At 34.9% G+C, this 66,993-nt stretch overlaps 1 protein-coding gene across 2 annotated transcripts; it reads left to right on the top strand.

Annotated features, from left to right (window-relative positions):
* Window positions 1-39,648: 39,648 nt before the first annotated feature.
* On the top strand, window positions 39,649-43,031 carry LOC120086238 (alcohol dehydrogenase 1). 2 transcript variants are annotated; one of them, XM_039042786.2, is made up of 9 exons: window positions 39,649-39,996; window positions 40,892-41,028; window positions 41,159-41,205; window positions 41,315-41,640; window positions 41,932-42,014; window positions 42,104-42,179; window positions 42,274-42,431; window positions 42,518-42,679; window positions 42,774-43,031. In XM_039042786.2, the coding sequence occupies exons 1-9, from the start codon at window positions 39,960-39,962 to the stop codon at window positions 42,888-42,890; spliced, it is 1,143 nt and encodes a 380-aa protein (XP_038898714.1). In that variant the 5' UTR covers window positions 39,649-39,959; the 3' UTR covers window positions 42,891-43,031. The 2 variants fall into 2 exon arrangements, with proteins under 2 accessions (XP_038898714.1, XP_090174093.1); XM_090317967.1 differs by lacking the exon at window positions 39,649-39,996 and adding an exon at window positions 40,398-40,539.
* Window positions 43,032-66,993: the final 23,962 nt, after the last annotated feature.

Raw genomic sequence — 66,993 nt, 5'->3', positions numbered from 1 at the left:
ATATTAAATGATTATTTCTATTGTTTCAATCTTAATAATAACACGTAAGGTTGTCTGATTTGAATCTAATTCTAGATGATTCTCCTAACTACTACATTATATTAGCTTTTTCATTATGTATCATATAGAATACTTATGATTAATGGTTGTTAAAAGTAGCTTTGGCATTTCACATTGAAGCTTCACAGTGAAGGAAAATAAGAAAAAGTGATCTTTAACCATATATTATTATTAGCTTTCTTAAGCATTTTCATGGTTTTAACTTTAATCTTAACTACTATATTTAGGTCTATTCCAAGATGAATTATTTTTAAAATTAAATACTTGAAAAGTTAGGAAAAGTTATGAAAATTAATCCAAACGCACCCTTAATATAATCTCTAGATTAATAGAAAACGCGACTAGTATAGTAAATTCTTGTCTATAAAATGATGATGATAATAATAAATAAATAAAAGAAAATAAAAGAAATAATAATCTTGTGAGAGACAATAAGCAAAACAAAAGGACACCATTTTGGAGTGTTTTGAAATCCAAAAAACCCATCCTTGGAATCACAGTCAAGTCATATCAAAACTTTCATCCCAATTCTTATATATTCTCAAAACCAACATAAACGAAACTCTATAAATACACATAATATCTAAACATACCTTTCCTCACACCTCTTTCCAATCCAACAGCCAACTTATTAATCAAGAGAAGTCTTTCTTGACACCAAAAAATGGCTGCTGAAAATAGTGCCAATCTTGCTCGCATCCCTCCACCACCACCCTTTAAGCCGTCATCATTGCCGCCACCGCCGTCACCCGACGGTCACACAACAATCATCGTAATCGTTTTCATTTCCATAGGTTCTTGCCTTTTCTTCTTCACTTTCATCGCAGCTGCGGTTTGTTGTTTTATTAAAAAGAGAAAGCAGTCATGTCCTCAACCTCAAGAAGTTGTCGAGGCCATCCGTATCGATGGACATCGGAAAGTCCATGAAGATGTCGCTGAGGGCGGCCATGGGCAGCAGGCGGTGATGGTGACGATCGAGGATGATGTCCATATCGACGAAATCGTTAAGAAGAAAGAGCATGGACATGCCCATACCCATGGCTTGCATGGTAAGAAACATGAAGGAGGCAGCCATAATACTAATAATTCTACCACAAGGGAAGTAGCAGCTTCTTCTTCTACAACTTCTTGAAAACATATGGGGTGCTTCTCTCATTTAATTTCATCTAAATTAAATTTATTCCTATCAATAATAATATGTTGTATTTACAATTACAACTTTTTACGCAATATACAATTGAACTAATCAATTCATATAAAATTGTTGGTTGGCTAGAATAAATTATATGTTTCCTTGATTCACTACTTTTGAAGTTTATCGCTTATTAGTTCAATCATTATGAGTAGGGTGATAGAACCATCGGTGATAATTAGTGTCTTATTTATACTTAGTTATCGAACGGAAAGTTATGGAATAATTTTTAGAAAATAAAAATTTAAGTGAATTACAATTTTTTAAAAGTAGGCAATTTAATTGAATCCTTAAGGTGTGTTTTGGACACGGACTATCCTAAGACTATAATAATCACCTCTTACTACAGTAAATACTATTTTATATTCCCCAATTAATTACGGTCAACACTATTTCAAAATCTCATTTGCTACAGTATTTACTATTTGATACAGTTTTTACTATTTTACATTCATAATTTTTTATTATTTATTGCAGTATTTACTATTTATTTCTCAAACTAAAATAGTTTGCACCTCAAACACGTACTTTTATAACTCAAACTAAAATAATCTACACTTCAGACACAAACTATTATAACCCAAACTATAATAACCTAGGACTATAACCTAGAACTATAATAACTAACCCCTTATCTCAGGTACCACCTCAAACACATACTTTAATTTTTAATGTGGATGTCAATACGTAGAAATAGTTTAACTTTACCATAACAGAGATGGAATAGTGAAGAATCGTTCCAGTCATATTTATCCTTTTTTATGATTTAATTCTAAATCATATACTCTAATAAATAAAATTTATAATTTATACTTTATTTTATGGAAAATTATTTCAAATGATAAAACTGTTGAAAATATTTACATGATATAATAAAATTTTAAAACTATCAATGATAGACATTGATAGACACTGATAGACTTCTATCAGTGTCTATCAAGTCTATCAGTATCTACTATTAATAGTTCTAAAATTTTGCTATATTTTATAAATATTTTGATTCATTTTTCTATATTTAAAGACAACCCTTATTTTATTTTATTTGTTTACTAAAATTAAAGTAATATCTATGTGGTTTTAAATCCTATTTTCAGTCCTTGATTTTAAAATGTCTATTTTAGCTAGTAATTGATGTTTAAGAAAATAACTATTTTGGTTCTTATTTTTATTTTCATTTTAACAAAATTTAATGACATAAAATGTTATTCCTCAAGTTTAAGAGTAGTACATGAATTAATCAAAATCACATCAAAATGAGAGAAATCCTGAACATCAAATGAAAGTATGATTAAAAAAAGATTTAAAATAATTTAAAATTTATTACCTATACCAACAAAAAGTACACCTTTCTTTTCAGTGGCTCAATCATAACCTGAATGTTTGTATCTTCAAACAATAGTCTTCAAATGAGATTTAGTTTTCAAGTGTGATTTAGTCTTCAGGAGTTTACTAATTCATCTAATGGTTGGAGAATTTTCGTTAAGTTCTCTTTGGAGTCTTACATTTTTTAATCTTGTTTGTCCTAACTTAGCCCTTGAGTGCTATTTGAGTCAGATTAATTTTATTTTTAGGTTTAATTGCACATTACCCAAATATTAATACCATAGTGGACCAAATTAGTTTATTCAATCTAAAGACCAAGAAGAAAACACATGACATTATCATTAAGACACATATCAACTTTTTATTAGTCTCAAATTTGATCATTGTAATTATGTCATTAATTTGAAAAATGATGTGACGATCTATAATTGATTAAAATTTCTTATTCAACAAATTAAAGTGAGTTTTAAAACTATTTAGGGGCTGTTTGGGGCGTGGAGTTGAGATATGATGTCTAGAGTTCATATATTTTGGAGATCATATGTCTGTATTTGAGGTGTATAGTTATTTGGTTTGAATTCATATGTTTGCGTTTGGGGTGTAGAGTTGAGTTCGTATAACTAGGTATCTGATGCAACTTTTTGAACTTTAAATAATTTACTTTTATGATTACTATTATTTTTGTTTTGAATTTTTTCTATTAATAATTCTACCCATATTTATTCGAATAAAATATGGGTTGCAATTTCTTTTCATTTAATCCTTAAAGATTTTCTTCTTTATTTCTTTCTATCTTTTTAAGTAATGAATAACAATTAGCCCACTACATTTCTATTGAGGTTGATGCCCTAAATCTCAGTGGGTCATGTAGTTTGTAATTGTAATGTACAAATAGTTTATTTATTTAATAAAATCTAAGGTATTTTATTTGACATTTAGTAGCATTAACCCACAAAACCAATAAACTAAGATTCAAGGTTGTTTTTTATAACTTGAGCATATATGTGGAGACATACATGTGGATCATATTCAAGTGATAACCTAAATAGTCTGTAGTAGATGGATAAGGTTGAGTACCTTACCCTAGTGATATTACGAATACGACCCACTTGGTAGTTGTTACAATTGTTGTAAGGTGCTACAAATGATCTTATCCTGATCATTTATGTGAAACATGTGAGCGAGGGTGTTCTATACAAAGAGCTTGTATAAGACTGGACCATGAAATGAATAGTTTCACTATATAACATCGTTGATAGAAGAGACTAACATTTCACTAGGATGACCATAGACCTGAATTCTGAGTGAGTTGTGAACTCCTGTCTATGAAGGCGGTCCTTTGATTTTTATGGGTGGGAGTGATCAGTACACCAACTCAATATACCAATGTGGCACCACACTCTCTCCTTGCGAGAGGGGTTTGGTCATAGTTGAACTATGACTTGTTCATTAAAGGGATCAGTGGTGCTTAAGTAGTTAGATATAACTACACGGGAAAAATGGTAATTTTAGTCGAGCTGTACTTATAAGAAATTTGTGACACTGTTGATTGGTTAAATCCAATGGATACAGAAATATATTTGTAGTACGAATAGTGCAGTTGGCGGTCTTTAGTGGAGTGAAAAACAATAAATGGAAGTTGGGTAATATAATTAAATAGTTTAATTAATTATGCAAGTTGGAACTTCAATCTATAGATCCATAAGGTCCCCTCAATAGTTCAAATGGGATTATTGAGAATCAAATTAATTTTGGATTAATTTGAATTGTTCAAATTAATTGAGGGAAATAGTTATATATGATATAATTAATATAAATTAATTATATGTGATATAATTAACATAATGTATTTGATACATTTATAATATAAAATTTATTTTAAGAATAAATAAATATTTAAATATATTCAAATATTAGTTATATGAATTAGGTTCATATAATTATTGAATATGAATTTGATTTAGAATAAATACCTTAGATTAATTGAGAAAATATCAAATTATAGGTTACATTATATTTTATATGATATAAATTATAGGTTAGGTGTTATATTATATATAACATATAGTGTAATATATGTTATATATAATAAGTTAGTTATTATATATAAATATATATTATTATTATTAATTTAATTAAAATATGATTTTAATTTAAATTTAAATTAAAGGGAGGAAGTTGTGAAAATAACATTCCTCCCTTAATATCTCTCAATTAATCGTGGGAGTGGGTGATTGGTGGATGAATCGTCTTCTTCCCTAAAATCACAGAACATCTGTAATCTGCAGAGCCCATAAACTCCTGTAGATTCTCAATCCCTGAAGAGAATACTAAGAAAATCTTGTGGTGGTGTCCAAGATTGTGATTGGAATTGTCGTTTTTTTCTTTCTTTCTTTCTTTCTTTCTTTCTTTTTTTTTTTTTTTTGTATGTTCGTAATCGGTTGGAGAGGATTACATGACATTTTTTAGTGTCTTCAAGGGTATGCAAATCTAAACCCTAATTTCCTCAATATTTTTCTCAAGCATGTTGTAATTTGTTAAAATGCATATTGTTTTTTCTCTATAATTCTAATATTTTGTGAAAATCGAATTTGGGATACGATTTCGTTTTCGCATCGGGTTTCACAAGCCTTCAATTTCTTCCAGAAATATGGTTAAATAAAATGAGAAAACAAAGAGAAATAAAAAATTTTGATTTCTAATTATTCTCCATGAATTTCATCATCATCTTCTTTTTCTTCTTCTTCCTATTGTTGAAACCCCAAGGATAGCAAAAAAAGTTTCAGACCATTTTAAGATTTCAATAACAAATTAATAGAGAAAATAAAATCTAGAAACCCTTACTTTTGTTGACAACTCTAGAGGGCTTCACCAACTTTTTGGATCTATGATCTTCATTCTTCTGCAAATAAGTGAACACCACCATAAAATTTAGAGGAGTTCTCCTTGGGCTAGTGAGCTAGTGAGATAGAAGAAGATGGGATCCTTGGGGAATTTTCTATAGCTAAAAAAATCTTAGAAGACCAATAGACAGAGAGAAAAAACCAATTCTGTAATCAACAGTTTTGAGAGAAAGGAGGAAGTTAGGGAGAAGATCTGTCTCCCACTCCCATATTCCCAACGTAGGGTTTGTTATAACTAATTTATTAAAATCATTATTTATTTAATTAATAAATTAAATTAAATTAAATTAAATTAAATTTATTTAATCAAATAACAATAAATTTATTTAATTTAAAAATAAATTAAATCAAAATTTAATTTATTAAAATAAATTAAATAATTATTAATTAATCAAATTAATTAATAATAATTAAATTTCTCATATTTAATTAAATGTATATTAGAATCATATTCTAATGCATCCCTCTCTCATAACCTATTAATTTAATTAAATCAAATTTAATTAATAATTCAATTAAATAATTAATTAATTCTCCAATTAGTTAATCATTAAATTAAATATCACATATTTAATTTAACCTTATAATTTAATCACATTCAATTATTTGCTTTCATATTACCTATAATTTTAATGTGCATCTAATGCGCATTAATTTTAACTTATAGTTTTAATATGAATTTTATATATATTAAATTTAATATTTGAACTCCTTCAAATATTTAATTATCCCATTAAATTAATTTTGAATCAAATTCAAAATAAATTTATATTATAAAGTTTAATTAAAATATAAACTTTATATTATAATGTAGCACTATACATCATATTCTTTTCCTTAGTAAATTTGAACATTTCAAATTACTTTAAGTACCTTAATACCCTGTATGTGCTACAAGTGGGACCTAATAGATCTACAGATCAGAAGTTCCAACGATATGAGATTAATTGACTAAACTCACTAACCAGGTTAATCAATATTCGTTAACTGTGGGTACACTTCACTATAGACCTACAGTTGCACTCTTCTCACTTCGGATATATTTCTATGTCTGCAGATATGTTTCTGTGTCCACAAATATTAACCAACAATAGCAAGTTACCCTTCACGAGTGTTTGTAATACTAGCATCCTTACACAACCTTAGTGGGTGGTTATGCAGTTTAATGGCATTTGAGGGATACAATGAAAACAGTTTTCTATTGTTCCCACGAGTTATCAGATTCACCATCGAGTGACTACACGATAGCATCGAGTTTACTAGACGATAGCTTGATTTACTAAACGATCGAGTATCCAGTCTATGTGATACACTTCCATCTTCTATATGGTAGTTCATCGCTTACTCAATCGTCTCCTCTTTCACTCCAATCCTTCCCTCAATCCAAAATAGGCCAGAGCCAACCACTCCTGGATTCTCACACCGAGAATACCAAGGTAATCTTGTGGTTGTATCCGGTTGTTCGAGGACCGAGTTTCTACTTGCTAGTGTTCGAGGCAGATCGAGTTCTTGCTCGTTGCGTTCGTGCTTGATCGAGGATTATCTTCAAGAAGTGTTCTTCAAAGGTATTGTGTCCTTAACCTTTGTATTTATTTCAAAAAGCATGTTGTAATTTAACGTATGTGCATAACCTGTATAGTATGACTGTGAATGTATGTGTTCTTTCACAATGGAGTTTGGACGATCCACTTCCACTCATAGGTCCTCTAAATTTAGAGTTCCTTCAATTAGTATCAGAGCCAGGTTGTTTTGATTTCCAAATTCCATTGTTGTATTGAATGTCATTTACAATCTTTGTGGGTTTTAACATTCTACAATGCGTTTAAGTGTTAAGTGTGTTTGTGAATGTTGATGATGGATGTTTATAGGATAATTGTCTCTGTTTAAAGCTTTCATTTACTTTTACAAAAGTTAATTTGTAAGGGCCCCTGTGTTTTTGGACATATTAACTTGCAATCGAGTCTGTATTCGGTTTATGTTTTATGAGTCATTCGTGATGAAGCTTCAAACGCAAGGAGTTGTTGTTCGCTTCGAGGGAGAAGACGAATCGATGGTCACATCATGTAGCTCAAGCTAGACGATTGTTTAGATTTGGCTATGCGATCGTGTAATATTTGCTCAACGATTGCATAGCTAATGCTATGCGATCGAGTAAAGAATTTACTCGTGTTGCGTTGCTTATATGATCGCGTGGACGCTCGGGGTAAATGATCGTTTAGTTAAGAGCACATGAGCATGCTTAAAAGCATTTTGTTCATGCATTATCTTTATATTATAAGTGTTATAATATAGTAGTTTACATGATTAAATTACTTTTAAGCATGCTCATGCATTATATAATATAAGAGTTATAATAAATGCATGCATCAAAGCATATCCATGCATCATCTTTATTATAAATGTTATAATATAAGGATGTATGTTCGCATGCTTAGTTCATTACTTGTTATATAAAATTTATATATTAGTAATGAATGAACATGGCATGAAGCATGACACTTAGGTTTATTTATAAAAGTTAAAAATACCTTGTGAATATCTAGCTTAGCAATGTGGTTTGTTTTAATTGTTTCATTCTTTATAAATGTTATAATTAATGAAATTAGAATTAAAATCAATAAGAAAGAGATGCATGCAAACTTAAGCTTTAATCTTCTTATAAAAGAGTTTTAAAATTTGATTGAGATAGACTTAAGTTCACGGTTCTAATAAGATTAGAAACCTAAGTTTAATCTTTTAATTTGGTTTAATAGGATTAAATTGACTAATAAAAGATTAAATATGTACCAAATCTATCTATAAGGGACCTTTTGGCTAAGGTTGTTCTGGCTAGGCTAGGGTACTTAAGTTGATGAAAATGTCGCACCTTTATCTGAGAACCTACCTGGAAAGGTGAATTAGATAGATTTGTTACACGCATGCAAATTTGATGATAGTTTGTTTAAGTGTTTAATAAGACTTGAATCAAACTTGTTTAATCATGAAAAGTAAGTGTTTCTTTTGAGCAAATTAAACATCCACTTAGTTAAAATCAGTAACTGAATTTTCTAAGTTAATGAATCCTTAGGTAAAACATTTAGTGGGAGGTAATTGGGATATATGATACTTCACTTTACTTCTACACGTTTCTCCTTAAAAAGTTCACACCATGAGATCTATCATCGGCCTCGAGGCACCGTGGGATCCTAAAGGATGGCATTTGGGTAGGTCAATACCAAGGTGAATGGAGAGAATGTTCAAAGTAAGTGGGAGCGGGACGTGTGACAACATATCCCTTGGTCTCTCTCATTAGGTTGGATAAAGTTTTCGTGCATCGCCTCGAGGTACCCTGGGAGTGTCCCCCTAAAGGATGGTTGTATTTGCACAACTCTTTATCTGATCTCCATAAATGGATAGGGTTGTTTTAGTCTCTTGTCTAATATGCTTTTTTCCTACGATGGGCGCATTAGGGCGGGACTCTAGGGCCTAAAATGAGAGGTTACACTTACACATAATTGTTAAGGATGTTGACAAATTCTGGACCAAACAATGGTGACTGTTAGATTCAGTTACAAGGAGTTGTTTCTATCTAATGATTGGGATTGTCTCTTCCAGTGAAAGGGTACTTGATGACCCTACGATGACTTTTATCTTGCCTCACTGGAGCATCATTACAAAATAGATGTCACTTAGGGCACAATAGAACTATTTTGCTAAAACTTAAATGGTGTTAAAAGTCGTAAGGTAAGTAGACTCATTAAGTTTGTTCTTTTTTCAGCAACTTTATAATTATGACTACCGCTACCCTTTCACTTTTAGCCACTGATAAACTAACGGGCGAGAATTATGCTAGTTGGAAGAATACCATTAACACGATGCTAATCATCGATGACTTAGGGTTCGTCCTTATGGAGGATTGTCCTCATATTCCACCTCCCAACGCCGCTCAAAATGTTCAAGAGGCGTACGAGCGTTGGACACGAGCGAACGAAAAGTCCTGAGCATATGTCTTGGCCAACCTTCACAATGTTTTGGTCAAGATGCATGAGCCCATGATCATTGCACGCGAGATCATGGAGTCCTTGAAGGGAATGTTCAAACAACCATCCATACAATTCAGGCACGACGCTCTTAAGATCATCTTCAACTCCAAGATGAAGGAGGGAACATCTGTTCGTGAACATGTTCTGAATATGATAGTCCATTTCATCATGGCGGAGATGAATGGGTCGAGCATCGATGAGGCCAACCAAGTTAGCATAATTCTGGAATCGTTACTAGAAAGCTTCCTTCATTTCGTGAGCAATGCTCTTCTGAACAAGGTTAATTACAACCTTACAACTCTACTCTATGAGTTGCAGACTTTCCAATCTTTGTTGAAAAGCAAGAAAAGAAGGTTGGTGAGGCAAATGTTGCTTCATCATCCAAAAAGTTCCATAAAGGTTCAACCTCAGGAACTAAGTCTGCGCCTCCATCATACCATGAAGCTTTTCACAAATCTACCTACACACACAGTAAATAGTTAACATTTCATATCTAAAAATATCAACCTATGTGCACACAGTTTCCCTTTACATGAGCTCAGAAGCTAGGCCCGTCGGCCCTCTGACCATCCCATTCAAGGTGTTTCCTTCCCACAGGCTTAGGAACTAGACTCTCTGGTCCCCTGACTATCCTGTAAGGATTTATTTTGGGCTCAGGTTCTAGGTTCACAGACCCCCTGACCATCCCAACGTCATATTCACCTCATATTATAACTTACAACATATTAATTCTAAATATGCTTTAAGAGTAAAAGCAGAAACCACTCACAATAACCCACTGAGATCTTTCTTCCTAGTTCACCCGGTTTCATTTGTTCCTTCGCTAGACCCTATTTCAGATTTAAATTTAAGCTTAGATTACTCACTCTTTCGGGCCTTATCTCAAGACATTTCCTTCTTAAAAAATGTGTGAAAATGTATTAACCAAATTACCTTAAAGTTTTGCCTTGAAACTCCTTGGCGAAAGTTTAGAGTCTCAAGTTTACTCCCCCTGGCCCGACTGCTTCCCCACTGGTGAGCATATCTTGGTTTTCCTTGAATTTGATAGGCTTAGATTTAGAATTTTGTTAAAGCAGCCCTCACACTGAATCTACATTTAATTTAGAAACTTTTGGTCAAAAAATCACCTGATTTGCACGATTGGTCCAGAATAACTTCTCGTTTGAATTTAGCCTAGGCGTCTGTCCATACACCCAGCTTACTTCGGCACCTCTACTCATACCTCCGCCCGATCAATGCCCTTCTTCCCTCGTTCAATGTACGAATATCTCTAACTCTCTCTTTCCTTTGTAGTTTTTATGGTCTTAAATGGTTTGTGGGTTAAAATGAGGCGTTCTGCCCTTTTTGTAGGTATCTCATCCTTCTCTTTTACCCGACACCTTCTCCATTGATCACATCCAGGTGTATTCCTCATCTTCTGCCAACGCCCAGCCTCTTCCACCTCCTGTTTGATGTGTCTTTTACTCACACTATCAACGCAATCTTCATATCAATGCAACCTAAGGTGTCCTTCTCTTCCTTAGCCAGCACTTAGTGCTTAAATTTACATGTCTTCTCGTGCATCCACCTTATTTGCTTACGGCCTAAGATTTCCTCCCGATAGGCCATATGTCCGGATGACAACCTTGATTGCGTTTATTCAATCTCATATGAACCCATCTAACTTCATATGCATTCATCCAACCCTACCTTGTGTATCCCATTGACGCAACTTGGTCGCATATACTAGATGCTCGCAAGGTTTCCCCCTTGGTCGCATGCCGTCTACCGCATAGCTTACCTTTGCCTTATGCGCTCGATTAGGATTATGACTAGCCTTCTTCCACCATATACTATTTACTCAAGCCTTGTCCTATGCATCTACAAGCCTCGGATGTCAACCGTATATAGTACATCCCCAACGCATGTCAATCCCTGAGTCAAGCTGAGTCTCAACTCAACACCTCATGGTATTACTTACCATCGCCTAGCCTCTTGTTAACGCATTCCCTATGACCATCGCATGTATGTCTTAGTTGCTTGTCGACGCCCTTAGTCTCATGCTCAAGACCAATGCAACCATTCTCTTAAACCTTATTACCCCAAACCCTAGCAACGCAAAGACAATTCACCATGGTTTGTCTCATTGCCGCATTGCACCATCGCGTAGTGTTTCCGCATAGCACCATCGCCTGGTGTTGCCGCATAGCACCATCGCATGGTGTTGCCGCATAGCACCATCGCATGGTGTTGCCGCATAGCACCATCGTATGGTGTTGCTGCATAGCACCATCACATGGTGTTGCCGGGTAACACCATTTCATAGCATCGTCGCATCCATCGTGTAGCATCACCGCATACATGATCAACCCGCGTACGCATCTCCAGCACCTTGCGCCTATGTCCGCACAACTTGAGGCTACCGCATGCTCTACTAACCTCTCAAACTTAGGCTACCGCATGCTTGTCCCCACATAGCCTTTCCTCTCAGCCATACATCAGCCTCTTTCAATACCTAAATAACCTCTACAATTCTAATGGCCAATGCATGGCACAACACCAACGCTTAGCACAAGGCCAATGCATTGTCTAATACTTAGCTATTTTCCAAGCTTTATCCAAGAGTCAAGCTCTCAAATCACACTGGATTTGACTCAATTATTTTTATGCGTTTAGCAACAATCGCCTGGTTCCGTGTTAACTTTGCACTTAATTTAATTCCAACTTTCGAAAAACATTTATTCAACATCGAGAGTTTTTCCTTTTTAGCCCAGGGTTTCATACTTAGTCAGATTCTCTTAGTTATTATTCAACAGGAAAATAGGAATGCAGGTTTCATTCTCACGTAATAGAATTTCCAACCTGTGGCACAGAAAGAAGGGCCATTAGGATTCTTCCCACAAAACAACGGTCAGACAAACAATCAAACAAGTAGCTCACAACCACCGCAATCCTCTTCCTTGGAAAGCCTATTGAAGCAATACATAGAGAAAAAGAAACCGTGCTTCAAAGTCAGGCTACGTCCATATGCAACCTATAATTACAGATGGGCCAGATTGCGAGTGAGTTGAAGAGCAGATTGCAAGGGGCTCTGCCGAGTTCAAGAACTCCCACGCAACCCGGGGGGATCAGGTAAAGAGCAATGTCAGGTTGTGACATTGCGAAGTGGGAAGACTGTGGAAGGAGAAAAGAAGGAGCTTAGTCGGACAGCTCCCATTGCGGCAGAACCTGAAGTTGCAGTGACGCAAGAAGAAGATAGAGAAAAAGAAGTAGTAGAACCAGAGGTTGCGTCGACCTCAAAGCCAACTAAGATGGGAATTGTGAAAGTGCAGTTATCCTCTTTCCCACAGAGACTAAGGAAGAAAAAGAACGAAGAGGTACAGTACCAACGCTTCTTATCTATGTTAAAGCAATTACATATTAACATTCCTTTCAATGAAGCGATTGAGGAGATGCTTGCCTACGCAAAGTTTCTAAAGGATATGGTAACTAAGAAGAGGGGAGCTGGTTAATTTGCCACGGTGGCGTTAACGCAAAGTTCAAAATCAATAATTCCACCGAAGATGATCGATTCTGGGAGCTTTACTATACCATGCTCCATAGGAGGACTGTACATCGGGCAAGCTTTATGTGACCTGTGAGCCAGCATAAATTTGATGCCTCTGTCAATCTTTAGGCAGCTGAATGTAGGGAAACTTGTGCCCACAACCGTGACTCTCCAACTGGCTGATAGATCTCTGGTTCATCCAGAGAGAAAGGTGAAGGACGTGCTCAAACCATTGACAAATTTATCCTACCAGCCGACTTCATCATATTGGACTACGAGGCCGACAAAGATGTGCCCAACATTCTAGGGCGACCATTTTTATCAACAGGTTGCACTCATATTGATGTATATAAAGGAGAGATCACTTTAAGCATCAATGACAGAAGCTCAAGTTCAATATAATTCGTGCCATGAAGTTTCCAGATGAAGAAGACCTGCATGATTCAGATAATGACCAAAATGTGATTGAAGAAGAAAAGTTTGATGAAGAGAATGAAAAAGAGGATGCCAGCGCATCCGTTGCTGCCTGTAATGCGATCATGACAAAAACAAAAAAGAAAGAAGAAATGGTCGCAAAGCAAGAAGAAGGGCCAACAGAAAAAGAAGAAAGAAAAACAAGCAACCATCCCTAGTAGAACCATCAACACTAGAATTAAAGACCCTACCGACCCATTTAAAGTATGCATTTTTGGGGCAGAATGAGAAGCTGCCTATTATTATTTCCTTTGAGCTTAATGAAGTCCAAGAGAATGCGTTGATGAGGATTCTAAGGAAGCATGTACGAGCAATTGGCTAGACGCTCGCCGACATTTGAGGAATCAGCCCAGTGTACCGTATGTACCGCATTCGTCTTGAAGAGGACCACAAAGCAACGATCGAACATCAACGCAGACTCAACCCTGCGATGAAAGAGGTCGTCAAGAAGAAGATTATAAAATGGTTAGATGTGGGCATCATATATTGTATAGCAAATAGCACGTGGATCAGCCCCATGCAGTGTGTGTCGAATAAGGGCAGCATGACGGTAGTCCCGATTGAAAATAATGAATTAATACCGCAAAGGACCATCACTGGATGACACATTTGCATGGACTACGCAAGCTAAATGCGACCATAAAGAAAGATCATTTTCCTCTGCCATTCATTGATCAAATGCTAGATCGACTAGCAGGAAATGACTTTTACTGCTTTCTGGATGGTTATGCCGGGTACAACCAAATTATGATAGCTTCAGAAGACCAAGATATTACCACATTCACCTACCCATATGGGACCTTCGCTTTTCGCCGCATGCCGTTTGGCCTCTGCAATGCGCCAAACATGTTCCAAAGGTGTATAATGGCCATCTTTTCGGATTATCTCGAGGACTCTGTCGAAATCTTTATGGACGACTTCTTTATTTATGGGAACACTTATGAAGTCTGTCTAGCCAACTTGGAGATGATACTGAAGAGATGCGAAGAGTGGTGTTCAATTGGGAAAAATGTCATTTTATGGTGAAGGAAGGTATAGTGTTGGGACACAATGTTTCCTAGGATGGGTTGGAGGTGGACAAAGCAAAAATCGAAGCAATTGAAAATTTTCCACCTCCAACAAGCATGAAGGTTGTACGAAGCTTCTTGGGGCACACTAGATTCTACAGACGCTTTGTCAAAGATTTTTCGAAAATAGCACAACCACTGAGTGCGTTGCTAGAGGTTGACAGAAAATTTGAGTTTTACAACAACTGCCTCAACGCATTTAGAGTTTTGAAGAATGCGCTGATTACCGCACACATGTTGATTGCACCTGATTGGACACTGCCTTTTGAAATAATTTGCGACGCAAGTGGGTATGCGATGAGAGCAGCTTTAGTGCAAAAGAGAAAAGCAATCTTGCATCCCATCGCATATGCGAGTAAAACATTAAACCCTGCTTAGACAAATTATACCATCATAGAGAAAGAGCTTCTGGCGGTAAGTTTTGCGTTGGAAAAATTTCGGGCATATCTGTTGGGAACAAAGGTACTCATCCATACTGATCATTCGAAAATAAAGCACTTAATGACAAAGAAGGACGCAAAGCCGAGGTTGATCAGATGGGTTCTCCTTCTTCAAGAATTTGATAGAAATAATTGATCGAAAGGGGACGGAGAACCAAGTTGCAGATCACTTGTCTAGACTGGAAAATCCTAAGGTTGACCGCAATGAGTCTGAGATGAGTGCGGTGTTCTCGGATGAGCAGCTGTTCCATATTAAAGTAGTATGCAGACATAGTCAATTATCTGGTTTGCGAGCAATTTCCTAAAGAATACACCTATCACCAACAGAAGAAGCTAAAAAATGAATGCAGACATTATTATTGGGATGAGCCGAATCTGTATAAAAAAGGGGCAGACCAGATTTTTTGATTATGCATACCAAATGCTGCTCAAATCCACAGATTATCTCAATTTCATGAGTCACCATATGGTGGGAACTTTGGAGGACAGTGCACCACAGTCAAAGTTTTACAAAGTGGATTCTTTTGGCCTACACTGTTCAAGGATGTAGCTGACTACGCCATGAAATGCGATCTGTCCCAACTCACTGGTAACATTTCATGGAAACATGCAATGCCAATGAACACTATCTTGGAGCTTGAATTGTTCGATGTATGGGGAATTGATTTCATGGGACCATTCCCGCCTTCGAATGGTAAACATTACATTTTGTTAGCCGTCGATTATGTATCCAAGTGGGTAGAGGCAATAACAAGCATCGCAAGCGATGCAGCGGTAGTCTCCCAATTCCTGAAGAAACATATTTTCACTCGTTGTGGCACTCCTCGTACCATCATAAGTGATGAGGGTTCTCACTTTGTTAATCATAATATCAAGGAGCTGCTGCGCAAATACAACATTCTCCACAAAGTGGCCACCGCATACCATCCGTAGATGAATGGTCAGGCCGAAGTATCCAATTGAAAAATTAAGCTAATACTTGAAAAGGTAGTAAGGCCTTCACGAAAATACTGAGCAACGAGGCTTGACGATGCGTTGTGGGCATACCGAACTGCATTTAAAACAACAATAGGTATGTCCCCATATGTGTTGGTATTTGGTAATGCGTGTCATTTCCCTCTGGAGCTGGAATATAAGGCATTGTGGGCAGTAAGGAAGTTGAACTTTGATTTGAATAAAGCAGGAGAAGCGCGAAAAATGAAACTAGTCGAGCTAGAAGAATGGAGGATTAACGCATATGAAAATGCAAAGATTTACAAAGAGCGCACCAAGTGCTGACACGAAAAACGCATATGCAGTAAGAACCTCCAAGTCGGGCAAAAGGTCTTACTCTTCAACTCACATCTGCGGCTCTTCCCGGGAAAGCTAAAGTCACGCTGGTCTGGACCATTCATAATTAGACAAGTATTTCCGCATGGCGCGGTTGAATTATCAAATGATGACGGAACCAACATATTCAAAGTTAATGGGCAGCAAGTAAAGGCATATTATGGAGAAGGTTGGCATCGCCAAGTCGACTCCGTAGAACTAAAGAACTTTGAATAAAGAAGGAAGTAGGTGGTCCTTGCGTTATCAAACGATCGCAATCTATCAGGGACGCAAGTTTTGGGAAGCATCAATTCTTCAATTCTTCTCTACTATTCGGAATTTTAACTATATCTTTTCAGTCTTTATCTATCCTTATTCTATTTCTAAAAAAAATGGAGATTGCGATAACAAATTTTGTTTTGTTTAAAATAATTTGACCCTCTCTCTATTTTTCTTGCAACGATCGAGGCGCTGGATTGCGGAGATGTTACACGAAGAAGCCACTTATCTTACTCCATCACCGCAATCCAAAGAAGACAGATCGCCACAAAGATGGATGCGTTAATACACAAAACGGGCGACAGTGCAAATTTGGGGGTGTATTCTTCCTTATCTCTATTTCAAATTTCGCACTATCGCATCGCATGTAAGTTTTTAAAGGTTTTATCACCGCATCCTCTTTTATTACCACAAACATTTTACATGGATAAATTTAGTAAATCGCCGCATATTGTCTCTTTGCCAAGTATGATTTCAATGATGAAAAACATGCCTTTATTTCTTTCGTACATACTAGAGTCAACTTAATCTTAAGATAGTCATCTCATAAAATGTTTCTAGAAGTTAGGAGTTTGCTAGCTTTCTTTCAAACTCTCTTTACGAAGCTTTCTAAGAATATCGCATGACTTATCTCAATCTTTTGGCAATAAGGACATTGCCGCATTTTAAATTTAAGGGTGAGGTATTTATTTTCGACCTTGCTATTTTGAAAAAAATAAAATAAAACAACTCCACTGTCAACGCAATGGAAAATCCATGTTGATAAGAGTTAAGTTATGAAAGGCACTTATCCGTAGTTGGATGTTCGGATGACACATGTGGGGGCAAGCCAAAACGAAAGTAAGTCACCAGAATCAACGCATAAATAAATGACCGCAACTCCGCTGCCAAGTAGGTATGAGTTTAGTCTGAAAAAGAGTGCATTGCTCGTAGTTGGATATCCGCATGACACACGTGAGGGCAAGCCAAAACGAAGGAAAGGCACTTGGATCAGTACAAGGTCAGAAAAAAATAATAATGTCAAGAAATATACAAGGATAAAATCATTTGACACCCCGGTGGAAAATTTTCTTTTTGAAATAAATCATGCGATATTCCGGAAATTAGTAAAATCCCTTTGAAGGTTAAGCTTACAGTTCCTAGGTCTTAGAAATATTTTAAGAAGAGACTTGAGTAAGACTTAAGGAAATTTTGGTGTATAAGAGATGAATGAAGTATCCTTGAGAAATCTAGGAAAAGAACATTGCGGTCGATTTGCTAAAAGAAATCTTTAGCTTATGCTTGAGGACAAACATTGTTTACATTTGGGGGTGTGATAACGGGCAAAAATGCACGTTATCATAGTGCTAAGTTCGTAAACAATGTTGGATTGCATTGATAAAACATGTTAAATTATGTCCAAAAAGCATCACATTCATAATATTGCGGTCGCATGCATTCAACGCATTGGAACAATTGATTTTTGTGCTTTTATGCAGATTATGCGTTGACACGAGGCAAGAATTGCGATCATAGGAAATCATTGGTTGAGCGCAACTTCACTGCATTGCGATGATTGTGCTTGCAAACATTTGCTGGAGAAGGATTGCCACAACTTGGTCAGTGCAACATGGTGGGCGCATCTAGATGAAAGGCTAATTAATCGCGATGGGACAGAAAGTTGATGACAGTCGAATCCGAATTAAGTTGACAGCCGATCACGATCACAAGTACATTCAGCTTTTCGGTGACAAATATTCGGTGCATCAGTTAGGAATTAAAGTTGTCCCATCTGTACAATCATGAGAGAGAAGCCGCATTTCACCCTGGATATTCTGTGAATACCAAGGGCAGCCTTCAGAAAAGGGGTTCAGCTATTTTTAGTTCCACACGTTCACGAGTCTGTTCATAGGCTTCCTTTCATTTTAAGGCGGAGCAAGATAAGAGTGGTGACGCTAGAGATTGCTCAAGGCAACTCGAGAGAGAACCTTGGCGCATAGAAGCAGAGAGTGGGCCGACTCTCGCAAAAGTGAGATTATCTTTTAAGCACGAGTAGAAAAACAGTGTAAATGCCTGGGCAACAAGAGATTGCTATCAGGACCTTTATTCTACACTTGCATTGTTATTTTGTACTTCATCTTTATATTTATATAATGGAAGTTCTATTTCTACATCTGTTCACTCTCTTAGCACGCATGAGTAGCTAAACTAGTCGAACGGGTTAAGAAGAACTAAGCTAACATGACCTAGGAAGTTCATTGCTTGTGATTGTCTTGTTTTATGCTGTGCAAAATACCCTTTAGAGTTACTCGAAAGAGAGTCTAAAGAAAGAACCTAATGACTCGAGAGAGCTAGGATAGAATCTGGACTTGAGAGAGCAAGATTAGAACTGCATAAACAGGCGATAGGAACTTAGAGATAAGCTTTATTTGTCAACCTGCATCGCATGCATCCTAGAGATGGGAATGATATTATTGATAACAGGCAGAAATGCATGTTATCATAGTGCTAAGTTCTTAAATAATGTTGGATTGCGTTGATAGAATATGTTAAATTGCATCCATTAAGCATAAAATCTATAATATTGCAGTCGCGTGCGTCAGCACATTGGAACTATTGATTTTTGTATTTTTTGTGCAAAATATGCGTTAACGCATTGCAGAGATTGCGATCATAGGAATACATTGATCGAGCGAAACTTTACCGCAAGACCTTGCGTTAATTGCGTTCGTAAATATTCGCCCGAGAAGAATCGCCGCAACTTAGTCAGCGCAACATGGTGGGCGCATCTGGTGAAAGGACAATTAAGAGTGATGGGACAGAAAGCTGATGACAGTCGGATCCACATTAAGTTGACAACCGATAACGGTCACGAAGTACTTTCAGACTTTATCAATGATAATTAGTCGGCGCATCATTCAGGAATTAAAGTTGTCCCATCTGTACAACTAGGAAAGAGAAGCCGCCTTTCACCTTTTGATACCCTATAAATACCAAGTGCATTCTTCAGAGAAAGGTTAAGCAGTTGATTAGTTCACCATTTTTAGTTCATGCCTTTGTCTATAGTTTTCTTTTCAATTTTAAGGCGGAGCAAGAGAAGAGCGGTGATGCTAGAGATCTCCCAGGGCAACTCGAGAGAGAACATTGGGGCGTAAGGGCGAAGAGTGGGCCGACTCTCACAAAAGCGAGAAATATCTTTAGAGCACGAGTAGAAACAATGTAATCGCCTGGTAGCAAGAAATTGCTACCAGGCTCTTTACTTTACTTGCATTGATATTTGTACTTCATGTTCATATTTATTCAATGAAAGTTCTATTTCTACATCTGTTCACTCTCATAATACGCATGAGTAGCTAAGTTAGTTGAATGGGTTGAGAAGAACTAGGCTAACATGACCTAGGAAGTTCACTGTTTGCGATTGTCTTGTGTTATGTTGTGCCCAACACCCCTTTAGAGCTACTCGAGAGAGAATCTAAAGAAAGAACCTAATGACTCGAGAGAGCTAGGTTAGAATCTAGACTCGAGAGAGTAAGATTAGATCGGCATAAGAAAGAGATAGGGACTTAGAGATAAGCTCTGTTTGTCAACTTGCATCTCATGCATCCTAGGAATAGAAATGATATTATGTGGTCGCATATTTGTGTGGATGTCATCTTGTCATCGCATAAATAGGAATAGAGGTTTATGTGTAAACCCTATAGACTTATCACATAATTATCGCATGCATTTTATAAAAGCCGTGGTATTCGTGCCGAGAGGTGGTTTACTGTTGTATGCATATTGCATGATCGCAAGTATGAACGCATTCTAGGGAGTGTTAGTCGAAACCTTCATTCACCGCATATTCATCACATTTCTAGTTTACCCACTCCTTTCAAACTCCGCCGCATTTTATTTATTTTCAATCAACGTAATCAAACCAACCAACAACTTATTTATTTATCGGTTACCGCAAAGTTTTCATTTAAAAACTATTAACGCAAACTATTTTCACAAGTCCCTGTGATCGACCCTGGACTTACCAGGAAACTCAGGGGAGTTTATACTTGAATTCCGCTGGGGAAACTTGAGTGCAGAACGCAATTCCATCAACGCATATCATCCATTTTTCACACTTAATAAAATAACGCATCAAGTTTTTGGCGTCGTTGTTGGGGACTTCGGCAAAGTAATTTGTTAACGGTAGTTTTTGTTGATTTCTTTGCAGGACTCTCAATCTCTAACAAATTACGACCCGAAGATTGAGAGGACTTTTAGGAGAAGATTGAGAGACCGCCAATAACGACAAGAAAAAACACCAAGAATGGCGGAGCAACCGGCAGGAACGGCCGCTAATGCGAATAATATAATGGCCAACCCCATCCTTCTAGCGAATGAATGCAATAAACCTATCCGGGACTATGTGTCACCAAACCTATATGATTTCTCTCCAGGAATCATGAGGCCGACGTTAGATGGATCAAGGTTTGAAATAAAGTCGATAATGTTGCAGATGATCTAGGCTGTTAGCCAGTTTGGAGGAAGGCGTGGCAAAGACCCACACGCCCACCTTCGGAGCTTCATAGAAATCTGCAACACTTTTATGTTCCCAAATATCTCAACCGAGGAAGTTAGACTAACGATGTTTCCCTTTTCTTTGTGTAACCAGACGAGGAATTGGGCATACTTTTTCGAATCGAGGGAGATAACTTCATGCGAACAGGTGGTGGAAAAGTTTATGAAAAGTACTTTCCACCAACTGAGAATGCTAGGAGAAGAAAATTGAAAACCAATTTTGAACAAGAAGATGACGAATTGCTCAGCCATGCTTGGGCGAGGTTCAAGCGGTTGGTAAGAGACTATCCATACAATGGCTTACCAAACTGCTTGCAAATGGAGATTTTCTACCAAGGATTGAATCCCTCTTCGTAGACCGCTGCCAATGCAGCAGTTGTTGGTGGTCTGCTCCACAAAACATATAAGGAGGCTAAAAGAATACTTGATCACATTTCCAAAAATCATAAAGATTGGCGGGAAAGCAATCAGAGATCAAGAATCAAGGAAAATAACACAAACAATGGGGCCATCGCATCCCTACAGAATCAACTGACTATGATGATGAGTTTAATACAAGGCATCACAATTAATAATACGGAAGCGAAGAAGGAGCAGGTTAGCGCAATTACACAGATGAACGCAAGTTGTGTCCTTTACGGTAATGCTCACCTGATGGAAGAATGCCCAACAAATCCATAGTCAGTATGCTTCATGAGAGATAATCACTTTTCCAATACCTACAACCCCCGGTGGAGAACTCACCCCAATTTTGCTTGAAAGAATCAACAACAAAATTTTCAAACTATGGCACAGAAAGAAGGGCCACCAGGATTCTTTCAACGCAACAACAGTCCATGGCAAAATCAAGCAAGCAGCTCATAACAACCATCGCAATTCTCTTCTTTAAAGGGCCTACTGAAGCAATATATAGAGAAAAATGAGATGGTACTTCAAGGTCAGGCCGTGTCCATCGGCAATCCTGAATTGCAAATGGGCTAGATTGCGAGTGAGCTAAAAAGTCGACCACAAGGGGCGTTGTCGAGCTCAACTGAGCTCCCTCGCAATGTTGGGGGTAATGGAAAGGAACAATGCTTAGCAGTTTCCTCGCTAAATGATAACACGACTGCGGAAGTGAGGGAGAAGCGCATTGCGACTAACTTGAATGCGATAATAACTGAAGTTCCGCTAACCTACAGTTTGGAGACGCTCGAGAAAATAGACCCTGAATTTGCATTCACTTTTCTGCCTCTGGATCTTAAACCCGAGGAAGCTCGACCACCAATGACTCCGCAAAGATTGAAAAAGGAATAAAGTGAGGAAGAAAATATGGCAATAGTGACTGCCGCATAAAATGCTATGATCCCACCTAAAATGGGCAACCCTGGAATCTTCACGATCCCATGCTCTATAGGAGGGACCTTCAGTGGCCAGGCGCTATGCGATCTTGGGGCAAGTATAAACATAATTCCGCCATCAATCTTTAAACAATTGAATGTCGGCCCACTTATGCCTACAAATGAAACTCTCTTGCTCGCGGGCAGATCTCGAATACATCCCGAAAGAGAGTTGAAAAATGCCACAATCTCAATTGATAAATTCATCTTGCCGGCAGACATCCTCATTTTGGATTATAAAGCAGATGAAGATGCGCCCATCATATTGGGACGACCATTCCTTTCAACCGGTTACGCTCAAATTGATGTACGCAAGGGGGAAATTGTATTGAGGATTCATGGGAAAAAGCTCTAAGGCAGTAAAGACCCTTGAAGGCAAAGAAAAAGAGAGAAAAGCCACCTTGGACGTAAGCAAGCCAGCCAAAAATAAGTGGTCCCTGTGTTATCAAATGATCGCAACTTATCAGGGACATAAGTTTTGGAAATTTCGATTCTTCAACCTTTCTCCATCATTCGGAATTCTTACTTTTATCTTTTCAATTCTGATTTATCCTTAGTTACCATCACTATCGATTACAAAAACGAATGCATGAATGATTTTCTTTTGTTTAAAATAATTTGACCCTCTCTTTGTTTTTTCTTACAACGATCGAGGCACTAGATTGCGGAGATGTTACGTGAAGAAGCACTCATCTTATTCCATCATCGCAACTCAAAGAAGAGAGATCGCCGCAAGGATGAATGCGTCAATACAATGCAGGCGACAGCACAAAATTTGGGGGTATACTCTTCTTTATCTTTATTTCAAATTTTGCGCTATCACGCTGCATTTCTCTTTTCAAAGTTTTATCACCGCATCCTTTTTTATTACCGTAATCATCTAACAAGTAGATAAATTTAGTAATTTATTGCATTCTTTTTCTTTTCCAAGTAATATTTCAATGATGACAAATATGCTTCTATTTCTTTCATAATATTAGAATCAACTTAAAATTAAGATAGTCACCTCATGAAATATTTCTAGAAGTTAGGGGTTTGTTAGCTTTCTTTCAAACTCTCTTTACAACACATTCTAGAACATCACATAACTCATTTTAATCTTTTTGGAAATGGAGACATTGCCGCATTTTAAATTTGGGGGTGAGGTATTTATTTTCGACCTTGCTATCTTCTACAAAAAAAAAAAAAAAAACAATTTTTTTAGAATACTAACTCCACTGTCAACGCAAAGGGGAAACCCATGTTGATAAGAATTAAGTTGTGGAAGGCACTTACCCGTAGTTAGAAGTCCGCATGACATACGTGGGGGCAAGCCAAAATGAAAGTAAGTTACCAGGATCAACGCATAAATCAATGACCGCAACTCCAATGCCAAATCGGTATAAGTTTAGTCTGAGAAAGAGTACGTTGCTCGTAGTTGGATGTCCGCATGACACATGTGGAGGCAAGCCAAAACGAAGGTAAGGTACTTGGATCAGTGCAAGGTCAGAAAATAATAGCAATAAAGAAAATTTTATGCAAGGATAAATCTTTTGTCACCCCGGTAGAAATTTTTCTTTTTGAAATAAATCATGCGATGTTCCGAAATTTAGTAAAGTCCTTTTGAAAGTTAAACTTGCAATCCCTAGGTCTTAAATATTTTAAGAGTAGACTTGAATAAGACTTAAGAAAATTCTAGTATATAGGATTTGAATGAAGTATCCTTGAGAAATCTAGGAAAAGAACTTTGTGGTGGACTTGCTAAAGTAATCTTTAGGTTATGCTTGAGGACGAGCATTGTTTAAATTTGGGGGTGTGATAACGGGCAGAAATGCATGGTATCATAGTGTTAGGTTCTTAAACAATGTTGGATAGCATAAAATCTATAATATTGCAGTCGCGTGCGTCACCGCATTGGAACTATTGATTTTTGTATTTTTTGTGCAGAATATGCGTTAACGCATTGCAAAGATTGCGATCATAGGAAAACATTGGTCGAGCGAAACTTTACCGCAAGACCTTGCGTTAATCGTGTTCGCAAATATTCGCCTGAGAAGAATCGCCGCAGCTTGGTCAGCGCAACATGGTGGGCGCATCTGGTGAAAGGACAATTAAGAGTGATGGGACAGAAAGCTGATGACAATCGGATCCACATTAATTTGACAGCCGATAATAGTCACGAAGTACCTTCAGACTTTATCGATGATAATTAGTCGGCGCGTCATTCAGGAATTAAAGTTGTCCCATCTGTACAACTAGGAATGAGAAACCGCCTTTCACCTTTTGATACCCTATGAATACAAAGTGCATTCTTCATAGAAGGGTTAAGCAGTTGATTAGTTCACCATTTTTAGTTCACACCTTTGTCTATAGTTTTCTTTTCAATTTTAAGGTGGAGCAAGAGAAGAGCGGTGACGCTGGAGGACTCCCATGGTAACTCGAGAGAGAACAATCGGGCGTAAGGGCGGAGAGCGGGCTGACTCTCGCGAAAGCGAGAAATATCTTTAGAGCACGAGTAGAAACAATGTAATCGCCTGGTAGCAAGAAATTGCTACCAGGCTCTTTACTTTACTTGCATTGATATTTGTATTTCATCTTTATATTTATTCAATGGAAGTTCTATTTCTACATCTGCTCACTCTCATAATACGCATGAGTAGCTAAGTTAGTTGAATGGGTTGAGAAGAACTAGACTAACATGACCTAGGAAGTTCACTGCTTGCGATTGTCTTTATTATGTTGTGCCCAACACCCCTTTAGAGCTACTCGAGAGAAAGTCTAAAGAAAGAACCTAATGACTCGAGAGAGCTAGGTTAGAATCTAGACTCGAGAGAGCAAGATTAGATCGGCATAAGAAGGAGATAGGGACTTAGAGATAAGCTCTGTTTGTTAATTTGCATCGCATGCATCCTAGGAATAGAAATGATATTATGTGGTCGCATATTTGTGTGGATGTCATCTTGTCATCGCATAAATAGGAATAGAGATTTATGTGTAAACCCTGTAGACTTATCGCATACTTATCGCATGCATTTTACCTTTAGAAGCCGTGGTATTCGCGCCGAGAGGTGGTTTACTGTTGTATGCATGTTGCATGATCGCAAGTATGAACGCATTCTAGGGAATGTTAGCCGAAACCTTTCTCAACTCGTTCACCGCATATTCATCACATTTCTAGTTTACCCACTCCTTTCAAACTCTATCTCATTTTATTTATTTTTAATCAACATAATCAAACCAACCAACAACTTATTTATTTACCGGTTACAGCAAAGTTTTCATTAAAAAACTATCAACGCAAACTACAAGTCCTTGTGATCGACCCTGAATTTACCAGAAAACTTAGGGGAGTTTACACTTGAATTCCACTGGGGAAACTTGACTGCACAACGCATATCATCTATTTTCCATACTTAATAAAATAACGCATCAATTATGTGATCGGGGAAACTTGATTGTTTTCCTCACACTATCAACACAACCTTCATATCAACGCAACATAAGGTGTTCTCCTGTTCATTAGCCAGTACTTAATGCTTAAATTTGCATGTCTTCTTGTGCATCCACCTTATTTGCTTACGGCCTAAGATTTCCTCCTGGTAGGCCACATGTCTGGATGACGGCCTTGATTGCGTTTATTCAATCTCATATGCACCCATCAAACTTCATATGCGTTCATTCAACCCTATCTTGTGTATCCCATTGACGCAACTTGGTCGCATATGCTAGATGCCCGCAAGGTTTCCCCCTTGGCCACATGCCCTCTACCGCATAGCTTACCTTTGCCTTATGCGCTCGACTAGGATTATGACCAACCTTCTTCCACTATATACTATTTACTCAAGCCTTATCCTATTCATCCACAAGCCTCAGATGTCCCAACGCATATAGTACATCTCCAATGCATGTCAATCCCTGAGTCAAGTTGAGTCTCAGCTCAACGCCTCATGGTATAACTTACCATAGCCTAGCCTTTTGTTAACGAATCCCCATGACCATTACATGTATGTCTTAGTTGCTTGTCGACGCCCTTAGTCTCTTGCTCAAGACCAATGCATGTATGACATAAACCTTATTACCGCAAACCCTAGCAACGCAAAAACAATTCACCATCCGTTCACCATGGTTTGTCTCATTGCCACATTGCACCATCGCGTAGTGTTGCCGCATAGCATCATCACATAGTTTGCCACATAGCACCATCTCGTAGTGTTGCCGCATAGCACCATCACATAGTGTTGCCGCATAGCACCATCGCATGTGATGGTGCCTCGCCACGTAACACTATCGCATAACATCGCCGGATCCATCATGTAGCATCGTCGTATACACGATCAACCCGCGCACGCATCTCCAGCACCTTGCGCCTATGTCTGCACAACTTGGGGCTACCGCATGCTCTATTAACCTCTCAAACTTAGGTTGTCGCATGCTTGTCCTCGCATAACCTTTCCTCTCGGTCATATTTCAGCCTTTTTCAATATCTAAATAACCTCTCAAATTCTAATGGCCAATGCATGGCACAACACCAACACTTAGCACAAGGCCAACGCATTATCTAATACTTAGCTATTTTCCAAGCTTTATCCTAGAGTCAAACTCTCAAATTCACACTGGATTTGACTTAATTATTTTTATGCGTTTAGCAACAATCGCCTGGTTTCATGTTAACTTTGCACTTAATTTAATTCCAACTTTCGAAGAACATTTATTCAACATCGAGAGTTTTTTCTTTAGCGCAGGGTTTCATACTTAGTCAGATTCTCTTAGTTATTAGTTTAAATAGGAAAATAGGAATGCAGGTTTCACAATCTAACCGGTAGATTTCCCTTATAATCATAGTAATGTTTTCTTACTTAGTTCATTAAAACTATTTTAAAACTAAGTAAGAAATAATTCTAATCCTATTAGAATTAAAATGATATTAGGTCTAATTAATTTTTAAAAAATTAAAATTAATTAATTTATCATATGATCCCATATTTGCACGCAATTCTTGATTATAGATTAATGGTTTCTAATCATTAATTTTTTAAAACTATTTTCAAATTTTAATGATTAGCCCTATAATCATGCTCTTTATAGTTTAAATTAATTAACAATCATATTCTAATTAATTAAATAATTAAACCATAAAAAATACATTGCATAAATATAATATAACAATTATATATGGATATGTAATGCTCAATGCATCTTGATTTTCATATTTAATTAACATAACTCCTTATATTAAGCTAAACATGAAAATCATACAAAAGCAGGCTATTAAATATAACTGCTTATATTTAACCTATGTAATTATATGGTTTATGCTTTATTAATTTCATCAAATTAACATAATCATTATATTAAATAAATCATGGAATTAAATAATCATGCATTATCCCATACATTATAACTATTATAATAAGGTGAAATTATATCTAAATGACATCTAAAAAGCATTTAAAAAGCATATGAACTGGCTAATTGGTCCCTACGATAAAATTAAAGAATAAAATTACATTAATTTTACAAATTTTATCCTAAAAAGTCTTTAGCCGCTCCAGAACCAAACCAAAATTGCTTGAATCGGCCGAAAACTACTCGAATCGGGCCAAAACTATTCGATCCGATTGAAAATCGCTTGAACCGACGGAAAAAATGCTCGAATCTGTCAAAAATAGCTCGAACCGGTCAAAATCACTAGCTTAGTCAACTAGTCAACGAACTGCTTGAATAGTCAACAAACCGCACGCTAGATGTTGAACCGAACCGCTATCGAACTGACTAGACCACTGAACTATGGCTGACATCAACATCTTCTATGTTACGCGTGATGTTGGCATCATGCTTGTGTCTATCGTATTTTTTTTCAATTTTTTTTCGAATTCCAGCCTGTGTACCTCTGTTTTCTCCCCTTTTTTGCCAAAATTGGTCTCGATTTTCACCGATCTTCATAGAAAATGACCTAATGTAGACCCAGACTTACAGAATACTTAATTTGCAACTTAAATTCCCAAAACGCAAGAGCCTACAAAAGACTTAATTTTTTCATAATAAATGCCCAAAACGTAGGCTCTTACCTGAATGCTGCATATAGAAAATTGTAAATTCTAAGGCCAATTAACAAAATAAGTTCGCAGTAAAATCTAACATTCATAATGGAGATCCCACCTTAAATAAAAAAAAAAAAAAAGCAAATTTTACTTCATTAATTAAATTTTGACATGGCTCTGATACCAATTGTTGTGTAGAAATCCCAAACGCAGAAAAAATTTCAAATCATTTAAAGATTTTTAATAACAAATTAACCGAAAAAATAAAATCTAGAAACATATACTTTCGTTAACGACTCTGGAGTGTTTCACCAACTTTTTGGATCTACGATCTTGATTCCTCTACTGCAAAACAAGTTAACACCACAAAAATATTTCACTGCTACTCTTCTTGGGCTAGTGATGTTAGATGTATTTAAATAATAATATGTTTAATTAAAGTATGGGGTATGTATGTGGATTAATAATTTATCACATTGAATTATTTTATTAGATTGAGCCATATTATGTGATCTAATTAATTAAGATCCTAGATTGTATGGACTTGATGGGTAGAAGTCCACTCCTAGTTAATTAGGTTTAATGGGAACCCTAATTGAACTAGTATATAAGAAGACCTTAAGGTTATGGTCCCCAATATACCAAAACAATAAATACTCAGTCTTTCTTGAATCCTATCTAGAGAAAGATCTCACTTAGCCACCTTATAATTTCCGTCAATTTTGCAATGGAATCCAATATGTTATTCTTGACAATTAAGCATGAATGATCCTAGGATTATATCTATTCAATATAGATCTAATGTATCTATGCTAACAAGTGAGATAGGAGGAGGTAGAATCCTTTGAGGGAATTTTCTACATAGAAAAATCTACCAATTCTATAATGCTAAACTATTATTTATTTAATTAATAAATTAAATCAAATTTAATTTATTTAATTAAATAATAATAAATTTATTTGATTTAAAAATAAATTATATCAAAACTTAATTTATTAAAATAAATCAAATAGTTATTAATTAATCAAATTAATTAATAATAATTAAATATCTCAGATTTAATTAAATATGTATTAGAATCATATTCTAATACATTCCTCTCTCGTAACCTATTAATTTAATTAAACTAAATTTAATTAATAATTTAATTAAATAATTAATTAATTCTCAAATTAATTAATCATTAAATTAAATATCACATATTTAATTTAAACTTAAAATTGAATCACATTCAATTATTTTCTCTCATATTATCTATAATTTTAATGTGCATCTAATGCGTATTAATTTTAACCTATAGTTTAATATGAATTCTATTCATATTAAATTTAATATTTGAACTCCTTCAAATATTTAATTCTCCCATTAAATTAATTTTTGAATCAAATTCAAAATTTATATTATCAAGTTTAATTAAAATATAAACTGTATATTATAATGTATCACCATACATCATATTCTTTCTCTTAGTAAATTTGAACATTACAAATTACTTTAATTACCTCAATAACCTTTATGAGCTATTAGTGGGACCTAATGGACTTATAGATAGAAGCTTCAACTATGTGAGATTAATCTTGGGTACACTCCACTATATTCAACTATGTCCATAGATATTGACCAATAACAAGAAGTTAGTCCTCCACGAGTGTTTATAATACCATCTGGGTCAAATTACCATTTTACTACTAGGTTACCTCTACATTCTTAAGTACCAGTGCTCCTCTAATGAACATTTTGTTTGTGGTCGAACCATAAACAAAAACCCCCCACAGGCCAGTGAAAGGGTAGAACCCTTTGTTCAAGTCCCGGAGACATCACTTAAGGGAACATTCATCTACTTATCTTAAAGTCAGGAAGGAGTGAATTTCATCTCATAAATTATGTTCCCAACTCTCCACTCGGTCTTGTCCCCAAAATGGTAGGCTTATTGAGTCGGCGAACTAACCACTCTCACCCATACAAATCAAAGGACAATTCCTCATGAACAAGAGTCCATAACTCACTTAGAATTAAGACTAAATTGTCTAGGTCAACCTAGTGAAATAGAAATCTGACTAGTCAACGGAGTTACATCTAGTGGTTACTTTTTCGTGGTTTGATCTTATGCATACTCATTGCATAGGATACCTCCATATGCATAAGCATCAGGGGTGAACCCGAAGCTTTCATAAGTAATAATCCCGAAGGAACACATACCATGGTAGTCTAGTGAACCCGAAAGAACACATATCACGACAGTCTAGTGATCTGAAGGAACACATATTATGATGACAGTCTAATGATCTCGAAAGAATACATATCATGGTAGTCTAATGATCTCAAAGGAACACATATCATAGCAATAATGGTGATCCTTAAGAACACTAAATCAATCATAAATGGTGAACCTGAAGATTCACAAACGTAAAATATACAAAGCCCAATAAGAGTGCTAACAGTCACCATCAGTCTAGCATATAACATACAACATCCAAATTTTTTGTCAAACCATAAATATGTTATCATGATCTTAGTAACATAACTCATAGGTTTTCGGAACACTCTCAACAGTCCATCCATTAACAAATCATAGCTAATCATTCCATCATACGAATATCATGCTTTCATGTGCATACACAATCTTAACGTCAACTTAGTTAGGATGCCTAGTCCGAGGGCGAACTAGTAGTAAAGCACTTACATAATAAGATCCAAAGTTCCAAATGATAATAAAAGATTATTTTCTTTCACTAAAACCTACTCTTTGTAATCACTCATATTTAAAAATCCAAGCCTTACTCAAGTATTTGAAAGTCTTGAACATATTAATTTCCTTTTACCTTGCCAAGATAATAAGACCTTCCTTAAATACTTTTAATTTCCTCACATTTATCTTTGTTAAATCAAATAAATTAAAGGTGTTTTTTTTTCACTCTCCAGGTGAAATATAATATCTATACCAAAAGACGTGACTATTTACAATTTTTTTATATACTCTACCATTCATTTTCAAACTTGAAACTTTAATAGTGTTTCTCCACAAGTTGACACTCCTTTAAAACTTCAAATGTTTATCCTTCCTCTTGACATAGTTAATTAAACTTGAGTCTTTTTGTCGCAACAAAAACAAGAACAAAATTCAAGTACCTTAAAAACAATAATTCAACCCAATAACTTGTTTTGTCATTATCACCTATACTCCAATTAATAATTTTCCCCCTCCTTTTTAGGCATGTTACATGAAGAACCAAACATAATATCTTACTTAGTTCACCAATTTTCAATACCACAATAGTTATCACGACTTATTAATCTTTTCGAGATTTCTCTTGAAACATTTTAACTTTAATATCTAATAACCTTTAGTAGAACTATAAGCTCTTCTTCTCTTTCTCATCTATAAAGGATCTTCAATCTTGTACCTAATTACATGCCTTGTTGTGATAAAATTATCTTTAGAACCACGAAAAAAAAAAAAAAAAAAAATCCTATTCTTTAGTAAATCCTCATTTCGACAACTTATTCGTAGCTTAAACATGCACAACCTTTACTTTCTTCACTATCCACTACATGGTTTTATCAAATTTCAATATCCTCAATCTGAAATATATGTTTCCTTCTTCTAACCATCCTACCATGAGATAAACTAGCACCACACAACCTCATATTTTTTTTTTCATTTTCATGATACCGAAACAAAATAATCATCTCATGTTAACCTCTTTCAAGTAGTTAAACTAGCAATAACAATCAATTAGTACATAAGACTTAAACGTGAATACTTTTAAGCAAAACTTTTATAGAACTTTTAATTGATAAAGAGTGCTTGGCGATGATGAAGAATCTATTAATGAACCATATAGACACTCTGGACTTGCACTGTAAGTCAGTCTACAGAACCATGCTACAAACTTTTCCAAATATTCTTAACACTCATTTGATATGTGAATTCAATTAACTAAAATTATACTTTACAAATTTCTTCGTATAAATATTGCACTTAATGTTGACAAAATACTATTATTTATATAATCTAAAACCTTACAACATATTTTAACAATCATCAATTCTATAATAGTCGGAAGTGGTTGTCAAAGTTGATTATCGAAGATGATTTTCGTTGGGAGTTGGTATTCAGAGGTAGTTATGGGAGCCTAAAGTTGGTCGTATGAAGGTGGTATTGGAGTTGGTCATCGGAGGTAGTTTTTGAAGTCCGAAGTTGGTCGTGCAAAGGTGGTTGTCGAAGTTGATTATAATAATTGGAAATGGTTGTCGAAGTTGTTTATAATAATTGGAAGTGGTTGTCAAAGTTGTTTATCAAAGATTATTTTCCCTTAAGTTTGTAGTCGAGGATAGTTGTTAGAGCCTGAAGTTGGTCACATGAAGGTGGTATTGGAGTTGGTCATCGAAGGTGGTTTTCGGAGCTCGGAGTTGGTCGTGCGAAGGTGGTCATCGAAGTTGATCGTCGAACATGATTTTTGTCAAAGTTTGTAGTTGGAAGTAGTTGTCGGAGCCCGAAGTTGGTCGCATAAAGGTGGTATTGAAGTTGGTCGTCAGAGTTGTCGTCGAAGGTAGTTGTCAAAGCTTGAAGTTGGTTGTCAAAGTTGTCATCGGATGTGGTTGTTAGAGCCTGAAGTTGGTCATCGGAGTTGTCATCGAAGGTGGTTGTCAAGACCTGGAGTAGGTCTCCAGAATTGTCATCGAAGGTAGTTGTCGGAGCTTGGATTTGGTTCCCAGAGTGTGACAGCGATAAGTCGTTGACAGTGACCAATGGATGGAGCCGTTGAAAACTATAAAAGAAGGGAGAGTTGAGTTGATTTGGGGTGAGTTGGCATATACCAACTCAACTCTAACAACATTTAAAGTTGGTGGACCAAACAATGAGTTAGTATATTATATAAACTCAATTCAACTCATGGCCTATTTTAGTTGTCAAGAGTTCCCAGGGAACTCCCGACGAGCCTTTACGGCGTCGAACTCCCAACGCCTTCTTACGTTGTCGAGAAAGACTGTTTCTCCCAATGACCAAACTCCCGACGCTTGATTTTGGCGTCGGGAGAACTCATTTTTCTTGTAGTTAACCCTCAGATATCTTAGAACTAAAATGAATCACCCCCAATCATATTGCTAAGTTCTAGATTTACGCTAGGCACAAAAGTGAAGAGTTCCGAGTCTACTTGAGAGCGATGTAAATGAGTGATTTCGTATATTACATTAAAGGTAAGTTGAGGGAGTTTCATGCATGAAACAAAGACATTAGTCTCACTCAAGAAGTCAGTTGCCTCTCTTCTTCTTCTTCCTCTGCTTCAGGCGTGCGTAGAGCTTTTTATGTCTACCCTATTCGGTTTCTTGATTCCGAGACGAACTCCACCGCATCTTTCTCATGCCGTTTCTCCTTTTTAAAACTATTTTCCCCACTATGTCCTTCTAGAGATGGGGAACTGGGGAATAGCCCCGCAGGGAACTTCTTGTTAATTGCACGCACTAAGTCTTTAAAAGCTAACATGAATCCCCGGAACGTAACTTCAAGTGTCGAAACACCTCCAACAAGCCCTAAAGTCTCTTGCCGCCTAAAACTCCGCCAAGAAAGCGCAGCTTTACGTTTAATCCTATGTGCTCAGAGAATGCTATCCGTTCTCCACTTTCGGACCTCACAAAGAGAGAACGTGTTTTTTCCTCTGAGTTTCTCTCTCATTCGCGGAGCGAAGAAAGCTATTTATTTCACCAATAGGCGAAGGGTCGAAGTCAAGGTTGTGTATTTCACATTAGTGTTGATAATAAATAGGGAATTTTCAATGATTTTCTCGGTATTGTTCCAAAACCAATCTACTGTGCTACGCGATGAAGAACATGTCAAAAAGGTAGTAGTCAACGCGACGAATAGCCCAGGGGTGAGCCGATAGGCGAATAAGATGCCGATAGACTCAGAGGACGAAGGAGTTCCTAGGAAAGATTATGGTTCTCGGGTATCCAATCAATTAATCCCCCTCTTTTTGGCAGCATCCACTAATTCGGAACAGAATTTGAAAGCCATATTTCGACCCGGACATTTTCGGGATGCCCCTAATAACCAACGATGATTTATAGGGTATCTTTCCCTATTTGGAGGAGGAGCAGAAGAAATTCTTTGGGAAGTTTGATCAATAGGCCCGAAGAGGTGTGTATTTTGTATTTGAATATGAATTCGTTTTTAGAAAATGTCGGGAAACTTCTGCCCGGGGGATCCATGTGAAGCAGACCGACAATCAGATAAAGAGAGATTCAATCAACCTCGGAGAGGAAAACTAGGGATTCCCGCATAATCAGGTAGCCGGAATCGCGACAATGAAATCTCAAAACACACAACCACAACAATCAAATAGAAAGACTACGACGAAAGCACAACCGCATCGAAAAACTCTCAAAATGCACAAATAAACTATTGAACTATTTTCCTCAAAAAGAAAAAGAAAAACTATTAAACTATTATCATAACTTTAACTCATCTTCTTTACCGGTGGTCATGAAAACTTTTAGAGATAAATGAAATCCCTTCGAGAAGAAAGAAAAAGAAAAAAAACAAATTCATCTTGATTACACCCACATTCGAGTCGATGTATCGAGGTCCAGATTTTATAGAAATATCGATATTGATGGAAATTTTGGAAATTTTATGGAAATAGATAGAAATTATTATCATTAGTTAATTTAACTTTGATTGTGGCGTAATTAGACTATAGTTAACCATTTTTAAGCATCATTTCTATAAAGTAAGACAACTTTTAGATGTATATTATAAAATATTTGTGTCAAATGTCGTTGAGAGAGAAGAAATTAAAAAAATGAAAAAATAATTACAAAAACTAATATCAAATATTGAAAATTAATTACGAAATTAAAAGGACATGAAATATTTGCATATAAAACAATTGTCAATTGTTTATTATAAAATGGAGTGGATACAAAAATGAAAAACCATATTATTAAACTAACATAATATAATAAGAATAGAAGAATCATAGTATTAAACATAAGAGGGATATAAAAACATAACATTAAACGTAACACAACATAATGGAAAAGAAAGAAGAAAAAGAAAACTTTACAAGTGGATAGAGCTCGAGAGAAAATGAGAGTAATACTATAGAACTCATGTTAATTCAAGTTTGAAGTGAAATAATGTGAAAATTCAATAAAAAATATTTGAGGCCATTTGGAGGCTCAAGTTAAGATGGAATGAGATGGGATATGAAGTATCTCATTGTTTGGCCCCTAAGATGGTATCTCATCCACTTCCTATATCAACAGTGTAGTCACCAAGTTGGTATCTCTCAACAGTTCGTTTGAAACCTTAGTTTCTTCTCCTCAGATCTCTCCTCTCAGAAGTTGAGTTTTTAAGAGACCAAACAAGTTTTTTCTTCTACTTCCTTCTCCTTCTCCTCCTCCTCCTCCTCCTCCTTGATTCAAAATTATACTGTATACCATATTTCATCATTATCAAAGTACATATACTCTAAAAAAGAAGAAAAAAAGTTTACGATTCATATTTTAATCAAACAAAGATAGGTAAAATTATTAAATAATTTAATTTTTTTTTAAAACAGTCATCATATAAACAAACTATTTAGAGTTTAAAAAATTGGGCAAGATATCCCTAACATATGAACTCAACTCTACATCCCCATACACATACATATGAATTGAGATAAAAACAACTATGCACCCCTCAGATACAGATACAGATATATTGAATTCCCCAAACATATAAACTCCAGACATCCTATATCAACTCAGCGTCCCAAACAATTCTTATTATTTTAATAGAAATATATGGTTTCTTGAAAAAAAAAATTTTTATGGTAAAAGAGAAAAAAAAATTCCTTGAGCTAGCATAGTTAATCGTAGGAAAAAAACATTGAAAGATTGAAAATTTAAAGTTTCGATGGAAATATCAAAATATCAATGAAAATGTCAAAATTTTAAAAATTTTGAGAAATTGAGAGAAATCGAAAATTTGACCGAAATTTTAAACGAAGATTATCACTCATGATACAATAAAATATTATAATAATTAAGTATAAAGTTGATTTCAATTACACTCGATTTGAAAAAGTTGCATTTCAATTGTTGAAATTGGAAATTTATTTTAAAATAATCACAATAGGTTTTTACCGCTAGATTCTTAGACAAAAGTTTATATGTACATATGTGAACAAGTCAAACACACATATAAAATGAAATAAAATATGTGTATTATGAATATAATAATAATAAATAGATGTATATTGTTTAGTGTCTCAAAGGTCATGTGTCAATCTTCATGTTATCCATGTGTCTTGTAATTATTCATGTAAGTCCACATCCCACTTGCCACTTTGCCATGATTTTAGTTTTTTTAAAAAAATTATATTATTATTATTATTATTATATTATATTTTTTTCATACCCGTATTTTTGTTGTGCTCCTTAATTTCACAACAATGTGATGTTTTTGAGAACTTTGTCTATGGGGTTCTCGTCTTCCTCTCTTTAAACTCTACACATCCAATTTTTTGTTATTTCATTTTTTTTTTTGTTAACCCTAAACTCCGAATTTATTTCCACTACATGAATACATAATTTTTCGTCAAATATTTAAGGACAAGAACCTTGAAAGTGTTGTTATGAAAAAAAGAATTAAACTTCAAAGGTTGAAAAAAAAAACATTTCAAAATTCGAAAAGCTTTTTAAAATTTAACCTATAATATGTATGAGATGATTACTGTATTTCAGCGGGAAACAAATATATAATTTTGTTTTGAATGGAAAGATATATGTTTATTAAAGTGTTGTACGCTTGTCTTTTCAAAGTTGACCTTTTCACCTAGGAGGTAGCGTACTTCACTTTTGATTGCCTCTCTTTTGTCGCAGCCCATAGTTTGAATCTTGTAAAACAAAAATAATTTGGATGCGTTTTGGCTTAACTTCTCAAATATTTAATTTTAAAAAAAAATTATTTTGAAACAAAATTGAAGTTCTCGATCACCACTCAAAATAGCTATTTTTATCAAAAGAATTTATATAAAATGATTTTTTTTAATAAAATACTTTTTTTTAAAGTCAATTTAAATAGGTACTAAGTTCCTTACCATAACGATTTTAATTTTAGTTTTATTTTTAAAAGTTTTTTTTTCACAATTTCTTTGTGTTACGGTCTTGATTTCTTTTAATAAAACAATTGATTTTTTTTTAGCTGAGTTCAGATTTTTTCACAACTATAAATGAAAATAAATAGAGTATACATATTGCATGTCAAAAGTTGTTAAGAAATAATGTTACAGCATTTCACGGAACATTAAACAATGACAAACAAACAAATAAAAGTGACACTAAAGATTGGTAACCTAGTTCGATAAAATAACACCTATGTTTGGGAAGTAATGTGCCCAGAAAAGATAACTTCACTAATATAAATGATAAGCCATTACAACTTAGTACTTATCTGTGACTATAACAAGATTATAGTGACATTCGTATTTAATCAATCAACTGTTCAACTATGCTCCCCCTAGATGTGAAACTCCCACTTACAACAACTTAGGCTCTCTCTAAGTGTGAATATCAGTGAAGAATTACTTAAGCTCATGCTAAGATTAAGACTTGCTCTCAAAGATTTAAGCTCCCCTTAAGCCGTGAGATTTCCTCTCACAAAGACTTTTACTTTTCCTTTCTCAAATGAAGACCATTCCACTTGAATAACTTAGGCTCCCTTAAGCTCGAGAGTCCCTTCTCAATATGTTTACAGAAGAAAACAATACGACTTGGAGTAAGTCTCCAACCTTACAGCAACTTTGACCTTCATCTCATCAAGGATTGACACAAACACTTGTGAAAACTTCTCACAAGACAATGGCGCTTGTAGTTTTCATTAAAACAACTAACCTCTACCTCCAAAGACCATTCCTTTAAATGTGCACGACGGAAGAGAAATAGAGAAACCCTAGATGCTAAAGTAGGCACACATAGGAAAAGAAGGAAATATGCACACAGACTATAGACAAACTTTTCCAGATAAGGAAAATGTATTTCACAGGATCAACATTTCACAAAAACAAACCTATCTGGTTTAACAGATGCAGAGACAACCTTGATAACATCACGTAAACTTAAACAAGTATTGTCAACACAACATTTCTAACAATATATATTAATTTTTGTAACTTCACTTAAAATTTCAAAATTTGTGTAGGAAATGGATGACAAAAAACTAACGACAAATGATTATCGAGCCAGATTTTAAGGATTGCCTTTTCAACCTTAATGATAGTGCATTTGTTGGATCTCGAGGATATGAAAATATGATTAAAAAAACTTAAAAGAATTAAAAATTATTTCCTATACCAACATGGTGTACATTTCTTTTCAGTTGCTCAATCTTAAGAACTTTAAAGTTAAGTATGCTTAGCTTGGAGTGATTTAATATTGGTTGACCTCTTAAGAATTTTCTTAGAAAACATGTGTGTGAAGATAAAGCATATTGAAAGGATGCATATTGGTGGTTTGTGGGGATAGTCTTCACTCTTGGAAGTAGCTTAAGACAGGTAAAGATGATGTATTGTCAAGTTGTAGGAGATGCAGAGGAGTGTCAGGGTAATTATATATTGAATCCTGGCCTTAAGGTGTTATAAGCTTGGTGTGCTGCTATTTATCATATTTGGAGGGAACGTAATATTTACATTTATTGGTTAACTTGCGACTTCTCGAGGTGATTTGTCAAATTATGTGATATGATGTTGTTCTTTGTTATGTGACTTGAAGGTTCTATTAAGGAGAATTATGTCGACTCTTCCCATTTAGATCTATTTCCATGAGTTCTATAGGACTTTCTTTGTGGTAGTTGTTTTCTTTTTTTAATTGTTTTTTTCTCTTTTGTTTGTGTTTTAATTGTGCTTGATCTCATGCTATGAAGTTCATTTATGATTTATCTTTAATACAATTCAATACCTTTGTAAAAAAGAAAAAAAAAAAATCCTTTTTTTGACCTTCCTATTTTAGAACAATACTAAGGAGACAATCAATGAAAGTAGTATCAAGTTACATTTTTTTTTAAAAAAAAAAGATTAACCATCAATATGAAAATTGAACAAGCATAAAGCTTGGACTATATGCTTTATTTTCAAAAGTACATTAATTCCTTCCCTTTAAAAAACTGAGGAATATGAGGGTGGAGCCATGGACAGTATTCCGCCGTTGGATTAGTTCAATAAAGCGTTTGACCAAAAATACCAGGAGTCGCCACCTGGAATCCGAGGCGTCGGGAAACTGGACACGGTATTACCCAGCAGCGGCTTTCCTCGCCGCAAACCGCTATTGGGTTTTTGCCTTTTTCATTCATTCACTCTATAAAATGCTTTCATTTCTATCCACACTCTTCATCGTCATACAAACAAATCTAATATCTGAAAATTCGTCTCAATCTTTGATCGTTTCAAGTTATGTCGAGCACTGTTGGTCAAGTCATCAAATGCAAAGGTATTATTATTCTCCTCTTCCCTGCGGTTTTCTTTTCAATTACCAAGTTTATTCATGTGGGGTTTATGTTTTTTCTTTCTTTCTTTAATTTCTGTTTTTGGGTATTCTTTTTCTCTCTTTCTGCCTACTTTTACTCATTTTAGGTGTCAATTAAAGCTAATTTGATTCCGCGTTCAAGTATAGGAGAAAACGTGTATAAATTTCATAATCAAGATCGCTGTCAAATGGGGTTTTAGTTTTTTGTTTTTGAAAATTAAATGTATGAATGCTACTTTCACCCATATCTAGTAAAAAATAGTCGGGGAAAAAAAGTACAATTATAAAAAGCTGAAAAGCTGAAACGAAATTATTATCAAACTGGCCTAGATAAATGATCCTCTTTAGTTATATTGCCAAGTTCCCTTATGCTATATGCTTTAGGATTGGGGTTTCTGTTTTTGACATGTTAAGTACCTATTGAATAAGGAAAAAGGAACAGATGTAGATACAGGGCCACAAGAATGGTTACTACTATGATCGACAGTTATTATGGACAGTTACATTGTAATAGCCTCATTCAGTAACTTTTCCAATGAATGCATTGTTAAGGAGATACATTGTGTCTTTTTGAGTTTCTGAGGTCCAAAGTTTGAACTGCTGTAAAGTTATTTCCTTCCCAATTAATGTTGAGTTCACTGATGGGCCCTTTAACAAAATTTTAGGGCACAAAGTTTAGAACATAGTTTTCAAATGCTCTCATTCTTTTTCCTAGTGTAGTTATATGCCTGTGTGATTTACTAGTTGTGATGGTTAGAACATTTTGTCTTTTTACATATTCCATGATTAGTTTTCATGATTCTGTTATTTGTCAAACCAAAATGTTGTTTATAAATCTTTTCCTTTTTCTGTGTTACAGCTGCGGTGGCATGGGAGGCTGGAAAGCCACTGGTAATTGAGGAAGTGGAAGTGGCACCACCACAAGCTAATGAAGTCCGTGTCAAAATCCTCTTCACTGCTCTTTGCCACACTGATGTTTACTTCTGGGAAGCCAAGGTAATGTTGTTTTACTATTTTGTTCTTATTATTCTACATGATTTGGAGCATATTTTGCTGTCTCTGCTATCTTTCTTGTTTATAATTTTTGATATAGGCATCTCAAAATGGCTTCATTTGTGTATTTCAGGGCCAAACACCTCTCTTTCCTCGCATATTTGGACATGAAGCTGGAGGGTAAATAATGATTTCTTTTTCTATATCATGGTTGCAATTAGAATCTGTGCGTGTTAGTTTGATAGTAACCTGATGTTATCTTCTTTTTGTTTTGTTTGTTTGTTATCAGAATTGTGGAGAGTGTAGGGGAGGGTGTGACAGATCTCAAGCCAGGAGACCATGTTCTTCCTGTATTCACTGGTGAATGTGGGGATTGTCGCCATTGTCAATCGGAGGAGAGCAACATGTGTGATCTTCTCCGAATCAACACTGACCGTGGTGTTATGATCAATGACGGCAAGTCAAGATTCTCTATAAATGGAAAGCCAATCCATCACTTTGTTGGAACCTCGACCTTTAGCGAATACACTGTTGTTCATGTTGGCTGTCTGGCCAAGATCAACCCGGCCGCACCTCTTGATAAAGTTTGTGTTCTTAGCTGCGGCATATCCACAGGTTTGGAGAAGCTTTCCCCCCTGTTTATATGAAGTGTTTAATGATCCTCAGTTATGTTAGATGATATAATATTAAATTTGCATTCAACCTTTTGAGTCAATTGGTGATTTATGATGTAATATTTAAGATGGTATTATATTAGGTGCTCTAAGAGATATGTTCAAACCCCTGTCATATTATTTCCTCCCTCATTAATTGATTTTTATTTGTTGGGTCTTCTATATTTAGTTTTTGGTCCATGGATGATTTAAGAAGCTGACATGAACTGAATCAATTTGATTTGAAATGTAGGGCTTGGTGCCACTTTGAATGTTGCAAAGCCAAAAAAGGGTTCATCTGTTGCAGTCTTTGGACTTGGAGCTGTTGGCCTTGCAGTAAGCTTACCATAATTCAACTTCAATACTTGCAGATTCTGATTACTATTTTTTCATAAATTCTAATCCCTTCACTTCCCTTGGACAAGGCTGCTGAAGGAGCGAGAATTGCTGGTGCATCCAGGATCATTGGTGTTGATTTGAATCCAAGTCGATTCGAAGAAGGTACAATCAAATTACATAATGACAACTTTCTTAGTTCTAATTTCTGGATTGATTATCATGTATATAAATGTCTTTGTTGTTTCAACGATTGCAGCAAAGAAATTCGGTTGCAACGAGTTTGTGAATCCAAAGGATCATAACAAGCCTGTTCAAGAGGTGATAGCCGAGATGACTGATGGAGGAGTCGACCGGAGTGTCGAATGCACCGGAAGCATTCAGGCAATGATCTCAGCATTCGAATGTGTCCACGATGTAATTCCCTTACCAATCTCATTCTCTCTTTTATACAAAAGAGCAACCCAAAAATAAAGACATATAAATATACATATACTTGACAGGGTTGGGGTGTTGCTGTACTCGTTGGGGTGCCGAACAAAGACGATGCATTCAAAACTCATCCAATGAATCTCCTAAATGAGAGGACTCTGAAGGGTACCTTCTTCGGAAACTACAAACCCCGAACCGACATTCCAGGGGTCGTTGAACAGTACATGAGGAAGGTAAAATCCTAAGAACTGGTAAAAAAAAGGTTTGATTTGTATTATTTAGCATCTGCCATCTGATATCTGAGTTTATTTTGATGTGTTGTTGAAGGAGCTGGAATTGGAGAAGTTCATAACACATTCAGTCCCATTTTCTGAGATAAACAAAGCATTTGATTACATGCTGAAGGGAGAATCAATTCGCTGTATTATAAGGATGGGAGAGTGATTTGTGTTATTTGTTTTTTGGGGGAAGGTTCAACGTTATGATGAATGATAATGCAAGTGTTGTATAAGGATCTTAATTGAGATGTGCAGTCGGTCTGGTTTTATATCTTACAAGAATAAATTTTTTTAGCTATTTCTCGCATTTTCTTTCTATTAGGGTTTTCATTTTAAAATTTTATTTCTTTTAGCGAGAGGATAAAATTAAGGATAATTAAAAAAAAGAAAACCAGAAAAGGAAACATCAATTTAGTTCAGTACTTTTGACTAGTTTCAAGATTTTGGTCCAAATCCCGGTGAGAATTTCAAAGTTCTAATTTAAAGTTTTAAATTATCTAAAGAAAAAACTCTAAATGTTTTCTTTTCTAAAATTACAATAAATAAATAATATTTGATGTCATGAAAAATTATAAAATTAAAATTGTACACATAAAAATAACTTTTATTCGTCCATCTAGACAAATTCTTCTCAATTGCTTCTCTCCATTTTTTAGTTTCCTTGATTATCTGTATTATTCCTTTTTCAACCATGCACAGAAATAACACTGTTTTTATTATACATGCACAGTTCAATATTTAACCATCCCTGTTTGAACAATTGTTATCCATAGATATTAGTTGTGTCGAGGAATTGTGTCTCATCTAGAAAGGATAAAATAGAAATTTATAAGTAAAGTAGGGATAAAAGTGGAAACAAAAGATTCTCTTAAATTGTCCTATTTATATATACAACTTAATGATACATGTATTGCATGTGAATTTGAATGTTTAAAATATAATTGCAATTTGATAAGCGACTTAAAAATAATAAAAATGGGGCAAAACAAATATGGTGAACAATCTATAAAATTAAATGAAATTTATTGAAATGAGTTTTTGAATCTAAATACATTGTAATTAAGAAAACAAAATTAGAATAATAAAAATTAGATGTTGAATGAGAAATTTCGGTTAATTAAATTTTTCCACATCATTACAACGCCCAAGTTTATTTGAAAATTATAAATTCAATCAAGTCGTGTAGTTTAAAGTCATTCGGGTCCAATATTCACATCCAATTCAAATCCATGACAAAAACATGGGCCAATGGAAAGACTGGGTCCAAGCCCTATTTTAGTCTAAGCCCAACAAACAACTGGGCCCAAGCCCATACAAACCCTATGGAAACCTCTATAAATAGAGACTTTCCCCTTTCATTCTAGGGATTGGAAGCTCACAAGAATGAAGTTCAAAGCAACTCCTTAAAGATTGAAGAATTATAAATTTTAAATTTCATCCCATATTTGAGAGAAGGCATCAAAGGATCGACCATTAGAGTTTGTATCCACTATACTATATTGAAATCAGTACAAAAATTACACGAATTAAATTTCTTTGGAAATCTCGTGTGAACTGATTGACACGCCCAGTGGGACTATCTCTATCTTTCATCTCTTTCTCTACAACAAAAAGAAGTCATGATATTTAAAAACAACACTTCCAAAACTTCAAAGATGTTTACACAAGAATAATTATCGGAAGTCGTTCCAAGGAAATTCAACGATCTGAAGAGCTGTAACCCTTTGAGGTCGCGAAGAATACATGGGAGCAACTGTTGAAATCAACAAATAGCGGAATTGTCATAAAAGAGAATCCATTGTCTAATGAAGCCACGTCATCTTCTGAACAATCAAGCAAAGAAGCTTCGGAACCCAATATAATGTCAGTTATGATGATAGGCATGGGTACAGATGAAGAATCCAAATTCGCTTTCAACAACACCACGAAAAAAGCAAGGTAGGTCTCTATCTTTCACTCATGTGTATAGTACCCGGAATGACTAAACTAGAAAAGAAAGTGAGCATGCTAATGAAAACAATCAAAGAGAGAGATTATGAAATCGCGTCTCTAAAGAATCACATTGAAAATCATGATGCTGCTGAATCAAGCCAAGCACTTTCTATTAAGGATAACGACAAAGGGAAGACAATCTTGCAAGATAACCAACGACAACAATCAACTTCAATTGCTTCGTTGTCAGTACAACAATTGCAAAATATGATCACAGACTCTATCAGGGCCCAGTATGGTGGTACTTCTCAAAGTTCTCTATTGTATTCTAAACTATATACAAAGAGAATTGATAATTTAATAATGCCAACCGGATACAACCACCTAAGTTTCAACAATTTGATAGGAAGGGTAATCCAAAGCAACATGTTGCTCATTTTATCGAAACATGTGAATATGTTGGTACACGAGAGGACTTATTATTCAAATAATTTGTTCGAACGTTAAATGAAAATGCTTTTGACTGGTACATTGACCTCGAGTCAGAGTCAATTGATAGATGGGAACATAAATTGTTTGAGAGCTATAAGTTTGGATTGCAAAGACTATCTCATTGAACTGTTCGCCATTGAGATGTGCATTCAAGGCATGCATTGGGGACTTCTTTCCATTCTTCAAGGTATAAAGCCTCACACTTTTGAAGAGTTAGCAACTATGCCCACGATTTGAAGCTTGTTAGGGTTGATGTCCTGAATCTCGTAGGGTTCTGTAGTTTGTAAACACTTGCATGAACAAACATTTTGTGATTTATAATATATGATATTTTATTCACTCTAGTCTATGTAATATTTAATATTTTAGTTGCATTAACCACAAACCAATAAACTAAGAACCATGGTTATCGTTGTAACTTAGACATGTATGTGGAGACATACAAATGGATCGTGTTTTAAATGATAACCTAAATAGTTTGTAGTATATGGATAAGGAGGGATACTTTATCCTTGTGACACTACTAGTATGACCCGCTTTATAGGTGTTACAAATGTTGTAATGTGCTACAAATGATCTGGTCTTGATCATTTGTGTGTTAGACATGTGAGCGGGGATATTCTATACAAAGGAGTTTGTATAAAACCGAACCAAAAAATATTTAGTCTTGTTATATAACGTTGTTCATAATTGAGACATTCATTTCACTAGAATGACCATAGGTAACATGACCTTAATCTTGAGTGAGTTATGAAATTATGCCTATGAGAGTAGTCCTTTGATTTGCATGGGTGAGAGTGGCTAGATTTTTGACTCAACAAGCCTACAATTTTGAAGATCCATCTGATTGGGGAGCTGGAAACTCAGCTACACAAGATGGAATTCATTCCTTCCCAAAAGCAAGGGTAAGTGGATAAATTGTTCCCTTAAGGGTTGACTCCGAGGTTTGAACAATATGGCGCCACACCCTCTCTTGGCCCGAGAGGGGTTTAGTCATAGTGGGACTATGATCTATTGTTTATTAGAGGAATTGGTGGTACTTAAGGAATTAGATGTAACTACAGGGGAAAAACTGTAATTTGGCTCAACTGTACTTACAAGCGATTTGTGAAGGGTTATCATACTATTGATTGGTTATATCTAATGGACATAGAAATATATCTGTAGTGTGAAGAATGAAGCTGTCGGTCTTTAGTGGAGTGCCCAATAGTTAACGGATGGTAGATAATGTGATTAAAGAGTTTAGTCAGTTATTCATATACCGTTGGAGCTTCAAGCTACAGGTCCATAATGTCCCCTTGGTAGCTCAATGGATTCAAGTTGAGAATAAGTTTTTGGGTTAATTTAAAATGTTCAAATTAATAAGAGGGAATTTGATTATATATGATATAATTAAATTAATTAAATTATATATGATATAATTGACATAATGTATTTGATACATTATTGTATGATTGGAAGAACTAATCTTTGAATATGATTCAAATATGATTTCTATGAATAAGATTCACAGTTATTAAGTTTAATATAAATATGATTTAATTTAAATGCTATAAAATAGAAAAAAAAAACTATGGTTTATATATTGTATATGATGCACTATTAAAATTATATGTTATAAATATAACATGATAAGTTAGTTATTGTATTTATCTATAATTTATTAATTATATGATAATTAAATTTCTTTTTCTCCATAACCACCTTTAGTGGGTGGTTATACGGTTTTTATGGCAAAGTGGAATAAAGATGAAAAAGTTATTTTAAAATTATTCTACAAAAACACGACTTACATTATTAACTATCAAGTGATTACACAATAGCATTGAGTTTACTAAACGATAGCTTGAGAGACTACACGATCGAGTATTCAGTCTATGTGATAAACTTTCATCTTCTACACGATAGTTCATCGTTTACTCGATCATCTCTTCCTCCACTCTAAATCTTCCCTCCAACCAAAATAAGCCAGAACCCACAACTTCTGGATTCTCACACTGAGAATACTAAGGTAATCTTGTGGTAGTGTCCAGTTATTCGAGGATCGAGTTTATACTCGTTGCTAGTGTTTGAGGGAGATCGAGTTCTTGTTCATTGCGTTCGTGCTTGATCGAGGGATATACTTGAAGAAAGTGTTCTTCAAAGGTATTGTCTCTCTAACCTTTGTATTTATTTCAAGAAGCATGTTGTAATTTATGATTTAATGCATAATCTATTTAGTATGACTTTGAATGTATGTATTCTTTCACAATGGAGTTTGGACGATTTTCTTCTGCTCATAGGTCCTCTGTAATTAGAGTTCCTTCAAAGCTAAGTATTGCTATCCGAGGAGACAAAACTATTTTAGTTCTTAATGTAAGGAATGAAGAAAATAATGTCGATGTGACTTTAGAAGAATCTATGGTTGTCAATACAATCCTTCTATAATTAACCATTATATATTAATCTCATTAATATAAAATTCCTTGATTTGATTTGAACAATTTAAATCATTCCACATTACTATCCTTTAGTGAGCTAATAGGGAGATCTTATGAACCTATAGATTAGAAGCTCAAATGATATGAGATTAATTGACTAAACTCTTTTAATCCAATTAATCAATATTCATTAAGTATCAAACACTCCACTAAAGAGTGATAGTACACACTCTTCACATTGTAGATATATTTCTGTGTCCATGGATATAATCAATCAATAGAGTGATGACCCTTCACAAATGCTCATAACTATAGTTGGATCAAAATACCATTTTACCCATGTAGTTACATCTAACTTCTTAAGTACCACTGATTCCTCTAATGAACAAACAGTTTAGAGTCCAACTATAAACTAACGCCTTTCGGAATAGTAAGAATTTGAGGCCTCATTGTTCAAGACCTGGAATCAGCTATTAAGGGAGCAATTTATCTACTTTCCCAAGGAATGGGAAGGAGTGAATTTCATCTTGTGTAGTTGTGTTCCCAGTTCTCTATCAGAAAAATCCCGAAATGGTAGGCTTATTGAGTCGATTATCATGACCACTCTCACCATGCAGATCAAAGGATTGTCGTTATAAACATGAATTCACAACTCACTCAGGATTAAGGTCAAATCTCCTATGGTCATTTTAGTGAAATATTAGTTTCTTCAAGGAACAGTGTTATAAAGAGAAACTAATTATTTCGTGGTCCCATCTATGTATAAACAACTTTATACAAGATATCCCCACTCACATGTCTTTACACGAACAATATAGTTCATATTGTTTGTAACACTTACATCTCATGTAACCATTACAAAGTGGGTTGTATTCGCCGTGTTACCAGGATAAGGCACCCATCCTTCATCCATTTACTGCAAACTTTTTAGGTTATTACATGAACCACATACTATTCAAGTAACATCATATAACCTTGGATCTTGATTTATTGGATTGAATTCATTGCTGTCTAAATGTCAAATAAAATACCTATGATTTTATTAGATAAATAATTTGTGTGAACAAAACTAAAAACCACAAGATACATTAGATTTAGGAAATCGAACCCAACAATGATGTCAATTCTGATGTGAAAGGTGCAAAGACAGGTTTTATTGGGAAGACATAAAGCTAAGTCTAACGTGGAAGGCGCAAAGCCAAGTCCAATGCAGAAGGTGCAAAGCCAAGTCTGATGTAGGAGGCATAAAGAATGTCTGATGTGGAAGGTGAAAACCTATATTAGGTGAAAAACGTGAAAAGTTAAGGTAAAAAATTAAAATATCCCTTTCCAATAAGGTGAACCATTTCCTTGCAAAAATGTCATTGTAAAGAATAAGTCCCAACTGCATAACTTAGACCCCTTTAGACTCGGCATATAACTCACTCAGACCCCTCTAGGGACGACATATAACTCAGGTTTGCATATAACTCACTCAGACACCTCTAGGGTCAGAATATAACTCACTCAGACCCCTCTAGGGTCAACGGATAACTCATTCAGACCCCCCACCTTTCTTTTGGTGTTGCATTGCCTCCTTTAAAAAGAATAATGTTGCAGCCTTACTTCAACTCCAAAATAATGGTGCGACTTCCCTTCATCACCAAAATTATTGTGCAACTATGCTTCTTCAACTCCATCGTCGACGTGCTTGACTTTCATGTGAATAGGGAAAAAGTTGACTTTTTTCATCCCTTGAGAAGTTGATAATGAAATTTGGACACAAGTTATGAGCTTTCTGTAAAATAAAAAAAAAAGAATTTGAAAAACAATTATTAAAAAAATTTAGGGAGAAAGTTATTAAAAAAAGTACAACAAAAAAAAAAAAAGTGTTAAAAAAGCGTGAGAAGAAAAAAAAAAGAGAGAAATTAAAAAATTGAAAAATGCAAAAGTTAAAAAAAAAAAGGAAATACTAAAAATGTAGAAAATCTTAAACAAAATTAATTTTAAAAAAAGTGAATTATAAAGAAAAAGTCACAATGGACAAAAAGTAATTTTTTTTAAAAGAATTCCTAAAATACATATCTTTTTTTCTCTTTTGTACATAGCCGCCCTTCCCCCTAAAAAAAATTCTCTCCGTCTCAACTCTTTATTCTTTTCCTCTCTCTCTACAAACCTTACAACTACCCCTCTTTTTCGACAATGTAGGAGCCAGACTCCATTGTGGCAACAATCAGAGGTGATACTACCGGGCAGAGACGTTGGGATTAAGTGGCAGTGAAGGCGAAAAAAAAAAAAAGAATGAAAGAAAGGAACAAAAAATTGAAAAGAAAAGAACAATCCATTAGAGACAATGACAACTACTAGACGAAAACCGACACTCTAGTATTGACAAAGATGCATGATGCTTCTAGCGGCTGCATCAACCATCCGACCAACAACAAGTCATGACCATTGGATGAAATTTTTCAGCAGCATGCAAAGGGAATCTAAGGGGCAAAAAAAAAAAAAAAAGCGTCAAAATAAAAATGCTCCAGTCATCAACCACTGATGCCCAACCACATGATGATAGTTGGATAAAGCTTCCCATCAGTGACACAACAAAACTATAAGGAAAAAAAAAAAAAAAGAAAAGGAAAACAATTGTAGTTTCAAAGGATAGAGGCTTTAGGAGAAATTTCAATTTTCTTCTTCACTGAATATTTTGGGCATCATGTGCCCTAATTCTTATACATAGAGGCCCTTGATTTTGGGAAAATAAATAAAATAATAAATATATAAAATTTATACAGATGACAGTAATTCAATGGATAAAATGGAATATATTTGAACAACCTCATAATAGAATTTGTTGTGACTCATCTTTGTGAGGAATTTTTCCTTTTCCCTTGTGGCATGGCTGAGTTGGACTTATGTGACATGGAATGGTTTTATTTTCCACCTTGACATTGACCATCTCTCTAATATCACCCCTCAAATTGGAGGGCAATTCAAGAACTCCCAGTTTGGATCGTAAGTTGAAGAATTGAGTATTGTTAAGTGGTTTGGTTAGGCAGTCCGCTAGTTGATTGCCCGAGGGAACGTATCGTACTTCAAATGCTCCTTTAAGAATTTGGTCTTGAACAAAGTGAACATCAATTTCTATATATTTTGTCCGAGAGTGAAAGACTAGGTTGGCTGCTAGTGCTCCGGCACTTAAGTTATCACACCATATGACCGGTCGAGTGGTAGACTGTAGGCCATTTCATAGAGTAATTGTTGCAGCCATAGAACTTCAAACGTAGCATGTGTAAGGGCTCTATATTGCAACTCTGTACTTGATCATGCTACAGCCGTTTATTATTTGATGACCATGACACAAGGTTGCTTCCAACAAATGTACAATAGGTTGCAATCAACTTTCTGTCGTCAAGGTTGGAAGCCTAGTCAGCATCAGAATAGGTAGAGACGTTTATGTCCGGGCTTGGTTGGAAGAGAATGCCAAAGTGTTTAGTACTACTAATATAATGAAACACTCGTTTCGTAGCCTGCTAGTGCACTTCGGTTGGATTTTGGAGGAATTGGTTAAGTTGATTGACAACATATGTGATGTCAGGGCATATGTGCGTAAAATACTGCAATGCTCCGGTAGATAAAAAAATTTGGGAGGGGTTCTCCATCTGTCTTGGACAACATTCTGACTTGAACACTTGGTGAAGACGTTGGCTTATCACTAGACATGTTGAGCTTGTATAACAGATCATCCACATATTTAGACTGATTTATCATAAAACTAGATTCAAGATACTGAATTTGTATCCCTAGAAAGTAGTGTAATCTCCCCCAGATCCTCCAGTGCAAACTAAACATCAAGAGTAGTAATAAGCTAATCAAATAGTGTTGGACTGTTACCTGTGATGATTATATCATCCACATAGACGAGTAGGAAGATTAATGATTCTATTGACCGATAGATGAATAAGGATGTGTCCGAGCAAGACTGATTGAACTCTATATTGGGTTTTATGTCCTAAAAAATCGCAGTTTGTAAAATAATAAACATTTTCTATTATCAATATACTTGTTATTGATCTCATAAATTGTATGAAAATCTAAATCAAATAAATTAAGACCCATGACTATTGTATGAGTACTTGAACTTTATGTAGAGACATAAGAGTGGATCAGGTTCAAGTAAATAGTCAAAATGATCTATGGTACATGAATGAGATTGGATACCTTATTCTAGTAATACCATTGGATGCGACCTACTTTGTAGTTGTTACAAAAAGTTGTAAAGTGCTACATACGATGTGATCCTAATTCGTACATGTTAGATCAAGACCAAGAAATAAGCCACTCTTACTTTATAACGTTGTTTACTGTTTAAGACTGACTATTTCACTTAGATGACTTAGGTAACTCGATCTTAATCCTAAGATAACTATGAATTCCTATTTATTCGGGATTGCCCTTAGATTTGCATAGTTGAGGGTTGGCTCAACAGCGCTGGCTCAATAAGACTCCCATTTCAGCAGTAAGACCGGATAGATAGCTGGGGACATAGGGTGTAAGATGGAGTTAACTCCTACCTGATTAAGGCATAGGAGAAAGGTTGTTCTCTCAAGTACTGAATCCAGGTCTTGAACAAGGGCCCCACCCTCTCACTTGGTTGAGAGAGTTTGGTTTAGTGATTGGATCACAAACCAGTTATTCAGTAGAGGATCAGTAGGGACTTGAGGAATAAGACGTAATCTCGGGGGTAAAATAGATATTTGACCCAGCTGTTATTACGAACAACCTGTGAAGGGTCGACTTGCTGATTATGGTTAAATCATGTGGACATAATATATCTACAGTGAGGGGAGTGCAACTATGGACTTTATTGGATTGACCCATTAGTTAACAAATGAAGATTAATTTGGTCTAATGAGTTTAGCCAATTAATCTTAGATCGTTGGAGCCCATGATCTGTAGGTCCACGAGGTTCCCTTACTAGCTCGTAACAGACTAGCTCTAAAATAGCGTGATAAGTTAATTTGAAACATTCAAATTAGAATTAAGGGAATTAGTAATTATATGAGATATAATTATATGTTTAATTTTAGAATTAAACGGAATAGGAGAATTTATATATTTAAATATAATTTAAATATATAATGATGGATATGTGTTAAAATTAATTTAATATTTGATATTAAATTAATTAAGTTTTATTTAATAATTAATTTATGACATTAATTAATTTTTTCATTTTTTAAAAATCAAAATAGATTTTATAAAATTGGAAAAGTAAAAACAAAAAGCATACAAAATGGAAAAAAGGGTTTTTCCATTATCCATCACCTAAGTAGCTCACATAGGAAGCAATATCTTGGTCTTGTCTTCTCCAAGCATGAGGTGCAACTCATGCAACTTTTCTTTTTACATGTTGATCTGCAATATAATGAAGTGATTGGAGTAAAAATTGGGCATGCAATCTATAGAGAATTTTAGAGAAAATTCGGGTTGAAGAAATGGTTCTTCAACAAGGTTGCTGCAGTGAGCTTTTCTCCTTCTACCCTTGATTCAAGCTTGTTTTGAGTCTCAAACTCAATCTAAAGCACTAAGAGAATAGTGGGGAAGATCTTGAGGTGGTCTACAACAAGATTTGGAGAAGATTATAGCTGGTGAAGGAGCTTTGAATAAGTTCTGCAAGAGGTATATCTTGAAACTCATTTTTTTCTGCAAAAGCATGCTTTATATTATGCCAAAATCAGTGAATTTGAGTGCTTAGATGATCCTTGTGCTTCTGCTGTTGTTGATACAATCTTACACCCTAGTTTGTTAAGGTTGAACGGAGGGTGGTATTCCAAGCTCGTGGAGCTTTTTTTAGCCCGTATATCGCCTTGTCCAACTTGCACACATAATTCGGGTTCTGATCACTGATGTAGCCGGGAGGTTGACACATATAAAATTCCTCTGTAAGCTTGCCATTTAGAAATGCATTGTTGAAATCAAGTTGCCTAAGCAACCATCCTTGGGAGATAGTCACACTTAGAACTACTCGAATCATTGATGGTTTTACAACAGGGCTGAATGTCTAAAAAAGTCTATACCAGGGTACTAATGAAATCCCTTCGCTACTAAACGTGCTTTGTACCATTGTATTGAGCCATCTGGATTGCACTTCAATCGAAAGATCCACTTATTGCCAACAATATTGTATGAAGGGGAAGAAGGAACCAATGTCCATGTTTGATTTGCTATCAGAGTAGAGTATTCCAGATCCACAACATTCTTCCATTTAGGCGTTGCAATAACATCTTGAACCCATGTTGGTTCTATTTGAGACCAGTCTGTCTTTGTGTGAGCAACCCAGGCTTTAGGTTTGGATATACCAGCCTTTGCCTTGGTAACCATGGGGTGAGTTGGGGCTGCTGGAGGAGGTTGGGTTGGGGCAGGGGTTGGTGCTGGTAGTGAATCAGCAAGGGATGAGTCCTCTCGAGGGTTTGTGAGAGTAGGTATGTTGTCATGGACTCTTGAGCCAAGGGTATTTGAACTGTTAGGAGTATGACCACATGGAGACAGAGCATCTTGAGGACAGGGAGGGGCTTTGGGCTGGACTATGTGAAAGTGTATGCACTCGATGTGGTGCAGCACTAGGAGAAGAGTGAATGATGGGGTGGTAGACTATATTTTGGTCTGGGCTTTGAGTCTGGGCCAAGAGGGGTATGTGTTGAGTATGTAACGATGATGACAGGCTTAGATGAGGAAGAATGTTGAGGACTACTTGTAGGTTTGGAGCTATTGTACCAGACATCGTGGGGTCTGTTGTCGTGATGTCTGTGGTAAATGATCCAAATGCAAATGGAAATTCACTTTCATTGAACTTCACATGTAGACTGATATAGATTCGACTCGTGGGGCTTAGGTAGTGATACCCTTTGTGAAGTGAGCTGGGCTCAATTTAAACACACTTCTCTGAATGTAACTGGAAGTTCTGACTGTGGTATGGACGAAGATATGGAAAGCAGACACACCAGAATGTCCTAAGATTCAAGAAGTTAAGGTCAGTGTCAAAAATTATATTTATTGGTGATTTACCTTGTAAGATAGATGTAGTTAGGCCATTGATTAAATATGCAGTTGTGGAGAATGCCTCCCACAGAAAAATAGGGGCATAGAGGCTTGAGCAAGGAGGGTAAGCCATGTTTCGATTAGGTACCTGTGTTTACGCTCTGCCCGTCCATTTTTTGCAGAGGTATAAGGGCAAGATTTCCTCGATATTATTCCCCTTGACTCACATACACGGTGAATTTTATCATATTCTCTTCCATTGTCCGATTAGAGAGTTTTGATACCTGAATTGAACGAAGTATGGATGAGTTGAACAAAATGATTAAAAACAGACAAAGTATCACTTTTCTATTTAAGGGGATATATCTATAAGTAACGACTGCGATCATCCAAAAACGACACATTATATCGATACCCGTCTGTTGAGGTTATCGGGGCTGGACCCCATACATCCGTGTGAACTAATTCAAATTTTTTTTATGCTTGAGACTTAGAGTTTGGAAATGGTAATGCACTAGCTTTACTTAACTGACATGAATCACAAAATTCGTTGGCTTCATTAGATTTGGAAGGCAAATTACATTCTCTAATAACAAATTCTAGTGTCTTGGAGGACGGGTGACCTAATCTTTTGTGCCAAATGGCTTTTGACTCAACTACATTAATCCTGATTCCTGACAGAACAAAGGCAGCCGAGTTGTTATTTTTGCACAAAGCTGGACCTCCATTTTTTGCATCAGTCTTTAGTACTTCTACTCCTCTCAGCCGATATAGTCCTTTGTCAAGCTGCCATTTCAATAGTATTTTTCCCGTAGCCTTGTCCTTTATGAGACGGTAATCAATATCAATAAAGACAACATTATCATGAGCTAACTTGAATATGCTAATTAAATTCTTTGCAATGTCAGGCACACAAAGTATATCATTTAGTACAAAGTCATTCTTCCATCAGATAAGTATGACTGACCAGTGTGAGAGATATGTAGTTTTTCATTATTACCTACTATAACAAGTTCATTACCTCCATTAGGATTGTTGATATTTTTGTAGTCAGGTGTAACATGATTGGTAGCCCTACTGTCAACATACCAACTTTGATCTCATACTGTTTTAGATGTAGTCAAGAATAGGTTGGGGACTTGTGAAGCCGTATACACAACAGTGGTGTTAGTGTTGGAACCAAAGGATCCGTTGTTACTTCTATTTTGCCTTGGACTCTAAGAGAATTCCTTGTCAAATCGATGATAACACACCAAGGCTGAGTGGCCATATTTTCCACAGACTTGACAGGTTGGCCTATTGTTGTTGTTTTGCCCCCTTCCACATTCTTGACCACTATTTTGTCCATTGAATGGATTGTTGTTGTAATTTTTCCCCCTTGGTTGTTTCCTTGTTGTCGGTTCACATTGGGATTAAACTGTGGTTTTCCTCCATTAGTGTTCCTATTAAAGACTGGAATGATAGAAAGGCTTTGTGCAAAGGAGCTGTGAAGTTTAACAGAGTTCTGTTGCTCTAAACATTTTTCATATGAAAGAAGTTCAGATTGCATATTCAGCCAAGAAATACCCGATTTTCCCTGTATCCCTACAACTACAGGATTATATTCTTCATCGAGTAGGACTTAAGAGATCAGTGTTCTAGTTGACACGAGACTTCCTACTTCTGCTAAGTTGTTAGAATGAAGTTTCATTAGCTTTAGGTACTTACTCATCGTTAGGTTCCCTTTTTGTGTTTGCTAAAAGACTTGTTGTAAGTAATCTTCTTTAGCTCTTGATTGAACACCAAATAGTTTTTGAATGGCCTTCCATAATTCTTTCGCATTTTCGAATCCCATAAGTTGAATAACAACATCAGGGGCCATGGAACTGTACAACCATCACAATAGTAGTTGATTAACTGCTAGCCACGCTTCATATTGGGGATTCAGGCTTCTTTCGATCGACGGCTCACACTATCATCGCTGACCACCTGAGAGCTAGAGGCTGCTTCAGGGGTATCACTCAACGGAGTTGATTGGAGAAACATTAAAGGGCATGGAATTTTTTCAGAGAGATGTCCTTCAAGCCTGTAGCTTCGAAGAATGGGTAGAGCTAATGTTTTCCATGACATAAAATTACCTCGTTCGAGCTTTGTGGTGGTGAGCTAGTTCAATAGTTGGTTTAGTGGTGGTGAGCTGAACTTCACCGGTTTAGTGATGGACGAGCTTCTAGCAGAGGTGGTGCTGGCCATGAAGGGCTCTGATACCAAGTTGAAGTTTCAAAGGACAGAGGCTTTGGGAGAAATTTCGATTTTCTTCTTCACTTATTATTTTGGGCATCATATGCCCTAATTCTTAACACAGAGGCCTTTAATTTTGGGCAAATAAATAAGATAATAACTGTATAACATTTATATAGATGGCAGTAATTCAATGGAAGAGAGGGAATATATTTGAACAACCTCATAACAGAATTTGTTGTGACTCATCTCTGTGAGGAATTTTTCTTTTTCCCATGTGGTATGACTGACTTTGATTTATGTGATGTGGAATGGTTTGATTTTTCACCTTGGCATTGGCCATCTCCCTAATAAAAACCAACGAAGAAATAGAAAGAAAAAGTTGAAAGCTAATGTCCAAGAATAAGATGCAAGAAAAAAAATTTGAAGAAAAAGAAGCAAGTTTAAAGAAGATGACCTAAATATGATAGAACGGGCAGTAGAATCGAAGGCCATGGAATTTTCAAACTCTTCTTCTCTATTTATGTAGGACAACGATATTCAATCATAACCTCTCACAGCTAAATTTTCTTAACAAAAAACTTGATATTGGGTGTATCTTCTCTTAAATAGATTTTGAAATATTCAACTTCAAGTTAAGATTTTGTTTCTACTGCCAAGGCAAATCTTGGGCAAGTTTAAAAGTTTTTTTTTCACTCCCAACCAAGTTTTGGGAAACTTCAAACTATCCCACCCCAGTTTCGGTATAAATTCGACCGACTGATTTAGAGTAAATTCAAATTAAACTAGAGTTGAAATTCGGATGAACTAAATGAGGATATACTCCAATTTTCATATAAATGGGTGTTTAATCCAAACCAATGTTTTTGGATTGAATTCACAAGTCAAAATTATACACAAGTCAAAATTTGGTATACCCCAAATTTTAGCCAAATTAAAATTGGAATGAAATAAAATCATATAAAGACTTGGATACAAACAAAATTTTAACTCAATATCAAATTAAAATATAAGCTCACTTCAAGCATGCACGAGATCAAAGTTGAAGATGAAGTCAAAGTTCTCCAAATTTGCATCAGGATTGATTATATATACAAATATATATATATATTACAAATCTAAAAAGAATGATTGTTAGAATTTGGGATGCCACTCAAGGAGCATAAATTCTACTTTAGTTCAAAATAAAAGCTTGTTCTCAAACAAGAAAGTTAAATGACTACAATTCATCTTTTGTTTACTTGTCGTAAAATATGTCAAGCAAACAAAATTTCAAATAAAATTTTTGAACTAAATTATCATATTTTGATCAAGATGATGCACCAAAAGGAGTCAAAATCATACTTTGATTCCACATTATTTTTTTCGAGATTCACCCACCATATGGACTTGCATAAATCTTTAATCTCGAAAAGAGAGGCATTTGTTGAATGAAAAATTTTGGTCAATTAAATTTTGCCATGTTGAAAGTACAAGCTTATTTGGAAAATATAATGTGGATCAAGTCGTGTAATTTAAAGTCACTTGGATCTAGAATCCACACCCAATTCAAGTCCATGGCAAAAGCTTGGATCAAAAGAAACACTAGGTCCAAGCCCAACTTTAGCCCAAGCCCATATAAAGCCCATGGGAAACCTTTATAATTAGAGGCTTTTCTCTTTCATTTTCGGGATTGGAAGCTCTGAGGATAGGAAGTTTAGAAGATTGAAGTTCAAACCAAATCTTTGGAGATTGAAGAATTATAAATTTCAAACTTTATCCATTGTTTGAGAGAAGGCATCAAAACATAAAATATTAGAGATTGTATTTATTATACTATACTAAAATCAATACAAATATTCTACGAATTACATTCCTTCAGAAATCTCGTGTGAACATTGGATGTAACAAACCAAGATTGTATGATGGATGAGATAATAGAGAGAGAAGTAACCCATGTTGAGAGAGAAAAAAAAAATATGCATTAGTCTGAGATTAAATATTGCTACCAAAATGAAATAACAAATATGACTATCAAAATTGGAAAAATTAAAAGTAATAAACATTGCTTCTGAAATTAAGAAATACGATATAATTTCAGACTTTAATATATGAGTTTGATAATCACTTACATGAATGTTAATTATATGGTGAAAGTCCATTCTTCAATGAGGTTTTGTCCCTAATATTGTGGATGCATACTGAAAATTGAATCTTTTCCTTAGATTTAGAAGAGACGAAGTAGTTACAAATGAGCTACAAATACGTTGAATAGGTGTATTTTGCTCGTAACTACTAAACCTAAGGAATATGTTGAATAGTTGTAAATAATAATTAATCATAATACATTAGGATATAATAGTCCTTTTGTTAGGGACAAATTGAAAAGGTAAGGATTCTCTCCATTTTGTCCCTTTTGTATATACTATAGATATTATAGATTATAGATTTGAAAATATTTGGATAACCATGTATTTGTGTTTTTTTGAGAGGATTTTTAATAAATCTAAATAATATTTTTCTTTAATAATCAATTAAAGAAATAGTTATGGTTTATGAATATTAACTTATTAATTAGTGTGTTAGGTTATATTTTATTGTTAGGGCAGTTGCAGTAGTAGCTACAATTTTTAAAATTTAGTGTCTCTAATTCTTTGATCTTGCAAAAATGGCAAAAAGACAAGTCCAACCCAATTACTAAAATGGAAAAGTCCAAAAAGCCCATTTCTTTGTGACTTCTTTTTGTTCCTCAAATTCACCGACAACTCCCGTCTTTTTTCAACCTAATTGGAGCTTTGGATTTTCCAAAATATATTTGATATACTTCATTAATAAAGGACCAAATATATTAGCTTGTTTACATACTCTTTTTTTTCTTTTTTCTTTTTTTCCAGTAAAGCTAGTTAAGTAATCATCTTAATGTTATGATGCTAATACACGAATAACATACTTAAAATTGTATTTTTAATGAGTATTTCTAGTATCAATACCCTTCTGTTTAAAAGCATTCCGCCTTTCGTGTTCTCGTTTACCTGATAAACTTTTTGTCTTCCCCCAATAAACTCGATATACTTTATTAATATACTCTTTATAAATTTGTCAATCATGCAATAGTTTATACTGCTGATATATTTGATATACTTGATCGATATACCTGATATATTTGATTATGATATATTGCACTGATATACTACGGTCAATTGCTTTATCTTAGGTAATCGTCTTAATGATATTCTATCAATACACTATAATATATTTGATACACTTGATACACTTGTATGATATATTGATATACTTATCAATCATGCACTTGTTTATATTGCTAATAAACTTGATAAACTCGATTGATATACTTTATATACTTGATAGTGATGCACTTAACTGATAAACTACTACTAAATTAGTTAATAATTCACTCGTTTATATTGCTAATAAACTTGATATACTTGACTCATATACTTGATACTAATACACTTGACTGATATACTACCAATAAACTTAATAATTATGCATTCTTTTCTAATGTTTATACATTTGATTGATATATTGCTGATACACTTGATTGTGTTTGGGTCAATGCCTTAAATCTTGTGGTCTTGTAGTTTATAATTGTATTTGTACAAACATTTTATTTATCTAATAAAATAAGAGCTATTTTATTCGACACATAATTGTATTAGCTCAAAAACCAATAAAATAAGATCCAAGGTTATCTGCTGTAACTTAAACATGTATGTAGAGACATACAAATGAATCATGTTTAAGTGATAATCTGAACGGTTTGTAGTAGATAAATAAGGTTGGGTACCTTATCTTATTGACACTACAAATAAGACCCGCTTTTTAGTTGCTACAATTGTTGTAAAGTGCTACAAGTGATCTGATTCTGATCATTCATGTGGAGACATGTGAGCGGGGGTATCCTATACAAAGAGTTTGTATAAAAATGGACAACAAAATGGACAGTCTCTCTTTATAACACTGTTGCTAGAAAAGACTTACATTTCATTAGGATGACCATAAGTGATTTGACCTGAATCTTGAGTGAGTTGTTAAACTTTTGCCTACGAAAGCGGTCCTTTGATTTGTAAGAGTGAGAGTGGCTAAATTCACCGACTCAGTAAGCCTACCATTTTGTGTTTGATTGGGAAGTTGGGAATACAACTATAGAAGAAGAAATTCACTCATTCCCTACTGTTAGGGTAAGTAGAGAAGTTGTTTCCTTAAAAGCTGACTTCGAGGCTTGAACAATGTGGCACCACACCCTCTGCTGGCCTTAGAGAGCTTCAGTTATAGTTGGACTATAACTAATTATTCATTAGAGGGATCAGTGGTACTTAAGGAGTAAAATGTAACTACAAGAGTAAAACGATAACTTTAACCCAGTCATACTTATGAGCAATTTGTGAAGGGTCGACGAACTATTGGTTAGTTATATCCAATGGACATAGAAATATATTTATAGTGCGAAGAGTGCAGGTGTCAGTCTTTAGTGGAGTTTTCGACAGTTAATGAAGGTTGATTAATTTAATTAAAGAGCTAACAAAGGGATCTTATGGAACTATAGATTGAAACTTCAAAGAGTTTAATTAATTCACTAATTTATAATTCCATAAGATCCCTTTGTTAGCTAAATTAGGGTTAATGAGAATCGAATTAATTTTGGATTAATTTGAATTGTTAAAATTAATTAAAGGGAATTAATTATATAAGATATAATTAATATAATGTATATGATACTTATAATATAAAGTTTTGATGAGACAAATAAGTATTTGAATGATTCAAATATTATTTATATGAATGTGATTCATATAAAAACTATAGGTTAAAATCAATATGAATATGATTCATATTAATATTATAGGTTAGATGAGAGATTAATAAATTATAGTTTATATTATATGTGATATAATATAAATTATAGACTATATGTTATATGTGATATAACATATAATTTTTCATATATATATATAATAAAGTTGGTTATTTGTGGTGGTGTTCTTTTGTGTTTGTTGCGTTTCTGTGATTGTGAAACCAGGAGAAAAAGAAACAGTTCGAGTTCGTGTAGTAGATCAGAGGAGGAAGCAAGAAGACTTATTTGTTCAAGGGCGAGTTCTTGAAATTCACTCTTTCCTCTCTCTAATCACTGTGAGCAACATACTTAATTGATCTTGTTTAGTCCATGTTTTCGTCTTCTGCTTTATATTTTTCTTTAAAATGAAAGTTGGGACACGATCTTTTTTGCTACGAATATTCACATATCCTTCAGATCAATATATTGAAAATTTCCAGAAAATTCTAGTTTGTAGTCAGCCAAACAGTGGACATTACTCCACAAATTCGGATAGCTTTGTTATGATAAGAATGGCTTCTCCAATGGCAGAACCAAAGAACCTACCACAAATCTCAAATTTGTAGTTTTTTTTTTTCCTAACAATTTTGAATTCCAAAGAAACTCGTTGACTCTTATGTTAATTTTTTTTTGTCTAAGAAAAAAAATTTGCAAGGGTTTTATCATGGTGGCAATAAGATGATTGCTAGTAATTCTGATCCAACTGATGATGGAACGAACACATGCGTAGTGGAATAAATAATGGATCTAAAGTACTCTAATGAGGTTAATTACAAAGGATAAGCATGCAATTAAAACAAGTAAAAGGTGAAGAATAAATACAACCTATGTAGACTTTGAATCTTCTCCAAATTAGCTCCAATCTTCTCATGAACAGTTCGTAGACCACCACGAGAGTCTTTCCAACTATTCTCTGGCCTTATAACAGAATGGTGGAATCTGGTGAGTGACTAATTTGGAGAGGAAAAAGTTAAGTCTTTGAGAGAAAATTATTATGAGATTATCAAATAATCTCATCAATTTCAACTATGGCCAAGAGTTCTAAACAATCATAAACTCTTCCTTTTTAAAGACCATTACATACAGAACATGCAATTTTGAGTTTCATGAGAATTTAACATTAAAAAATCTACTACTCAAAGTGGAATTTAGTAGGGCAAGTGTCTTCAAATGAAGACAATACATAGCAGTGCAAAAGATGGCATTTTCCACTCTAATTTATTAGATCTCTCTACTAACTTGGTCAATTGTCAAAGTTTGACTTTCAAAGTAAAAAGTCAACAATTTAACTTTCATTGCATTTTGACCTAGTCAACAATTTACTTTTAATACAATTTTGACCAATTCCATTTAATTTCAAAATTAATTCTAATAATCAATTTTAAATTAAAATTAATATTAAATAGTTAACTAAACAATTTAATTAATTAAATTTAATATTAAATCCAACAATAATCCTAATGAATATGACTCCCTATTCATAATCTTGATATTTAAATCTTATTTAAATATCTTCTATTTTCTCTCTCTTTATGTTTAATTCACAATTAAATATTAGGTTAAATATATCGTATATATTTACCACTTTTCTTTAAATTCGTTCGTCACACTATTCTAAAGTTTAGTCCGATATGAGCTAGTAGGGAGACCTCATGGAGCTACAGATCATGGGTTCCAACGATTCACGATTAACTGACTAAACTAACCTAATTAACCACCATTCTTTAACTATCAAGACACTTCACTAAAGCCCAGTAGTAGCACTCCCCTCACTGTAGATATATTATGTCCACTTGATATAATCTTGATTAGTAAGTTAACCCTTCATAAGTTATTCTTAATAACTGCTGGGTCAAAAGCTGTTTTACCCCTAAGATTACATCTTGTTGTTAAGTCCCACTAATCCTCTAATGAACAATTGGTTTGTGATCCAATTACTCAACCGAGTCCTTCTCGGGCCAATAAGAGAATAGGGCCCCTTGTTCAAGACCCGAAATCAACACTTAAGGAAGCAACCTCTCTACTATCCCTTAAAGCAGGTAGGAATAGATTTTGTCTTGCACCCTATGTCCCCAGCTATCTATCCAGTCTTACTCCTGAAATGGGAGGCTTATTGAGCCGACTCTATTGAACCAACCCTCACCCGTGTAAATCTAAGGATAATCTCGAATAAACAAGAGTTCATAGTTAACTCAAGATTAAGGTCAAGTTACCTAGGTCATATTTTGGAAATAGTCAGTCTTAAACAATAAACAACGTTATAAAGTAAGAGTGACTTAATTCTTGGTCCAATCTTATGCAAAGTCATTGTATAGGACGCCCCCACTCCTCATGTCAATACATAAACGAATCAGGATCACTTCGTTTGTAGCACTTTACAACAAATTGTAACAATTACAGAGTGTGCCACATCCAATAATGTGACTAGAATAAGATACCCAACCTTATTCGTATACTATAGACCATTTGGGCTATTTATTGAACTTGATCCACTCTTATGTCTTCACATAAAGTTCATGTATTCAAATAATAGCCATGGATATTTAATTTATTAGATTTAGACTTTACAAGTGTAATTCACATATTCAATAACAATTTTATTGAATAAACATCAAGAACATTTTTATTGATAATAGAAAATGTTTAACATTACAAACTGCAAATTTTAGGATATACAACCTAACAACTAATAGGGATTTTTTTATTTGTAATGCAAAAAAATAAATCAATCGAATAATTGTACACAAGCAAAGAAACGAATCTCCCATACAAAAACAATTATGAAGGATCAATCCATGATAGAGACAGTTTCTACAGAAGAAGAAAAGAAAGGAGGAGGAGGAGGAGGAGGAGGAGGAGGAGGAGGAGGAGGAGGAGGAGAAGAAGAAGAAATCGAGGATTTCTAATGCGTACGTGATGAATCTTCAGAGGATGAACTCCAAAGACAAAATCGAAGCCTAAACCGTTGAAATATACAAGAGAAAATGAAGTAAGATCCTTCAAGGGTAATTTTGGAGTAAGAATTTTTTTTTTTTTTTTTTTTTTAATTATAAGAAATATCTTCTTGATGAGTAATGTAATCTTAGTGATAGGATAATTTTTGCCATATCTAAAAAATCTGAAAAGTCAGAGTCATACTTGCTACACCCTAATCTTAATTTGTTACACAATACAATTTTATGTATAAAAACTCGGCCAATGTGGAGGATGTTCAATAAGATTTTAATTTAGTAGTTGATTGAATGTATAATGAGTATAATTTATTACAATTGATAAGCTTTTCTTGCAACTTATTCTTAATGTTAATTTGTTTCAAGGGCATTGCAGCTTGTTTACGAATGTGGATTTATCGAGAACTTTTTAGCACCTTTGAAGACGTGTTTGATTCTTAAGAGTTTAGAGACTATTATTGTAACATCCCGAATTTCAGGAAAATTTAAGTTAATTATCTAAAATTATTGAGTTTGAATTTCCCTTTCATTTCGAAAATTGGGGTTAAATTGAAATAATTGAAAAACTTTTATTGGTTAAATTAAATTTAATTGATTAGATATTCGTACTGATTATCTTGAAAATATTGAATTTTACTTCCTTTGATTTTGGATTTTAGGGCCAACTTAAAAAAAAAAAAAAATCAAAAGAGATAATTAATTCATGTAGTTTTGTTTTATTTAAATATTTGGAAGGATTTAATTTGTATCAAATTGATGGATCTTATGCCCTTTAATTTTGGTTTTAGAAGCCTAAATTAAGATAATTTGAAAAGTTATTTGATTTCTAAATTTAATAGAATCTTTGGAGATTTTTTAGATATTGGGATAAAATATTTTATTTGTCTTTTCAAAATTTGGAAAAGAATAAAAGAATTGAGATTTTTTTATAATTAAATGAGAGTGAAAAAAAGGTCCAAAATGGGGAGAAAACAATTCGATTTTTCAACGACAACTTTCACAAAATTATCGATTTTCAGAGTTTGAACCGTTGGATCATGCTCAAATTTGTTTAGTCTATTCGAGATATATAGAGTTTTGTTTTGAACGGTTAGATTGTTGTTTGAAGTTCTGGTTTGTTTGTAATCACTGCTAAATAAAATATGTAAACTAAATCTGATTAATTAGGCCCAAAGGCCAACCTCATGGACCAACCAAGTCCAAGTCCAATTAATTGAGCCCAAAAACCAGACCCATGGATCAACAAAGCCCAAACCCACCTGTGAACTCTATAAATAGATAAGCTCTCCTCATTTAGAGGGGTCAACAATTCTATAGAGCTTATAGGGAATTCTTTATAACCAGAAGACCCTGAAGACTGAAGTCCTTTGAAATGTAAGCATTATTCTGAAGACTAAGCATTCTGAAGATTCTCTACATTCAGAGTGACAAGAGAATTCATCAACAAGCAGAAGACTTTCAAGACTCCACGAAATAATTTTTTTTTGGAATCTTGTGCGAATAGAGACATAGTGTTTTTGAGTTTACCCTTTATGCATCATCAACCCTAATTTTAATAAAATGAGCTGATGTGTGATTAGCCAAAATTTCAATTAAAAACCAAATGGGTTGAAAAATTTTCAAATATCTTTTAAAAGTGAAATTTTATCAAACAAATATGCTAATGTCTACCTTTAATTTCATAAAAACCAAATGTGTGGTTCCACCTCATATGCGAGATCAAGTTTAGTTTGCCAAGCTCTATCTCATATGCGAGGGCAACTCTGGTCCGTCCGACTCCGCCTTGTACACGAGATCGACTCTAGCCAACTTGACTCCGCTCAAAAGCTTGATGGCATATTCTTCTCATTTTCAAAGTTTAATGGCATATAAGTCTCAATGGCATATTTCCCTTATCTTCAAATTTGGGAGAGTTGTAAGCCTTGCAGGGCCCCCTCCCATGACGTTCAGGATATGTGAACGGTGCTACAAGTAGACCTTATTGGGATCCTCCCTAGAGTGAAAGCATGGGAGAGTTGTAAGACTTGCAGGGCCCCTCCCATGACGATCAGGATATGCGAACGGCGCTACAAGGTAGACCTTATCGGGATCCTTCCTAGGGTGAAAACATGGAGAGTTGTAAGCCTTGCAGGACCCTCACATGACGATCAGGAAGCATGAACAGGCATACAATAGATAGACCATACCAAGGTCATCCTACAAAAAACGCGGTTGTACTCCCTTGAGTTGCGCTTTAGCTCCTACAAAAGAGTAAGGGGGACAAATTAAAAAAAAAAAAGGCAAGTAAAGAAAAAAGAAAAAGAAGAAAAAAAGAAAGAAATAAAAAAAGAAGAAAAAAAGAGAGAAAAAAATACAAAATTTTCTTAAAAAAAAAAGAAAGAAAAAGAGGAAAAGGAGAGAAAGGAA

Source organism: Benincasa hispida, chromosome 9, assembly GCF_027475165.1.
Source record: "Benincasa hispida cultivar pf3 chromosome 9, pf3_genome.v1.1, whole genome shotgun sequence".
Lineage (NCBI taxonomy): Eukaryota > Viridiplantae > Streptophyta > Magnoliopsida > Cucurbitales > Cucurbitaceae > Benincasa > Benincasa hispida.
The sequence above is the reverse complement of the archived record's forward strand: the minus strand, read 5'-3'. Positions and strand labels throughout refer to the sequence as shown.

Bases quoted from the DNA above. Each gene is read 5' to 3' on its own strand.
- LOC120086238 (XM_090317967.1), top strand. From the start codon at position 40,497: ATGGTTACTACTATGATCGACAGTTATTATGGACAGTTACATT. The intron at 41,029-41,158 runs GTAATGTTGTTT...TGTGTATTTCAG, and splicing joins TTTACTTCTGGGAAGCCAAG to GGCCAAACACCTCTCTTTCC. The intron at 42,015-42,103 runs GTAAGCTTACCA...CCCTTGGACAAG, and splicing joins TTGGAGCTGTTGGCCTTGCA to GCTGCTGAAGGAGCGAGAAT.